Raw genomic sequence first — 72,089 nt, forward strand, 5'->3', positions numbered from 1 at the left:
TAGTTATTAATAACTTCCTAACCAGGCAACATACTAGCCACAATCCGAGGGAAATTATCAACCTTCACCCGAGTCTCAACAAGGCAAACAATAGACAAATTAAGCCTTCTAACCACCTTCCTAACCTCTTTTTGTTTTAGGGGCATGTTAAGGCCCCTAACATTCCAAGAGAGAAGCTTCATAGCCCACTCGGAGGAGAAAAGCCCCTATCCATAGGGCTTGCATTTAGCTTTCCCTTCCCCTTATCTCAAGAAGAAACAACCTTCTCAAAAACCTCAAGAAAAGTGGTAGGTGTTCTCAACCTAACCCTTATATCTTCTTCCATTTCCTTCTCTAAATTGCCTATAACATCAAAGGAATTCGAAAGTTGAATCCTACCCATCTTACTCTTAGGCTTTGAACCACAATCTTGTTTACTTATGACTTTTTTCATGCATACGTGTTTTGAGTTTTAAAGAGAGAGAAAGTGAAGAGAATTCAAAGAGGGAGATAGATTGATCTTCAGTTCTTCTTCCTCCTTGCTGCTGGACCAAAATTAGAGGAAGAGAGAAAGGAGAATTAAAGGGAAATGTTTCTGAGAGGGCAATGAGAAGTTGAGAGAGAGAACTTGAAGAATTGAGAGAGAATTGAGAAGAGAGAGTGATGCGATTGAAGGGGGAATGGGTTCTTTTTATATCCGTTTGAACGGTGGAGATTGCTCCTCCTTAATCTAATCTAAGGGCTGAAAATCATACTTGGCGAGCAAGTTTGATATGAGATATTTTTGGTTTCAAAATCGGACAGCTAGGTGTTCGATTGATTTGCAACATACAGAACAAGGTCACTCAATCGACCCATCTTGGGCGATCAAGCGCACCCGAGAATCCAGCAATACTGTGATATTTACATGTATATATCTGGTATTTATTATTATTATTATATATATTCCCGGGAGTTAAACAAGGTCACAAGTGTGAAGAAATTTGAGCAAAAGCAATATAATCCATCTATTTAAACTAAAAGTGAAGAAGAGGTTAGATTGACGATATCCCATTGCACTCCTATTCCCACAACTTCCATCCATAATTTTGAAGGGTTTGCTTCAATGGAAGGAAACCACTTGTATGCATGGGACATCGTGGGCTGACCCCCGAACGTAGACAATGCATGCTAAAAAGAAAAGAAGGAAAAATTGGGCTGCCCAAGTGAAAAATTGGGCTACGTTCCGGGCAGGTGAAAAAGAAAAGAAGACGGAAAAGAAAAGAAAAGAAAAGAAAGGAGGAAAAGAAGAGAAAGTGTTCAGAGAAGGAGAACGAGAGATCTAGAGGTTCAAGAGAAATATTAAAAATAATAATAATAATACTTCCACAAACAGTGGAATTTGGAGTTACGTTCACAAATTTAAGATTAAACTATTTTGCATTTTCAGTAAATAATGGGATGGAATGGCTTTTTTTACGATTTTTCTTAGCTATTCTTAATCTAAAAGGAAAATATGCATAATTTATTGGAAGTGCTCTAACCGGATTGAAAAATGTTAGAGTTCTTTCTAGTATTCTTCTAATGTCCAATTAGAATGATATAAATGTAAAAGAAAATTACATCTATGTCCTTCTGGATGACATAGATGCAATTTTATAATTTTTTTTATTACATTTATGTTTTTTCAAATGGACACTAAAAAAACACTAGAAGGAATTCTAGTATTCCTCAACTTAATTAGTCAAAGTTAGTCATTGATCAATCAATATAATTTAGTAGAGAGCCCCTTTTGTTTGGTCAAGGCAGAAAATAAGAGTTTTATGCCCACCAATAAGAGATAGACACATCAGACTGAAACAAGAAAAGCAAGTGTCGGCAAAAAACTAGATCTAATGCCCTTTTCTTCACTCTTTTGGTCAAAAAAAAAAAAAAACCACCTCCCAGCCACTGCCCACCGCAGACGCCGCCGCCGCCAGTTTTGCCACTCCGCCACTGGTAAGTTCAACCCCTCTCTCTCTCTCTCTCTCTCTCTCTCTCTCATATGGCATGGGTCTCTCTCATGACCTTCCGACTCAAATTCCCACAGGTAATATAAATACAATTTTATTTCTAAAAGCCCTAATCGCTTAACGGTTGACGCCCTTTTTCTCTTCTTCTTTAGAAATTTCTTCTTCCTTCCTATAGCACCTACACATCTCAACTGACCCTCTTCACACCATCCTCACTTGTGCCTAACCTTAGCGAAATCTAATTTTTTTTGGAGCTCTAGTGTGTCCGGCAGATTTTTTTGGCGAGTTCCAGAAAATTTCGCATGTATCTGGCGAAACTTGGAAATTTTCTATTGGTTTAGCTGTTTCCGACGGCTATTGTTGACTTTTCCGGCTGAATTGCTTGAGGAAGAAGAACCACTTTAGCTAAAGGATACTACCGGAGAGAGAGAGGTTGAACTTACCAATGAAGGAGCGGCGGAACTGCTGCTGTTTTCGGTATGGGGCAATGGCGGCAGCGTCTGGGAGGGCTATGGCTGGGACCTTTCCTTCTTTTTTTTTTTTTTTTTTTTTGGTTTTTACAAACTACAAAAGTGAAAAAAGTGTTAGATCCAAATGTGTCAACCTCTCGATGAATTAAGGTTTTTGCCCATACCTGATAGAAGTCATACAGAATTTAGTATCTTACTTAACCTTTCTAGGTATGATTTTCATTGTTCCTCTAATATATTTATATGTTCTATTAATCTATAATTTCCTTTTGTAATTGATATATTCTCCAACGCATTTTTTCCTTAGTTTTTTATAAATTATTTCACGTGTCACTACAAAAAAAGGCGTAAATCGCCGCGTGTCTACAGTACATGTTACTGTAGACACGCGGCCAGATGGCAGCGTGTTTCTCTGGACACGCTGCCAGATGTAGCGTACAAACAATTGGCAGCGTGTATTTTATACACGCTGCCATCTGGCCGCGTGTAATTTCTACACGCGGCCAGATGGCAGCGTGTATAAAATACGCGCTGCCATATGGCAGCGTGTAGATGGCCGTGTGTATAAGTACACGCGGCCAGATGGCCGCGTGTATAAGTACACGCTGCCATCTGGCCGCGTGTACTTATACACGCTGCCAGATGGCAGCGTGTATTTTATACACGCTGCAAATTGGCCGCGTGTATAAATTCCACGCTGCCATCTGGCAGACACGTGTAATTTAATACACGTGGCTAACTGAAAAACACTTTTTTGGAATTCCCTTTTTTATTTTTTTTTTTTTTTAAAAAAAAAAAAAAACAAATAAATTGGAGTATAAAATTGCTATGTACCCTATACCAAATTAGAGTATATAAACTAATTAGTTTTATACAGTACTTGTATTTAAATTTTTTGGAATTTATTTATATTAAAAATTCCTATTATATACCCCAACAATAAATTTGTGCTACACATACTTATAGTTATGTTTTAGGATTTACATGCAAGTTGAGTTTCTTGAATATGGTTTATGCGTTAGGACTTAATTTATTGTATGTGTAGTACATACTCTCAGGGTTAGGGTTCGTTGAACATCCATCTGAATGTGTTCGCCTTGTGGTCCCGATCATTATGGCATACCTTACACAAGTATAAAATTGCATGCCTCTATCATTTGATCGAGTTCAATGTTCAAAACTTGGTCGAACTATCATTTGATCCTATAGTTAGGGTTTATCACTATACATATAGTACATATATTTAGGGTTAGGGTTTATGGCTTACATATATATGGTACATACACTTAAAATTTGGGTTAAGATTATGGGTTTTAGGGTTCAATTTTATGGTCAGTGTTTAGTATAGTATATATATATATATATATATATATATATATATATATATATACTATACTTAGGGTTAAGATTTAGTTTTAATTTATAGTTTACGGTTTAGTTTTATGACTTAGGGTTTAGCAAGAATGTACATTACATACACTTAGGGTTGCATGTGTCTGTGTTTGTATTTGTATTTGTATTTCAAAACTATCTTGTCATATTATGTACATACATATATATAATATATGCATGCATGTAAACGGCGTGCCGAAACTATATACCTTTATAGTTACTTGTATACACCCTAACATTGGTGTTTATGGCTATATATATATATATATATAGTATACTTATATACCTATATTGTGTATAGCTATATATAGTATATATATACACTTAGGGTTAGAGTTTATAGATATATATAATAACGTTGTATATACCCAAATTTGGGCTACAAATATATGCATAATTATACGGCGAGGAACAAAAATAAAAATATGCAACATAACAAAGTACATACACTTAGGGTTAGAGTTTATGACTATATATAGTATATAGACATAGGGTTAGGGGTATGGGCTACGTGCAATATGTTTATAGTATATTTACGTTTTACGTGTTGAGTACTTTAAATATATATGGTATACTTATAAGTAAACCCTAACTCTAATTAGGATTTACGTTAATGGAATAGTAATCTAATAAAACCCTAACCCTATATATATATAGGACCTATATATATATATATGAAACTTAACACAGACTTAAGGTTTAAGAATTAGTTTTAGGGTTACCGTTTAGGGTTTAGTTTTATGGGTTAGAGTTTACGTAAACCTTAACACTATATATATTACATACACTTAGGGTCGGATTAGGGTTTGTGTTTGTGTTTACAAATACAAAACTATATATATATATATATATATATACATACAAAACTATATATATATATATATATATATATATATATATATATATATATATATATATTTATATATATATACCATTTTTCGTTTTAAAAAATAAATAAAAATAAAAAATAAAAACAGATAGAGACGTGTATAATAATACACGTCCCTAATTGGCCGGGTGGCATTACGCCACGCGGCCAATTTTTGGCCAGGTGACCTGCGCGGGACATTTCCCGCGCGCCACCTGGCTAATATTTCAATTAATAAAAAAAAAAAAAAAAAAAAAAAAAAAGGGTAGCTAGCTTCCAGAGGAAGCTACCCTCGATCCTCGCATTTCCCTCTCTCTCCCTCAGCTCGATTCTCTCAGCTCGCTCACTCATCTCTCCCTCGCTCACTCAGCTCTCTCTCTCTCTCTCTCTCTCTCTCTCCCTCTCCGTCCACTGACCACCAGGATCTCCGGCCAGCTCCCTCTCCGGCCGTGACTGCACCACCCGTGTTCAGCAATTATTACGGTGCATGCTCTCTCTCTCTCTCTCTCTCTCTCTCTCTCTCTCTCTCTATCTCTCTCTCTCTCTTTATCTCTGTCTCTCTCTAGCTCTCTCTCTCTCTCTCTCTCTCTCTAACCGAACCAGCAACCCTAACCCTAGGTCCGGACCTATCTCTCTCTACACCTCCCTCTCACTCTCTCTCTCTCTCTGTCTCTCTCTCTAGCTCTCTCTCTCTCTAGCTCTCTCTCTCTCTCTCTCTAACCGAACCAGGAACCCTAACCCTAGGTCCGGACCTATCTCTCTCTACATCTCCCTCTCGCTCTCTCTCTCTCTCTCTCTCTCTCTCTCTCTCTCTCTTTCTCTCTGTCTCTCTCTAGCTCTCTCTCTCTCTCTCTCTCTCTCTCTCTCTCTCTCTAACCGAACCACATACTAAACCCTAACCCTAGCTTTCTCTCTCTCTCTCTCTAACCGAACCACAGACTAAACCCTAACCCTTTCTTTCTCTCTAGATTTCTCTCTCTCTGACACTATCTCTCTCTACATCTCTCTCTCTCTCTGAAACCTCTCCCGGCCCGGTCTCTCTCTCTCTCTCTCTCTATCTCTCTCTCTCTCTCTCTGCCTTGTACGTGATTAGTATTTTTTTAATTGTTTTGGAATATTATTTTGGGACTAATATGTTTTAATGCAGGTACATTTTGGCAAAGGGGCATACAAATCACAAAAAAAAAAAAAAAAAAAAATTGTGAGTAATTTTAGCATTAAATTTTTTTCTGATATCTTTTGACTATAATAAACTTGGTGCATTTAAATTAATTTGTTTAAAATCTGTTTCTAACTTTTTTAATAGTTTCATATAATAATTGTGGATTTAGCAATTAATAATGGTCTATGCAATGCTGTTAATTTTGTTGGGTTTGAATATCTATTGTTGTGTAATTTTATGTGTTTTGATGTGGTTGGTTGTTATGCATGAAAAATATTCTTACAGTTGTGGTATTTTTTTTTTTTTTTTTTGTAATGTTTTACTGTACTACGAATTTGTGTGTGGATTATTATTTGTCACAATTATTTTATTAACTTAATCATAAAATAAATGATCAAAACCAATAAAATATAAATAAGTATTCGGTACTACAAAAAACAATTTTTGGGTTTTTTAAGAACAAAGAAAAAAAGTTTAATTGTTCATTTCAGGTAATTTTTTTACAAACAAAAAAAAACCAATTCAAAGTAAACTCGCCATCATTTCACAATAAAATGATCGTATCTAACGATTATTGGATAGATACAGAAAATTAAATTTGGCCACCGTCTACCATTTATAATTATTTTTTTTCTTATTCAATTTATAACAAAGGTGTAAACAATTTTCCCTAAACCCTAAATCAAAACCAATATAAAAATGCCTATGATCAAATCTCAAAACCAAACCCCTAAGCTTTATACTCTAAAAAACAAGCATAAACCATAAACCCTAAACCCTAGCCCAAATTACCGTTCACCCTAAAAACCATAAACCCTACAAAAGAGTGAAATTTTTTTATTACTTTTTTATTGTAGTTAAACCCTAAACCCTAACCTTAAAACCCTAACCCTAAAAACTAAACCCTAAAAACCTAAATCCTAACCTTAAAACCCTAACCCTAAAACCCTAAATCCTAACCTTAAAACCCTAAAACCTAAACCCTAAAACCCTAACCCTAAAATACTTAAAACCCTAAAACCCTAATCCTAACCTTAAAACCCTAAAACCTAAACCCTAAACCCTAAATTCTAACCTTAAAACCCTAACCCTAAAAACTAAACCCTAAACCCTAACCTTGAAACCCTAACCCTAAAACCCTAAACCCTAACCTTAAAACCCTAACCCTAAAATACTTTCTCCCTAAAAACGTAAATCCTAACCTTAAAACCCTAAAACCTAAAACCTAAACCCTAAACCCTAAATTCTAACCTTAAAACCCTAACTCTAAAAACTAAACCGTAAAAACTAAACCCTAAAAACCTAAATCCTAACCTTAAAACCCTAAAACCTAAACCCTAACCCTAAAACCTAAACCCTAACCCTAAATTCTAACCTTAAAACCCTAACTCTAAAAACTAAACCGTAAAAACTAAACCCTAAAAACCTAAATCCTAACCTTAAAACCCTAAAACCTAAACCCTAACCCTAAAACCTAAACCCTAACCCTAAATTCTAACCTTAAAACCCTAACTCTAAAAACTAAACCGTAAAAACTAAACCCTAAAAACCTAAATCCTAACCTTAAAACCCTAAAACCTAAACCCTAACCCTAAAACCTAAACCCTAACCCTAAATTCTAACCTTAAAACCCTAACTCTAAAAACTAAACCCTAAAAACCTAAATCCTAACCTTAAAACCCTAAAACCTAAACCCTAACCCTAAATTCTAACCTTAAAACCCTAACTCTAAAAACTAAACCGTAAAAACTAAACCCTAAAAACCTAAATCCTAACCTTAAAACCCTAAAACCTAAACCCTAACCCTAAAAACCCTAAAACCTAAACCCTAACCCTAAAAACCCTAAAACCTAAACCCTAATATATGAAATGATAACATAGGTTGATGGCCTTGACGATCAAAGTAGGGAGGAATTGGGGCTGAAATTGGTTATGCGGAGTAGAGGGTTGAAGGAGACAGCAGTGAAGTATAACAGGTACGTGGTAAACGGGAAATTGTTCCGCACGCTAGCCCATGATGTGGGAAGGAGGACTCAGAACAGCGGGGTATGTGTGCCAACCGTTGAATGCGAAACCTACTACGGGCAGTTAACCGATGTGGTTGAAGTCGAGTACTACGATAGGACTACGTACGTCCTATTTAAGTGCAATTGGGCGGACCCCACGATGGACAGAGGATTTAGAGTCGACGATTATGGTCTAGCGTTTGTCAACTTCACTCACCTCGTCCACAGGGGAGAACTGCTAACTGACGAGCCGTACGTGCTTACATCTCAGGTAGACCAAGTGTTTTATGTCGAGGATGAAAGGAACCCAAACTGGGTTTGTGCCGTGAGGACTAAACCGTGCAACGTGTACGATGTTGGTCAGGGGGAAGGGAGTAGTGATGCAGATAATGCATATCACGAGTGTGTACCGATCGTATTACCCACTGATGACCTGCATGATACGAATGATGAATTCGATCACGACAGGCCCGACATTGATCCGATTGAAGCTCATGTTATACAATGATTGCTATATTTATTATTGGTACAATTTGCTTAAACTCAAAATACTTTCTTATTTTGCATAGAGCTCATTGTATATTATGCATATTTAATTTTAATATTAAAATTAAAACGAATTTCAAGTAATTTGTCTCACATTTGTTCGCAGGTTTCGATGGACCCGAGACCCCCTACTTGCGCACATCGTGCACCACGCCAGCCCGTGCATTGCACGACTACATCCACACCGGCGATGTCAGCGGCACTACATACCACACCGTGGCCACCCCACCCGGACGCTGTATACAGACCATTGCCCCCGGGTACGGCGGGGATGAGCAGGTCAGATCCCGGGCAGACGAGCACAGCTGGATATTCTCCTTCTCTATACCCGCCTACGTCGACACCGGCGATGTCAGCGGCACTACATACTACACCGTGGCCACACCACCTGGACGCCGTTTATAGACCATTGCCCCCGGGTACGGCGGGGATGAGCAGGTCAGATCCCGGCCAGACGAGCTCAGCTGGATATTCTCCTTCTCCATTCACGACGTTATCGCAGTTGGGGCTGACCTCACCGGGCCATGTTGATCGATGGTGGGCGCGAGACTGTCATGATCTGAGCAGATTTCCGTTGTACTATCCATACCCCCTTCCACCACCTATGCCAGTCATTCCTGATAGTGAGACTCAGGATGACAGATTCCCGCTGTCACAGCGGGGGGGGATGCCTATGCCGGCTATGCGGTCGGGACAGCTGTCGTCACCGGCTGGGGGCCAGGGCCCGGCACCTGGGGAGAGCCAGATGCATGTTTATGGACAGAGCCAGTTGCCGCTTCCTGGGGAGAGTCAGGACCCAGATGTGGGGGAGAGCCAGCTGCCCCACGAGGGGGATGATGTGATGTTGGGGCTTGATCAGTTAGCACATGATGTCCCCCAGGATATGCCTTCGGATGACGATCATGATGATGAGCATCACCCAGAAGATCAGGCAGGCGAGGAGCATGCTGGTGACCCAGCGACCGAGCACATAGCGTTCGACCATATTCAGCTGATGGGTAAGTACATTTGTATACATTATTATAAACTAATTAATTTAGTAAGTTCATATAATATTTAAATTGAATTTTTAATTTATTGATATAATTAAGTTATTTAGTGTTAATATATTAACGTTTTATATTTATTGACTAGGGTATAACCCAGACGGGAGCATATATTTTGAGGTGATTAAGGACCCTGAGAGAAATTGGGTGCTCCCGAGGGGTAAGAAAGTTGTGTTGCAGTACAATGCTGCAACACAACTAGTGGGACGAGCATGCAATCGTTATAGACGGGCTGCGGGCAAGCTGTTACGGAGCGGGTCCCATATTCACTTGCGGGACAAATGGGGAAAGGTAGATAAACAGGTTAAGCAGGCTATGTGGGATGCCATAATGGTATGTGTATGAAACTAATATATGTATTTTGTGAAATTAAAGTTAAGATGATTTTTTCTTTATTGAACTGCTAAAATTAATCATTAGATTGAATGTGCAGCAAGAATTTTATGTACCCGTATCCGTCGACCAGCGCCTGGCACAGAATGAATTCTGGGGTGATATGGGCCGTAAGCACCGTTCGTGGAAGTCGAAGTTGAGGACCCAGCTAAATATTCGAGACGGTGACACGCCATTGACAGTACGTGCGAGAATGCCAGAGACGTTTTTTGATAAGTATGACCAAACGGATGTGGAGGACGTACTGCACGAGTGGTGCACAAAAGTAAATGTGGTATGTAGGTCTTTGAATGTATTACTATAATGTTGTGTTTTTTTAATAAACAGTTCATTCAAATCATAACACATAAGTAATTAAAAGTATCAATTCTGACATTTGTTTTGGGAATGTTCAATGTAAAGGAGAGGTCTGAACGAATGAAGCGGCTGCGGGAGCAGCAAGACATCCCCCATAGTCTGGGGTCCAAAAGTTATGCCAGATTTAATCACGATGAGGTATGGAACAATATGTAAAAACCCTAATTCTTATTTGTGCGTAATTGTTCTTTCTTAACGTTAAATGAATATCCAATGTTTGTTATATATTTATACTGTATGGCGACAGGCATCTATATCTGGCACGCCCCCCACTCGCGCCGAGTCGTTTGTGAAGACGCACACAAGGAAAGACGGCACTTTCCTGAACGAGCGGACACGGGACCTATGCGTATGCTACTGTTATAGGTTATCGATTATTATTAGTTATGCGTGTGATAAAGTATTTATTAATTACCATTGTTTTGTATGTTGACGACGTACAGGAGCGGATGACACAGAGTTTGTCCACTGATCCTGCTGCCTCGGACCCCGTCTCATCAGATACGGTGCGTTGGGCACCTGGCGACGCGTACGAGCAAGCGGTTGGGCGACCCGAGTATGCGGGTAGGGTTCGGCAGGTTGGGCCGAACGTTACTCCTGTTCGCGGGACTTGTTTCTCGTATAGGGGTCGCACACGGGGGGGACCGGCCGAGGGCACTTCTCAGGATTGGGCTGCTCACAAAATTGCGGAGTTGGAGGGCATAGTGCGGGCCGAGAGAGAGCGGGCTGACAGCATGGAGCAGCGCATACGACAGATTGATGATATGGAGCAGCGCATGCGACATTTTGAGGCCTTCATGTCCTCTACAGGATTATCGTTCGTATGCCCTGGTGCTCAGCAGTCTTCACCTGCACACGTCGGTAGTACGTCATCTGTTAGTAGTGCGCCTGCAGGTATGGTTCATATTATGTATACACTTAGGTTTATTTTTAATTTGTTCTCATTACTTGTTTAAATTTGCATATAATATTATGTAGGTTAATTATTTTTAGTACTTGCAGGTAATGCGACAACGGTTGGTCCGTTGTCGCCTTCTGGACAATTGCTGACCCAACAATCCCCTCTCGGGACTCCTTCGCCCGTTACACCATCTCTTGCGGGACAATCGACAGTTGGCGAGCTCACGCCCGGGACTGCACCTCGTGATCCGCAGAGACGTCCTCCAGATTTGTAGATATTTTGTGTATTTTTTTTTTTTTTAGTACCGAATAACTTTATTAAATTAAGAATCTCAAATTTGTTGATATTGTTGTGAAAGTAGTTATATATAGTAATGAATATATTTATTAGTACATGGTATTCGAATTTTTAAAAAACGTTGTTTTGATTATTTTGTGCAATTTGATTTTGTGATATTTTTGGATAAAATAAATTTGGAGAATTTTAGTAAAAAATAAATATATATATATATATTTTAAATAAAAAGAAATTAAAAAACAGAATTAAAATATATATATATAATAATAATATTTATATAAAATATATAAATATATTTTAAATAAAAAGAAATTACAAAATAGAATTTATATATATATATTTATATATATAAAATATACTGCGGCCAACATCTGGCCGCGTGTATTAATATACACGCGGCCAACATCTGGCCGCGTGTACATTAATACACGCGGCCAACTGGCCGCGTGTAGATATATACACGCTGCCATTTGGCAGCGCGTATTAATGTACACGTGGCAAATTGGCCGCGTGTATTAAAATACACGCTGCCAAATGTGCAATTAGCATTGCCCAGGTCCACCGCGTGTATCTACGCGGCTAATTACACGCGGCGAACTGTTTGCCACGTGTACAGTTACTGTACACGCGGCGAACTGCATGTGGCGATTTTCGATTTTTTTTGTAGTGTGTCTTGATATATATGTTACTTAGGTTATTCAAATCATTCACATACGAAGAACATGAGGAATATTTTTATTTACAAATGAATTTCTTTTGTAAAAGCCTTCCAATGAGCCAAAGACTTGAATGATTCTTGCATTTGTTTTTGGAAATCTTGCATCATTGTTGTGTGCAGTCTCTAACACCTTCTTCTTCATCTCTTTTTGATCGTACGTCTTGAACTTGCTTCAGGGTTCCTTGCTAGCTGCTGCATCAGCGAATCCTAGCCTTATTCTGCTTCACAGATTTCGCAAGTTGAGAAACCCGAGTTTCATCTGCCATATATGGTACAGTGTAGGATCGGTGGCTTGCTGATTCCAATTGTAATTGATTTTTTTCGCTGTAAATGTGTATGATGGAATAAGATGGATGACAGATGAAGGGTATATAATGGATTGGGAATGAATTGATGTGTACGTAATTGATTTGATTTGATTTGAACTCTTGGAGAGGTTCGATCTCCAAACTGTTGGTAATTTCCTTTATGCTCATTACAAGAAGTGGGCTAGTCAACAAATGGCAAACTTTCAAAAAAACAAAAAATAAATAAATAAATAAGCCCACCTAAAGATTCTCAAACCTTCAACAATAATACTAGAAATTTAGCCAAAAAAAAAAAAAATAGTGTTTTTTCCTTAAAACATATATAACATTATTGTATTTCTATCTTTTTTTTTTTCTTCGGAATAGTCTTCTTTATTTTTATTTTTTAAAATTACTTCACTCTACATTGCATAGAGTGGCGGATTTGTTAAGAGGCCAATAGGGGCATGCCCCCTGCTGGAAAAAAGAAAAAAAAAATTAGTAATTTTTTTCTTCAGATTTTTCTAATATTTTCTGGTCTTGGCCCTACCACTTAAGTCATGAAATCAATCAGACAACTCAACTTACGTTAAAACTTGAAAAAAAAAAAAAAAAAAAAAAAAAAAAAAAAAAAAAAAAAAAAAATTCTCCAAACCATACTCCTATATGCTTAGCCCCTCAACCTACTACTGTAACTAGTTACTAGTGTCATTGTATCAACTTATTAAGTGTCAGGAACTTCACATCATGATTCATGACATCATTACATGAGAAATGAAGAAAAAAAAAATTCAGACTTTTTAAAGACTCAATCGTAAATCGTGTGGTGGAAGGAAGTGGAAATGTGGAAGACAAGAAGATTGAGAAGTGCTCTGTGCTTGGGAAAATGAAACGAACTAACGAAGAAGAGTATGAAGAGATAGTCTTAAATTTTTGACTCTTTCACTCTTTGTTACTTTATATAACCAACTCAATCAAGAGAAGACCGAAGAAATGCCATGGAGACTAGAGAGAGGCACTGAGGCAGGGAAAAGTAAGTTTTTTGTTTTGTTTTTATTTTTTTAAAAACAATATATATATTATTGTTCATAAGTGCTTAATTTTGACTTTTAAAGTTGTAGAATTGTAGTAAATTTTTTCTTGTTTGGTTGTTGAAGTTTTGTTCCTATGAAAATCAATAAAATTGTGTAAATAAATATATCTAATTAAAGACAGTAGAATTATGGAAATAAATTTTTTATGTGGAAAATGTAAAAGTCTAAAAGATAATATTATGTATTTGGTATAGCACACGTCAAGTAAATTTCTTCAAACAAAATGATAAATTGCTAGTGCAAATGATCAATTGATCATTATATAATTTATATTAGATTGCCTAAGTTGAGCAATGCATAGATGGAAATGTCAAATGTGATTAATGTGTTGAAAGCAAAATTTAGCGTTTGTCATTTCAAGTTAGATAAATAGAGCATATTATTAAATCAAATTTTTACTTGTTGTGATGATCTCACTCTACACAGGTTGCATTGTAATTCATCTTCTTTTTAAGATTTGGACATAGCTACACACCGACACCGTATTAGGCAGCATTTACATTGGTATTTTTTCTCCACCTTATCTTAATTTTTGCTATTCCTATAATCGTATATCTCTTCCATGATAAACAAAAAAAGACAGTGATTCTATGATTGTTTATATTGTTGTTTATTAACTTTGATTGTCTCTTATAAGGTTGTAATTTAACTTGAAAAATTTAGGTTCATTAAACACTTCATATTTTTGTCTTTTTGTTCTAGTGACAACATGTTTTTGTTGCTAATATATTAATTTTAGAATATATTTATAAACTTTTATAATATATTTTTGTGATACACATTGTGTGACAAATTACTCAATTTTTATTTTAAATTATATTTGTCGGCCCCTCCCATCACAATTGTCTGGTCCACCACTGATTGCATACGTACACGTACATGCACTATCTTGGCAAAACTAGCAAAATAAATATGTACTGTTTTTAGACTTTGTCTTCTTGGTAGGTTAATGATTTGAGAAGATAAAAGAAGATTTAGAATAAATAATTATATAACCTAATTAACATATCAAGAAAGAAAATAAGTTAAAAACGTGGACAAAATTGATTGACAAGAGTCTGTGAATATCAATAAAAGGAATCATAGAATAGAATATAAAAATATATTAAAAAAAACAATGAAAATCATATCTCGGAAGGTAAAATAAGATGTTTATCAAGTAAGCAAACAAGAGAATATTGACCACAGAAAAACAATTATTCATAAGTGAAGTGAAACAATCAAGGCTAGCTACATGTACATGCAGTGACAATTTGTACAGATGAAAGAGATATGTTATTTGCACAAGGAAAATGTTAGATGCTCAATGTGTGGGCCTATTTTCATGTGAGGAGGTGTTGTACATTTATTATGATGGTGTAGTGCAGAAATCAAATCTCTTTGCACACACATGGTATACAATGCCTTTTGGCTTTGTATTTTATTTAATTTTTATTTTTAAAAACAATCAAAAGGAAAGTGAAACAATCAAGGCTAACTACACGTACAATGACCGCATTGTACATATGAAATACAAGCAAATATCCTGTACTAATAGCATATGGTCTATTGTGACCAAATTATAGTCAAACGATACAAGTGTGAAAGGTTTAGACTTTTATTCTTCGAGTGTTTTGGACATGAGATTGATGTTTCCTAATTAATCCCTGGTACGTACGGTGGGTGGGGTGGACCGTACGTGGAGAATGGAGATGGTGAGAGGAACATGGTTGTGGACTTGTGGTTAGGGTTTGAAACCGTAGCTAGGGTGTGATTTTGGGTCGGGTAGGAGTTGGGTTATAGGTGGACTGAAGGGTGTTTGTGGGTTGGGCCCAATGGTGGTTGGTTTGACACTTGACAGTTTTAAAGAAAGGCTTATAATTAGCCAATCAATATTAAAGAAAGGCTTGACAGAAGCTTACGTACGTAGCAAGTGATCCTTGAACCATACTTTTCCCCGGATAGCCTCTGTACGTGACTCTGTCCAACCATATATTGATTTTTTTTTTTTTTTATTTGTCCACACAAGAGTAGGAGCAGAAATTCGAGCGAACTAGTAACCCCGCTTCATGAGGTGTAATTTCTAACCGATTAACCCATCTCTTGAAGACAACCATATATTTATTATTGAGGCAAGTCATCCTCAAAATATTTTTCCTGCTTGGCATGTTTTTCCTTTGTGACCACTTCCACTAATGCGGGCGTTAACTTTTTCCCTCTTTAAACACCTTTTTGGTTTCTAACAACGTACGTTACGCTGTCTGATTGTTCTGAATTATTGACGATGATACTCGATCTTATCGCCTTTCCTTATCCATGCACAATCATATATAACTAACTCTAGTCATTCATGATCGATCTCTACTTATATTGTGGGCCATGGGTATATATATTCTAGCCTTGTGCATGCTAATTAAATGTTGTATTCTGTACGTTCTGCTTATAATTGGATTTTTGCTGTTAATTTTTAAAAAGGCAGTTGTGGCATGTAACTTGGGATTTGAAAGTTTATTGTAGTAGTATGAAGTCAGTGAACCAGAAGACATAATGATCGAAGATAATAGATAACACAAGATGTAGATAAACCATGCAAATATATATACACTTCGTATAATTGAGAAGAATATAAAAGTCTGTACAGTGATAAAATTACTTGACTTATTTACTAATAAAGGTCTTTTTCCTCATTCGACAGCCACCTCTTCAGTTAAAGATGATGCCACCTTAGTCTTCTCGTTGGTAACTCTGTACCTTTTGTGTATATCACCTTTATAAAATTCTTGCGTTCTTGTAGCCAGAATCAAGGAAATTAGACCTCCAAAAAATGTTCCAATGGCCATTATTGTAAAAGATAGGCCAAAACATTTTTTTCCCGTGCAAACCAGTGGCTTTCCCAAACCCTCCATTCCATGCAACTTCATTGCCTCTACATTGTAAATGCTTCCAGTGAGCTCCTTATTTAACAAATATGAGCCAACTGAACCTGCCATTTGTCCACAATTGAACAAAGTAGAATAGTGCTTAAGGCCAAAGATGTCAGAAATTATGGCCAAAACAAGTGGCAGTTGTGCACCAAGTGTAAAACCAATGATTGCTGACGCCAAAAACAGTGAATCCTTGAAGGGAAACGCGATGAGCAATAGCCCGATGCACGAGAGAAAAAGAATTGCTGATAACATAAGGGGGCGAGGAACTTTATATTTCATAACTAATTTTTCAGATATGAAACCACATAACACTCGCCCCGCAAAATTCCATAAGTTAATCAGCAACAATAAGATGATTACCGCCTTAGGCTCATATTGAAGGGCATCACCAATTTCCGACATGTTGTATAAGGCCGTCAAGCAAGAGCCAACTCCAACTAATGTTGCAAGCAAGATAATAAGCATATCAATGCTCAATAATGCTTGCAATATTCCGTAGTCTTGTCCTCTCTCTGGTTTGTTAAAAATGGTTGCAAAGAAAGATGTTTTTGTCTCCTCTGAAGAATTTTGTTCTTCCTCAACAATAATTGTATCTTCTTCCGCTTGATCAGCTGAAAAATTTTGTTCTTCCTCAACAATAATTATATCTTCTTCTGCTTGATCAGTTGAAGAATTTTGTTCTTCCTCAACAATAATAGTATCCTCTTCCGCTTGATCAGCTGAAGAGTTTTGTTCTTGCTCAACGCTTTGAGGGCTTTCAACAATTATTGTAGTGGGAGGTGCTTTCATTTGCCTCCAAATGAATACTTCTTGTCGAGAGGCGACCACAACAGGTGCAAACAAGAAGATGCACAACGCTAGTGCACTTCCAACATTGCCCACTCGGGAAAAGGCCACATATTCTTTAACTAGCGCCATGGTCATCAAATACACAGCAAGCACAGCAGATAGATAGAGAAAGTGATAAAAAGCTTTAAGCTCATTCGGTTGATTAATCTTAACCGCCTTCTCTCCAAGTGTGTACATTACTAATAGTGATATTGATGTTGGGAGCCACGCTGCTAGAAGAATTGAAGATGTTGAATCATCCCCATAAATGAATACGTAAATTTGAGTAAGTATAGGCCCGCTAAGCCCAAAGTAACCCTTCAAGAGACCCAACATCATAGATCGCCTCTCTGGAAAATTCTTGACGGAAGTGACAAGAGATGTTGTGGTTGCAAAGTTCTGAGCATTGGCCCCAATGAACATGTAGACACACATGAGCCAAAATTGTGGCTTGTGAACCTTTTCGGTGACAACTAGCCATATCATGAGGTAGCTTAAGAAGTTGGCGACAGAGCTCACTGCTAACATGAACTTTGTGGGAGTGACTTCGGCTACAAGTCCAGACAAAATCCCAGCATTTGAACCAATTTCATTCCATGTGCTCAATGTACTGAGCATTGAGTGGCTGTATCCAAGATTTCTCTTGATATTGTTGGAGTAGATTGGAAAAAGGTATTTTGCACCAGAAGTGGCCATGATAAGAAACGATGCGAAAACTGAGGTCCATTTACCTCTTGCCCCATGCATAACAAAACTGTAGCATTCGCTCTTTGATACAATCATTTTTCCAAGAGACTCTCTTTCCAATTTCTTTATAATTCTAGCTAGTAGGCAAAAATGCAACAATGTAGAACTGATTGAAGAGAAAGGTCTTCTATCGCAAATCACTGAAGGTGGAAGTCAAGCACCAATCACCCAGATGCTTCGAGACTAGCTTCTCAGTGCTTTAACTTGATATGAATGCTTGGTTTTGGTAGCTCGTGCTTGAATATGTGAGAGAGAGAGAGAGAGAGAGAGAGGACTCAGATTTGCTTCACTGCATGCCAAAGTTTTTGTCAAATCCAACTGATCAGAAGTGACTCAAAGAAAAATAGGGTTAAAAATAAAGAAGAAGAAGAATTAATGGTACTGAAGAGGGAGTAGAAGAGCCTGAATATGAAGAAACTACATCTACGGGGTTATATGGTGAATTTGGCTGGTCTTTTAATTATGCTACGTTACATAAAAAAAAAGCTCTAAAATCTTTCTCTACCACACAAATAAATAATATAATATATTTATTCGATATATATTATTTGTACACTTCTTATATAACCATATTAATGTGTCTAACATTTTTTTTTTTAAAGAAAAAAAGTAAAAAATCAAAAATTAAAAATATTAGATATATTAACATTATTATACAATTATTGTGTAAACATGTTTACAAATAACATATTTCTATTCATTTTCTGTCTCATATGTGTGTTCTCTGTATTTTTATTAAGTAGTTTCTTGTAATAATTAAAAGAATAATGATGGGCTACCCAGCCTACCCTTCAACTGACATAACACATGCATAATGATCGATCATATCCAACGGTGGAGAATCTGTAGAAAACCGTGGCCGTTCGAAAAATCCTTATAATGTGAGGGACCCAACATCCGGAATTAAATGATATTGATCGAAAGGCATGCATGGTACGTAAGAAAAAAAAAGATAATTAATGACACTCCATCAATGCTAGGTAGAAAAATTCTTCGTTGACCAACTAATCTGTAGCTAAAGGGTAAGAGAAATTAATGTTGGGTTTCTTTTTAAAAATATATTTCAAAAATTTGATTCTTCAGAATCAAGATTTTAGTTGAGGAGATACCGACTTATATCAATCAACTACACATAAATATGTATGGTCTCGCTCTCTATATGTGTTTTTGCATTAAATAAAAGTATAGAATTCTTAGATTTAATACCATGACATCACAAACATACGTACAATAGTATAAAATACTACCAAAATAAACTAAACTTAATCCATAGGCTCCAAGAAAAACAGTAACTTTAAGAGTGAATTGTTTCTGCTTCCAAAATTTCTAAAATCCTAACAACCAAAAAGCTAAGAGTCAAGCCAAAACAATGATGCCATCATAAAATTAAGATGAAACGCAATATATGAGCTAAATGACTACAAAAATAACAACTCAAAAAATAAATACAAATATTTTCATCATATCAAATTCCCTCTCGACGTCACCCAACATCCCGGATACCCATATATCAATTAATGGTCCAGGAGCAAACCGCTCCTATCATGACGCAAAGAACTCGTCTCTTTTACAAGTGCTTTGCATGACCTTAATTAACTCACAACCTACAGAAAATAATTAAATAAAGCACCAACCCAAAAAAGCCCCATGGACCAAAAACCAGCAGAACTAACCTTTCCACACCCGTACCCGCAACCCCAACCGACACCAATCCAGCAGTCCACCGCCCTTTCACCGTTCTCCGGTAAAACGACCCAGAGACGCCGGCGTCCTAAACCGCGCACAGAAAATCACCTGATGAAGTCCCACGTAGGACTCCACGTCTCCACCAAGATACTTGGCTGTTGGGTCTCTTAAGTAACGTGGGTCTCTAAGTGATATGGGTAGTGGGTGCTGTAAAACATAACTAAAGCAACTACTTGGGTGTGGTTCCAGACTCAACTGGGAACAATATATATAATATATTAGCATTAGTTATCGCTGTCATGGGTACCCACGACTAGTCCACGTGGGTAGAGTAGTGTAGAGTGGTAGTTTCCTTATGCAGTGGGTAGTTATGCGTGAGTAGTATATGACTAAAGGCTGGGAGCAAGGTTCAGGTATTGAATTTGTAATCAGACTATTCGGCACAGATAGTATGTTTGATTTACGAGAATCAACTTACCAGCGCGCTGACAAACCAGTCAATTGCTTCAACCTGATCAGTTCCGACACTCAGCAACCCGGCCAGCTCCTCTCAATTAACAGAAAGTGAGATAAGCTTTGGAAAGATTTTTTAACTGAGGAGTGTGTGAACCTTGTGAGGCACCATTGCTTACACCGAATCCCCATTTATAGAGGGGGTTGAGCTACACCGAATCCTAATCTAAAACCGCATGTACAGTAATATTTGGAACCTCAGCAACCCCACGACCTGGCATTTTACCGTTGCATGCATGCATGTGATTAATATTTTACCATACATTAATTTATACAAAACTTTCAATATTCTTCTGCAATAGCGTGGCATTCAAGTCAAAGCTCCTTTGACAGGAGCAGTGGGTCTGTGAGACTGTGACTGTTAGGCCGATAACACGTTGTCATCAGTACGTAGGAGAAATGTCCGTACATGTTCACAGACTCAGGAGCCTATCAACTCCCAAGAGATGGACCACAATCCTACCTTACCATTTTTAGATGTTCAATAGATGGACCACAATCCTTTAAGTAGAATATCGCATTTATTTTTTAATTTGTTATTATTATTATTTAAATGGTATATATTTTGAAAATTGAGAGAGAAAAGGTGCCAGAATCTAACTGTCCTTTGTTAATGTGTCTCGTGCTCTTTGTACTCAAAAGTGGTCTTCAGTCTGGACTTTTAATTTCAAATCTCTCGCTTTAATTCCTCACTAAAGCTACTGAACTGTAAGTTTCCATTTTGGGATGGTTTTCTGCGGGACCACTGTTTTTTTCTTCATGAAATTAATCGTCAAATATAGGATAGAGGTCTATGTTGGTTTCGATTCGCATGATGTTTTGGTACATTCAAACGGAGTTTGCATGATTAATCTGTTGTTATTTTATTTAACACACATCAGATAATTCTTTTCACACCCGTCATGCATATAATTATCGGGTCATATGGGCGAATGATTTTTTTTTTTTTTTATATAGATGCGACTGAAAAGTACAAGCAAAGGAAAGAACATACGAAAATAATTCCTAAACAACAGAGTTATTCAGATCTGGACCATGCGCAATACTGACAAACTGAGTAGTAGTGGAAGAAGTTGATGAGGGAATGGTGGGAATGCTGCTTGACGAAAATCGAGCTGCGGCCCATTGTGCCACATAATGTGCACCGAAGTTTGCACTTCTATTGACTTTCCGAGCTGACCAAGAAGAATCAGGGGGGAACATGTCTAGCGTTTTGCGAATTATGTCAGTGATACGCCAATCCTGAACAATAGATGGCTGTTGTAAAGCAAGGATAACTACCAGAGAATCACCTTCAATAATAAACCGATCTAGGTGAAGAGATAAAGCTAGAGAAACAGCAAGTTTTGCAGCTAAAGCCTCGCCTTTATTAGGAGAGCAATTGGACTGGATCTGGGTAGCCATTTTTACCAATCTTCCGTCATGATTGCGACAGATAGCAGCTTGACAGGAAAAGGAATCACGAATGGCAGTGTCAAAATTGATTTTATACCAATTTAATGGAGGACGAATCCATTTTTCCGGCATAGGATGTAGCTTAGCAGACCATGCATCACAATGTTGATGATAAGTGGTGACTATTTGCAAAGCAAGGTTACGAGCTTCGAAGGACTTGCCTTCATGGTAAGCTTTATTGCGATGAAACCAAAGAAGATCACATGCGACAGCTGCAAATACCTGAAAACAATGTAATTCCAAAGAGGGAATATGAAGAAGGGATTCAGGATATAAAATTATTCGCACCCAGTCACATAAGTTTGGGGAGTCCAATGTGGTAGAATCCAAAGGCCAGGGTGAAAGACGCCAAACTACTCTTGCAAAATGACAGTGGAAGAAAAGATGCCGAAGGGAGTCAGGTCCTCCATGGCAGAGAGGACAGGAAGCATCTGGATGATATGAAGGAATAATTGACTGTAATCGCTGAGTAGTTGGAAAAATATTCCAAGCTATTTTCCAAATAAAATTTCGGAGTCGATCTGTAAGTTGAAGTTTCCAGATATCCCTCCAAAAAGATGACAGAGGAGATTGATTGGATCCAGTGAAGTCTTTATTCAAGATAGAAAGGTAGGCCGAAGAAGTGGTGAACCTCCCAGATGTAGAGGGAATCCATAGATATCCTTTTTGAGAATCCTCTGAAATTGGTATCGTACCAACTGCCATAGCAGAGACCGGGTCAAATATAGTGTACAGAAGGCGTTTATTCCAACAACGCGTTCCTGGCATAATTAGATCAGAGATAGACAAGGGGGGTAAATATCTGGAATTTGGACTACGAGGAGAGGGTCGATAGGACGGTAGGGTCGGAATCCAGGATGATGTCCATATACAGTCAGAGCTATTAGTAGATACAATCAGACAGGATCCTGCAATAAGATATTCCTTACATTTCTGAAGCCCTTTCCAAATCCATGAAGCTGTGACAGCCAAGGAAGTAGAGAAAAAAGAACCGTAGTGAATATATTTCTTCCGTAAATGCTCCACCCATAAAGAATTAGAGTGCAAGAAATTCCAGCCAAGCTTAGTAATGAGTGCCAAATTTGAAATTGTCATCTTCCGTAATCCAAGACCCCCTTGATTCCTAGGAAGACAAATAGAGTCCCACGATTTAAGACATAGATTACGAGTTTTCCCCAATGGAAAACCCCACCAAAAGTCTTTAAACCGACAATCTAACATACTGCAAAGAGAAACAGGCAATAAGAAGGTACTCATTGCATAAGCAGGAATTGCCGCAGCTGTTGATTTAATGAGAACTGTTCTCCCAGCTTGAGAAAGAGTCTTTGCCCTCCAACCATTAATTTTGGAAAGAACTTTATCAATAATTGGCTGGAATGCTTCCTTGCGAGAAGATCCAAGTGTCAATGGCAATCCCAAATGGAAGGGTCGTGATGGTGATAATCGGAATGGTATTATGCCCAGAATACTTGAAACACTTGATGGTGGTGTATTCTTACTGAAGAGGATAGAAGACTTTCCTGAATTTATTTTTTGTCCCGACCAATTGCAGTATTTTTGGAGACAGCCCGAAAGGGCAAGAGCCTCAGTTGAGGTAGCCTTTGCGAAGATAATTAAATCATCTGCGAAAAGCAAATGATTTATAGGCGGACAAGATTTAGCAATACAGATGCCGTTGAGCAGCCCCATAGATTCCTGCTGAAGGAAAAGTCTAGAAAGCACTTCAGATCCCAGAATAAAGAGAAAAGGTGACAGAGGATCACCTTGACGTAATCCCCGAGATGGCGAAAATTTCCCAAAAGGGGATCCATTAAGCAGGATCGAAAAAGATGTGGATGAGATACAAATCCTGATCCAGTTAACCCAGGTAGGATGGAATCCCAATTTAGCCATAATAGATAACAAGAAATCCCATTCCATTCTGTCAAATGCTTTTTCCATATCTATTTTCACCGCCATCAAGCCACCTCGACCCCTTTTAGACTTCACCGAATGAAGGAGCTCATGGGCCATAATCGAATTATCCTGGATTGTCCGAGAGGGAACAAAAGCCGATTGATATGGAGAGATAAACCGATGAAGTAGAACCTTAAGACGATTAGCCAAAATTTTGGATATTATTTTATAGATAAAATTACACAGGCTAATAGGACGGAAATGATGTACCATTGAAGGCCCAAGCTGTTTTGGAACAAGAGCTATAAAAGTATGATTGTGATCCTTCAGAAGATGGCTCTTATTAAAGAAATTCCAGACACAACTTTGCACCACTGGCTGAATCAGATTCCAATATTTTTGATAAAAAATCCCCGTAAACCCATCCGGTCCAGGTGATTTAGTTGCTCCAATACTAAATACAGAATCATGTATTTCTTGCTCGGAAGGAATTGAACAGAGAGACAAGTTGTCTTCATTGGAAATCACATTATCAAAAAGATTAAGCATTTCATGGGGAATAATCGGAGCAGAAGTTGTAAAAAGATCTGCAAAATGAGCACACAGTGTATTCCCAATAGCCTGACGATCCGAGATCCAAGCTCCACTAGATAATTTTAGGAAGTCAATAGCAGTCCTTCGACGTCTGATTACTGTGGAAAGATGGAAAAACTTAGTGTTTAAATCCCTGCATGTAAGCCACTGTTCTCGGGACTTATTACGCCAAAGTGTTTCTTCATGACGCCTGAAATTGTCAATTGCTATACACAGTCCCCGTTCCTGAAAGGAAGACGTAGAAGAGGGGGTGGATTGTTGCAAAGTATCCAGCTGGGAGGTCAATGATAGGATCTGTTGCTGAATATTACCAAAAGAAAGACGATTCCATAACTTAAGGGCTAATTTCGTTGAATGCAACTTCATAGAGTTGAGTGCTTTCAAATAACTTATTTATATTCCTCGATCCTACACTTACTTTTGCTTTCTCTTCAAATAAGGCACCATCAATGTACGTGTTTACCTTAAAAACACCCAACTTTTATTATTTTTAACATGATAATATAACATTTCATTTTAAGAAAGTTTTTCTCTGACCAATTAATTATCTCTATCTTGCCAAAGAATTCAAAGAGAGAAGGAACAGGTGTAAAGTGGCTTTCACATGTATCATTTACTTCTTTAACTGGTAGTAGTTTTCAAACTTAATAAATAGGGCAGATATACATATATTTATTGAAAGCTTTACTCGAAAAAAAATCAACTGTCAAAAAGGAGTTTAATTGGACCTGCAATGCAAGGATGTACACGCACTATATATATATATATACATATACATTTTTTGTTTTGTAGTGACTTAATACTTTCACATGACTGCTTATAGCTTTTCAGATTTACATGTTTTTATCTCTCTATCTTACTTTTACCAAACCCAATCTACTTTCACGTGACCACTCAGAGCTTTTCAAATTTATATACTAGGCTTTTATGTCTCTATCTTACTTTTGTCAAACCCACATCTACTTGAATACTGAAAGTACTGTTTCTGAAAAAGCAACTTTAAAATCACATGATTTCAAATATATATATGCAATAAAATGAATTTTTGTTTTTAAAAAAATAATAATAAGATGAGCTTTAATGGTCACGTTATTGTTGGAAATGTTCAAAATTAAAAGAAAGAAAATTAAAGAGATAGATGTGAGATTCGTCATCAATCATCATATTTTCTTAACTCAAAATTTCTGAGTAATCCATACACTCTCAGACTGAGGTAAATAGAAATGCAAGATGAGGAAATAATGGGAACGCAATCCAGGACGAATTAATTCCGTCTTTCTTGTCAACAAATGCGTTGCGTAGCCTTTGGTCTTTGCCTATTCTCACTACTGCTAGTCTACTACACAAGGCAGTCAACGACCGGAGTCAATTGCTCTCTACAATAATCACATTACAGCTTGATTAGTTGTTTAACGTTGTTTTTATGAAATGAAACAATGAGGTTTAGCTTGAAAACACCCAACTTTGATTAATATTAACATAATAATAAGACATTCCATTTTAAAAATTCCTTCATAAAGTTGGAGAAATGTCAGTATATATTCAAGAGCTAGCTGGAAGTCCCCTTTGAAGGCCAACCTGTGACGTACGTGTGTGCATGCTTTTAAAGCTCATTTCTCAGGTGGCAGATTTACGAGGTGGGGTAGATGGATGGATATAATGGATTCGATCTGCACCTTCTGGCTTTACTCACCAAAGTTAATGAATTCTTTCCACTTGAGGAAGGTTCTCCTCGGAACCAATGTTTTTTTTGCTTTTGTTTTTATTGTGTAAATGATGAAAGTATGGAAGGCGACTGGCGAAGCATCCTATTCTATACTGTGGGCAGCTGGAGAACCGAGAATTGCACAAGAAAGAGAGCAAAGGGGTACAGGGGCTGAAGCACTCTAATTTCTATCTTCCAAAATTAGGAAAAAGTTGGGTGTGTTCACTGCTGAGCATGTGCGCATGCGTTCTGTGTGGGTTGAGCATGTGCGCATGCATTCTGCGTGGCATGTAGTGTAGTAGCACTCAGCCTCCTAGCATTAAAGAGGTCCGTGTGGTCCACAACTGTAACGACAAAAATTTCCTTTCCTTAAATTTAAATATAGAATTAATATACCCATGTGCATGAGAACCCAGGTTACCTGAGCTGTCCGTCGATATTGTTGATTACTAATATATTACTAATAATTGGCGCAAAAGGCCCAAGTGCCAGGTGCCTAAGCAAACCAAAAACGGCATAAAAAAGAGGGGTATAATAAACAGCAATAACAATCAACTCCAAATATAAAACACTTAAATTTACTTTCACTTTCATATCACATCAAAAACATTTTTTCAATTAAAAACTTGAAAACATCTTCTAAAAAGTTTTAGCAGATCCTGCCATGGACTTGTCCAAATTGATCTATGTTGCAAAAATTGGAGTTGTTTAAATGCTGAATAATTTCCATTTAACTGTGGTGGCCATCTGGGTGGTGAAAAATACTTTTATGTTGAAACTTTAGATTTCAGGAACTCATGCATGCAGTTGATATTTCTCACAATTTGTAAAAAGAATAAATTTATTGATGATGATTTTAAAATAGGTCTCAAAGTTGAGCTTCAATCACGTTAGTTTGTGATAAGAAAAGCTTATAAAGCATATGGTCGAAGTTTACATCTCGCTAGCTGGGGCTCATTTAATGCCAGGTCCTTAAAATTGCTTGCAATTTGCCTGTTCAATGACAGTGACTAGGCAGGTTTTAGTTACAAGTACACTATTCTGATTAAATGAAGAGTTCTCATACCTTCGGCCGTTTCTCTGACTGTCCCGCTGGCACTTACGTCCCTGACTAGGTGTTCTTATTGCATTGTCAAAGCAAAGCCGGGGGATTTGAGTTTTGGAAGGTTAGATTTAAATTATTGGATTGTGGATGAAATGATATGAGTTTCTCTTTTCTATCCAGTGAAGTTAGTGGGAAGGGACAGGACTCTCCGAATGTTTTGGCATATCTGAACAGATGGCTCCTCGAGGACAGCTTGTTTTCTAGTAAGAGAATAGAGTTGCACAGAGATATTTAAGTAAAAGTAAAAAGTAAAGCTGATAGACATTAATGCTTTGTGTTGATCGAGGGAGAGTGTAGAGATTCTTTCATAAATAAAGAATAGCATTGGTAAATGGTGATGGAAGAGCCTTACGAAAATAGAAAGAGTACTTTTTATTGATCACACTCTTATAGATCGCTTTCCAAGACCGATATTCAAAGCTTGAGTCCAACAGAAATTTTTTTCAGTTTGGCTTCTTAACTCTCGTGTGCTTTTCATATTTGTTGTTTTTGTATCATGTATTTAAAGTCCAATTTCCAGTCCTATGGCCGATTAATTTTTCAAGTATTTGTTGAATAATTAAAAAATAAACATCTTTTCTGAACATAAATATTTTTTTCAAAAGAGTGGTATTTTTGTCTTTTGAAAGATGAGCACTGAAAAATTATTTTATATATATATGAATTAGGAGGAATATGCAAGGTAATTTTGATTAAAAAAAAAAAAAGATTCTTTCATAAAGTTGGGTGCATTCTCTTCGATTTTTTTTTTTTTTTTAAAAAAAAAAAAAAAAAAAAAAAAAAAAAAATCGTCCTACACCTACTTTGCTTTCTCTTCAAAAAACATTCAAAAGTAAATTATGCCCATGGTTGTATCTCATAGACCATCACAGCTTAATCTAGATCGTAGGATTTAATATTTATTTTTCACTTAATCAGAACAAATATAATTAAGTAAAAAAAAAAAAAAAAACTAAGCTGATATCACGTTGTGGGGGACCATGATTGATATGTTTAAGTAGGGAAAATGTCAGTACATATTCACGCGCGAGCTGGAAGTCCATGTCTTTGAAGTCCAAGCTGTGACGTGTGCTTTATATAGTGGATTCTGCACCTTCTGGCTTTACTCACCAAAGCTAATGAAATATTTCGGTTTTAAGAAGGTTCTTCGCAGGCCCAATGGTTTGTTTTTTTTTGTTTTTTTGTTGTGTAAATGATAAAAGTATGGAATAAATACCTGCTTATATCCATTTGTCCAACTTGTGCCTGCGAAGCATCCAATGAGATCCTCTCCATTCCTTTCTTCAATAAATATCGGACAGAGGTCTCCGTATGTCCAACTTGCCCTTCATCTTTGTTCATCATAGTTAAATCAATCAGGGTTATGTTTGTCTTTTATCATTTCCTTAGATTGTGAAATGACTATTTTACTCCTGCTTACATTCGGCTGGTTAAGGAATCTGCTGGGTATTGTTGTCTTTTTGTTAAAACTACTGGTTTACCCTTGAAGTTTTTACGGAGTAGTGTTTGACTTCAAGAAAATAAGATGGGCTTTTTGGTCTTTGAAATCGAAATTACCTTAGTACCCTTTTGGTTGTTAAAGAATATTTTTGGGTCTTTCGGTTTTTTCTTGTTCACCGGCTAATGACTATTTTGCGCCTCTCAGTTAGACGGTCTATCGCTTTGGTTGAGGGGCTTTTGACTCCTTTCGCACATACGCAGTTTAAGGAACTTCTCCGGCTCTCCTCCAGCTCCTCCTCCAACAAGGACATTCCCCTGCATAAAAACGGGGATTTTACCCATCGAAAGAGTCATACTCTCAGATCCAAATCTCTCTTCGCTCTCTATCTGTCTCTCTTTTTCATATCCTAATCCCACTGGTTGCATCTTCTAGGATCTCGGATTTCGAATTTGGACCGTCCATTTCAGCTGGCAAATTCAACTCCACCGTTGCTTGATAGCGTACCGGGTTCGGGTCGGTTTTCGCTCGGAGCTAAACCACGGACCAAATCATGGATCTCTTCTCTCGTCCGGAAGGCACCTGAGATAAGCTCCGAATTATGCGGTTTCCATTTCTATCAGATTAACTACAAAAAGTCTGATTTCTCTGTCCTTGCTTTTAATTTTTTAAAAGTTTAAAGAGATCAATTAGTTTTTTGGTTAATGTTCTTTCGTTGTTGCAACGTTTAAAGAGATTAATTGTGTTCCTTCATTCAATTACAAGTGTTAGTTAATTTGTTAAGCTGTTAGATCTTTGTATTCATTCACGAAGTGTATATATATTTGCAATCTCCTTTTGTTTTATGGGAATGAGAGCATCTTATTATTGAGATCTGAATTTTTCCTTGAGCAAATGCATTTCTTTCCTTCAATAATCTAAATTCAAAATTAATCATTTGTTAACTTGTTCTATTGGTGTAGGTAAGGGTGCTGTGTGAATTGTGACAAGGCTGAGGAGATATAAATGGAAGAAAGCAATGTCCAGGTGTCTTTTTTTTTATTATTATTATTTTAATCTATTTTATTGTGCTGTCTCCATACTTATCCTTTTTTACAAGGATTTTTGATATATTGGCTTAATCCTGTTTCAAATAAGTTTAATTTCAAATTTTTGGCGTCTTAATTTTTCTCCGAATATGTTTCAAATTGTTTGGATTATACATCTCAGTCTCAAGTAACAAGATTCTTTTTTTCTTTTTCTTTTTTTGATAATGTGGGCTACTTTTAAGAAATAATCTTAACGCTTATGGCTCTGATACCATAAAGGGGCGGAAGCAAAAACTGGGGAAGAGAGATGGAGATCGAGAGAGACCTGAGAGAGTGTGTGTGTGTGTATGAGGGAGAAGGGGAAGGTGGTATAAACCAGCCAACAGGGGATGCAAGTAATGATAATTATAAAACTAATTATCAAAATTACAAGAATTATCAAACTGTATATTATTTCAAAATGAAATACTTACAGAATTAACAGGGGATAATACAAGCGAAGAGATCCGGGGATCACAATGAGATAACAAGAGAGCAGGAGATAGCAGATTTCGAAAATAAGATTTTCTAGTCTAAAAGCTTCTGCCTTACCCTGAAGGCCTTGGTCCTTTATATAGGCCAATTACAAGGGTAAAATAGGGAAAACAAGACTGTAGATCAGCATGCGACGGCACTGTAGCAGTACTGTAGCAGTCAGAAGAGTTGTTGGCCAAGGTCATTGACCAGCTGTAGATGCAATTAAAAGTCCGCATAAAACAAGCAAACTTTCGGTGGGACTCTGGTGGAGCCAATAATGCTGTCTGAAGCTTGCAATAAGTCCACAAAAGACAAACAACTTTAGGTGGAGCTAATGATGTTGTCTGATATGTGAAAATAATAGTAAACCCGTGAGGGTCAATAATCAAGATCTGGAATATCTTCAATACCCGGAATAGCTTCCAGAGCATCTAGAGCATCTTGAGTGGTGAATGGGTCATGCCCAAATAGGTGGCGGTCTGCTCCGCCCAAGCCAGCAGTGTCCAGAGAGATCTCAGAAGAATTTTCTTCTCCACTGTCTTCACTGTCTTCAATATTATTTTCTTCCTTGTATGATTTGAGAAATTGCTGGAACATTCTCATATCATTCTTAGAAGGGCCTTTTTTCTTCTTCTTATCTTTTGTCGAAGAGGATGAGGCAACAGATTTATCATCAGAGAACTTATCACCAGTAGCCTTCTTTTCTTCTGGAGGAGAGAGGAAATGAGAAGGAGTGACCAGTTCAGTAGGTTTTGGGACTGCAACAGGAATAGCTGGTAGACCTTTTTCTGGAGTCTTTTTGGCAAAATCCTTGTATACAGTCTGAACAATAGCATCAGTTTGTGGGTATTTATCCCACCATTTAACAAACCAATGGCGATCAATGATATCACCATTTTTAACATAATTCCATTTTAAAATCCAAGAGATCTTGAATTTTATAACAAAATGCATTATGGCAGGGAACTTCTTTCCATAAGCATCAGTATTGTAGTAATCTCTGAAGGTTCCAAAGGCTTTGGCAAGCTGCAGAGGGAGGATGTCAGGAATTGCTCCGAACTGTCCCCACCATTTGGAGAACCAAAGGGGAAGAATACCAGAGAATTTTTTGTCAAAATTAATAAACCAAGAATGGTTATTAGTAGAATTCTGGTAAAGCATGAATCTAAACCAGGCATCAATGTAGTCATAATAAGAATAGGACAGCTCAGAATTGGAAAGAACTCTGGGCTGGGAAGGGTGTTCACCCCAGTCTTTGAGAAGGAGAACCTTATCAAAGTAGACACTCATGTAAAGAGTTTTACCAGTCTTTTGATCGAGAATTGGCTTGAAATGAACTGATTTTGTTTCGACCAAGATGGTGGTATAATATGAGATATCTTTGAGGGGGTGCTCAGGGACCCAATGGAAACGAGGGGGAAAATAGGCAATAGCCAATTGGCTAGGGTCTTTAATAGGAGCCATCCCTATTTCAACAAAAAATAGGTGTTGGAAATAAGAAAGGCGGACGTAGGCTGAAGGTTTTTCAGCTTTAATAAATGGCATTCTTGGCCTAATGGAAGGACCAAGAAATGGACTGAATTCAGTGGCAAGGGCGCTACTGAAAGTAATATTTGGTTCAGGGCTAAAAGTCATGAACCGATTAGTAAGGGCTAATGAAGTGGTAATAGGAGAGGCAGCTGGAGTACCAATAGGGGAAGACTCTGGTTTGATGGCCAGAGACTTGTTATCAGAGGTATTAACAATTTTTCCTTTTCCTCGATCCTTTTTACTTGCCATGGTGGCACTGCAAAAATTCACGAGTGAGAAAATCAGGGATCGAATTGTTAATTCCTTTAATATATTCAATATCAAAATCAAAAACACTTAAAATCGCTTGCCATCTAGCAAATATTTGTTTTGATGCAATATTTTCAACATCTTTTTTCAAAACATATTTTGCAGATTTGCAATCAATTCTTAATAGAAATTTTTGATTTAATAAATCAGATTGAAATTTTGAAATGCAAAGAACAACAGAAAGGATTTCTTTTTTAATAGTACTATAGTTCTTTTGTGCATTATTCCAGGATCCAGAATGTAATCGAACAATTTGTTCAGGAGATCCTGGTGAAACAATTTGTTTCAGAATTCCTCCATAGCCAATGTCGGAGGCATCAGTTTCAACAATTTTGAAGGTAGTGTCAGTGGGAATTCCCAGACAATGAAGAGATTTAACATGAGTTTTGATCTCTTTAACAAGTGAAGTGTGGACCTCTGTCCAAGGAGGAGGATTAGCTTGCAATCTGTCAAACAGGGGTTTGCAATACTTCCTCAAATCTTTGTAGAAGTCAGCAATGTAGTTTAATGATCCAAGAAACCTTTGGAGTTGATTTTTATCAGTGATAATATCAGGGAATTTGCTAGCAAATTCAATAACTCGATCAATAGGGCGAATTTGTCCTTCAGAAATGTCAAAACCAAGGAATCGAATCTTGGCTTGGAAAAGTTTGACTTTCTTTGCAGAGACAACAAGTCCGTTGATCTTAATGATTTCTAGAAACGAGTTCAAATGTTTCCAGTGTTCATCAATGGATTTGGAATAGATGAGGACATCATCAATGTAAACAATAGCAAAATGGCTGAATAGGTTAAGGATATCATTCATGACCCTTTGGAATTCACTAGGGGCATTCTTAAGACCAAAAGGCATAACATTCCATTCATAATGACCAAAGGGTGTGGTAAAGGCAGTCTTATACCTATCCTTGTTGTCAATCTGGATCTGCCAAAATCCAGATTTCATATCAAACTTAGAGAAGACGAGGGCTTCACTAAGGCGGTTGACTAGGTCTTTCCTATTGGGAATAGGATACCTAATCCATTCTAAAACATCATTCAAAGGTTTGTAATTAATTACCAACCTAGGAGAACCTCTTTCAAGTTCAGCATTTTTCATGACATAAAAAGTAGCGCAAGACCACGGGGACTTGCTTTTGCGAATAATATTTTTCGCAAGCAGGTCAGCAATTTCCTTCTGGCAAAATTCCAAAGTTTCGGCATTCATTTGGATTGGCCTAGCTTTGGTAGGAATTTTCTTTTCGGAAAATTCTTTAATATAAGGTAGAGTCACGATGTGCCTCTTCCGGTGCCAAAAAGCATTGGGTAATTCAGGGCAAACAGTTTTAACAAGTTTGTCATGAAAGACAGTAATTTTGGATTGTAACAACTTATCAGAGAGTTGCTGGGCAATTCTCTTGTACTTGAGTTCCTGCTTTAAGGAATTCAAGTGCTTGGTTTTAGCAGTGACTAGGTTGAGCCGATCCAGCTCAATATCTAGTCTAGATGCAAAAGTAAACTTTACTTCTGTACCCATTTTAATAGTTGTTATCCCAGTTTCATCAATAGAAGAGATGGGATAAAGTAAGTAAAGGAAAGGATTTCCTAGAATTACTTTGTCACTCTTCATGTTTTTAACAAGCACAGAAGGAATGGGAAAACAAACATCATTCTGGCAAACATAAGCTTTATTAAGCTCATACTTAATATGTAGAGAATCTCCGCTGGCAGAATTTAATCTTTCAGTGGATTTCTCAAAATATCTGCTAGGGATTAATCCCTCCTGGATACAGTTCATGTCAGATCCGGAATCAATCAAAGCAATAGCATCAAAAGAATAATCTTTTGCAAGAATAACAGTAATTTTAGCATACCATTTAGGTGGAATGAAACTCTTAATAAGTTTAACAAATTTTAAATCACTACTGGAACAGACAGTTGCATTGCTGGATTCAGGATCATTATTAGAATGATCATGTTGATTACCAGTTATTTCTTCTATTTTCAAATCTTCTTTTTCTGAATGAATTTTATTATGAAGATTTGTGATTAATATTTGACTTCTTAAATCTTGATTATCAGTTTTAATATGAAACATATCATTTTTTAAATCAACAATATCTTTCTTGATATTATTTATCTCATGCTGCAGGTCTGAAATAGAGATTACTTTGGATTTTTGTTTTGAAAATCTTTCCAAAGTTTCATCAAGAGAGATTTTGGGTTTAACAGGTTTTTGAGAATCATGTTTCATTGTTTTCTTGAGTTTTTTAAGATATTCATCTTTTAACTTGTCGTTTTCAATTTTTGAAATCAAAGTGATTAATAAATTTTCTTGTTCTTCTTCTTTAGAAGTAACATTACAAAATTTATTTTCACAGCAAGGTTTACTGCAGCCAATTTTGAAAACATCTTTACTAGATGATTCACTAGCAGAATGATAGCAAGAATCATCAGATGAAACTTCATCAATGTAGGATGAATCAGAATCGGAGTAATCTTGGGATTGTAAAATCCTGAAGAGATCATTCCTATCTTCTTCATCAATTTTTAAAGAATTAATCTTATTTTTCAATTTATTAGGAGGATTTGGACATTTATCAGCATAATGTCCATTTTTTCCACAATTAAAACACCTTCCTTTGGAGGTTTTAACAGTTTTAGAACGCTTATGCTTTCTAAAGATTTTAGCAGGCCTTTCAGGCTTAGCAGTTTTTCTTTTAGTATGACGGTATTTTTTGGTGAACTTGTCCGGTTTCTTCCTATGCCTCCTGCTAGGAGCAATGGGAGGTAAACCAAATTGTTCACAGAAATTACCCATTTCATACTTAGCTTTCTTAGCATTTTTTAATTGTTGTCTTATCATTTTTTGATCGACACACATTTTAATACCAAGTTTTTTAATAATTGAAAACAAATCACCATAGGTTAAGTTTTCATAATCAATAGATCCAGTAGTAGGATTAACAAGTTCATCTTTTACTTTGTGAGCAAATAATGAAGGTAATCCATCAATGAACTTTTCTTTCCAATAAGGCTTAAAACTATCAGTTCTAAGCATAACACGAGAAATGAAAACATCTTGATACCATCTATAATCAGACATAGTGGGGCATCTAAGATTATTCAAGTAATCAGAAATACGAGAAGTAATGTTAGAAGGAGTTCCAACAAAATGTTTAACAATGGTGTATATCAAAGTATTGACACCATCGGGCAATTGCTTGCCATCATTAAGGACGGGGCTTCCGTCATTATCAATTTTAACAGCAGTTTTTATTCGGGTTTTAGCATCTTGAGTAAGATGCTTATCCCACCAGCTATTGAGGGTTCCTGAGAATCCAGTAACAAGTAATTCAACAATATCATAATCAGAAACATCATGGTTAGTCATATAAGCATTGGCAACCATGGACATATGATTCATCTTATTAAGAATTTCTTGTTCAGACAAACCATCAATATTCCATTCATACAATTTATCAGCAGAAACAGAGAATTGATTCTAAAAATTCTTTCTTCATACTGCAGATCAGGGGGGGTGGGTTTATTATACCAATTTTTGGTAAGGTTAACAGGTTTGGATTTAAAAATTCTTTGAACTTTTGGAGACGTTTCAATTTTCCCAACATTTTTTTCAAGAATTTTAATATCTTCATCAGTGGATGAGTCAGATGCAGAATAGTCAGATTCCTCTGATTTTTCAGACTCATTATCAGAATGGTCAAAATTGTTTAAAACAAATTTTTCTTTGTCATGGTTAATGACGCAGGCTTTGTTAATATTGGAAGTAATATTTGAAGAACTGCTTTCGGGGACTGAAGGCATCACTTGGGTAGCCTTGCGGAGTCCTAGTTCTTGAAGCATTTCTTCAATTTTTTCCAAATTCTTTTGGCTATTGGTTTTCAAACTAATTCCTCTTCTTTCTTCAGGTAAAGAAATCAAAGGTTTTTCTATATCTTTCTTAACAGCCAAAGGAATAGGTTTTTCAATAATTTTTGAAGATTCAATCTTTTCTTCAATACGATCAAGTTGTTGACCAATAATATGAAGAGATTGATTAGAAAAATTATTTTGTTCAATAATCTTCCGAGTTTCAGAATGAGCAGGGTCATTCTTAGAAGCTTTATAGGGAGAGGCAATGACAACAGTATCATCTTTCCCTTTTACTCAGAAGGGTTTCAATAGGGGGATGAGAGGCTTTAACAATAGTATTGTTATATATATATATATATTCATTTATTTTTCCCTGGTTGACGTTTAATCTGATTAAAGTTGCTGCATTGTCTTAACATCCGCAGTTTCAGTATTCAGATACAAATTACATGTTTATGGGAGATTAATATGATTATATATGTTAATTATCTTTAATTTGGTTTAATTAGTGGTAATAATTTCCTTAATTTAGTCCGTTGAAGACATCTAGAATTAATTGAACATTTAGTTTTATGCAACGCATGGGGGGGGTTACATTTAATATATATTTGAGTAACTATTTAGTATGTCAAAGTCCAGATTAATTTGTTATTTTCTTAAACATGGTAAGTTGTGGGTTCTTATAAGTCAATGATACTGTACAAATTAAATGGATGCTCTTCATGGTACTGATTAACTCCTTCATTGAGGATGCATGTATAAAGATATTTTTTTTTTTTTTTATAGATGTATAAAGATATTTTTACTTTGTTGGAAATATATAGGATGGAATTGCATGTATAAACAAAACTATCTTAACAATCGGAATTCAATTTTCTCCTGCGTTTTGCATCGCTTGAAGCCCGTGGAGGACAACGCCATCCATAGATTTAATATTACTTCTCTTCATGATCCGCGGTCCACCAAATCAATATGAATAAGTTTATGTTCTCATTTTGAGTAGATGGAAAATTAAGTGGTGTTTTTTGAAACTATATTTGATATTAACCAGTACTGGCACATAAATGAAGACAGACAAATTCATTTTTAATATATAAGTGTATTAATTTGTCTTTTGTATTGACAATAGATGTACCATTTAGATAGACTTTTTCTTTTTTCTTTTTTCTTTTTTTCAAAATAATTTTTTTATTTTTTCATATGCTTGGCTCGCTTATTAGCTCTACTCTTATATATTTATTAATAAATATATGTATTTATATATTTAGAAAAATAACTTTTATATTACTTATTAAGTAACAAATTAACAATAGTTAATATATATTAATTATTAATTGTTATACAATATATAATTTAATGATAAAAGATAATCATATGATTCATATAATCATATCATATACAATACAATGATAATGTAATTGGTGTAATCCAAAATTAAGTGATTAGCATTAAAATTAACAATATATCTCTTATAATCACAAATTAAGTATTATCACTAGAATTCATATCATAAGATGATATGATCATATGTATTATTATTAGATTTTATGTCAAAAAAAATGATCAGACAATCTAACAATTTCTATAATATTAAATCCTAAGTCATATAGAACAATGTATCTTTATCATATGAATCGTCAAATCATATGATCATATGAATCGTTAAATCATATGATCATACGGTTTAAGTATTATCATTAGATATTTAGAATAAATATGATTCATACTTATAATAGATAATATTATAATATGATTCATAATTCATATATATATATATATATATATATATATATGAATTAAACTGTAAGTATAAATTATAATCACATAATGTCACATAAAGATACAAATTCATACATATACAATAATTAAGTATTTAGTAAATTAGTTCATATTACTAATATAAATTAATATGTCAATTGGTTATATATATTTATATTAGACTAATTTATTAAATCAAACATCATATTATTCTGTATATGTTATAAATTACAAATGGTAACTACCTTGCCAATACCTTAGTACTTTACTATAACATATATAAGGTTTGTACTTTAGTACATAATTATACTCTCTCAAACCTCTAAACTTTTTAATCCAACTCTTGTCCATAGTGTGACTTCATTGCAAATACATAGTAAATGTGCTATGTTGTTAGATAAACAGATATAACTATTAATCATAAATCATTTTTTTTATTTTTTTGGTAATATCGGATAAAAATTAATACTGTACAAAAATGGGGAATTGGTATCATAGCACCAATTTCATTGTTAATTGAAAAATTGATGATATTTTTTTTTTCAATTAACAATGGAATTGGTACTCGAACGTCCATCTATGTCAAACATAATCAAAGGTTAACATGCATGATTTATATTAAGTTAGTACTTGTTAAATTATTTTCTGCTAGGTGTTATATCATTGTGGGTACTACCATGATCAACACACTAAAAGATAAAGAAGATAGATCCATTTCTTTTGAACAATGACGAGTAATATCTTGCTTATCAAAGTCGGACCCAAGTTATAAAGCATTAGAAGAAACTTGCCAGAAGAAGCGATATTTTGTTTTTTTTCAACCAATAATTGAAAGATAAAAACAAAACTTCATCACAAACCCATCATTTAGAAACCCAAACAGTACTCAAACCAGTTAACGCTGATATGAATATATTAGAATTATCAAATCTGCACATTAGTTACCAAATATTGCACTTCAGTGCCTGCAATTGCTCCTTTAATTTTTTTTCACAATGGTAGCAGATGATTCTAATAATTAAATAAATTACTCGAAAACTAAACATTAATAAGAGGAACATGAAAGTTTGAATCTTTCTGGCATGTATTCATGGGATTTGAGTATTCCGTGTAATAAAAACAAGGTTGAACTAATAACCCATAACAAAAAATAAATATATTAGAAAGAATCTTGAAAATATAACCCATTAGAAATGAAAATAAAAGAATGGTGCTCAAAGGAAAAGAGAAATCAGGCATACCAACATGAAAAAGTGTGACGGAGGGCTGGAAGTCGGTCGGCGGGGGAGCGGGACGGTAGAGACGGGCAGAGATCGTGCGTCAACAGGGGAGAGTGATGGAAACGTGGAGGACTCTAGACGTGGGTGTTGGACAACTGCAGTTCATGGCCACGTGAAGGACTATCTAGACATGGGTAGTGGTGTGCTGCAGTTATTCATGGGTAGTTATTTAGTGCACGGGTAGTTTAATATGTGCATGGGTAGTTTAATATGTTAGTGGGTAGTTTAACATGTTAGTGGGTAGTTTTATTCTCAGTTACGTAGCTCTAGTATAAGATGAGTTCTAGAATGTGGAGAATAGATTATTGATTATTGTATTGGCATTTTGTCATTTGTGGTTTGTATCCAGCCCTAAGTGGATTCATTTGTGGTCTCTCCTACCCGAAAGGAGTTCATTATCTATCAAATATCTTTAATTCTGTTCAAATTATCGTGGGTTCCGATCAACTTGGTATCAGAGCCAGGTTCAAAATTCAAAGCATGGCTACCAACAAGGATCGCATTGAGAAATTGGAATTAGAAATTCAGGATTTGAAAGAAGTAATGCAGAAGATGAATGCAGAATCACAGTCCAGCTTTGCGGAGCTTAAGGAACTCTTCTTCAAGGGTTTTGAACATGGTGAATCATCTGCAGACAAAGGAAACGAAAATCATTCTTCCGGGCACTCGAATAGTTCTAAAGGATCGAGTAATTTCACTAAGTTGGAGTTTCCTCGGTACTCGGGAGACAACCCCAACGTGTGGCTGAACCGGGTAGTTCAGTACTTCAATTATAAGCAAATACCGGAGGAGCAAAAGGTATCCCTGGCAGCCTTTCATCTCGAAAGTGAAGCCAATCAATGGTGGCAATGGGTTCAAAAGTTGTACAAGGAAGAACAAGTACCCATCACATGGGACGCCTTCGAACGGGAGTTGCTGATTCGATTCGGTCCTACCGAAGTCGAAGATTATGACGAGGCACTTTCAAGAATCCAACAAGAAGGGACATTGCGGGATTATCAACAAGAATTTGAGCGTTTGGCAAACCGGGTGGATGGGTGGCCACAAAAGGCACTCGTGGGAACATTCCTTGGAGGGCAGCAACAGGATATTGTATCTGCTGTGCGAATGTTCAAACCGAAGACCCTCCGTGACGCCATTGAGCTAGCACGCATGAGAGATGATAATCTCTCTAGAGACCGGAAGATTGCAAGCGGTGAAGGGCCAACTATGTCGACAAATTCAGCCGGGTACTCAACACATACTACACGCCCATATTCATCGGGTGCTGCCAAGAAACTGTCATGGGAAGAGATGCAGAAAAGAAGGGAGAAGGGCCTATGTTTCGGTTGCAATGAAAAATTCACACCGGGACATTGTTGCCAAACACCTCAAGCACTCTCTATTGAGGTTTCTGCAATGGAGGAAAGGTTTGAGGAGTTCGAAAATGGAGACACAAAAATTGTGGGTGGTAAGCGCGGAGCCGAAGAGGTTGAACCTCTCATCAATTTCTCCACATGAACCTTGAGGACAAGGTTCTTCTTCCAGGCGGGGCAATTGATGGAAACGTGGAGGACTCTAGACGTGGGTGTTGGACAACTGCAGTTCATGGCCACGTGAAGGACTATCTAGACATGGGTAGTGGTGTGCTGCAGTTATTCATGGGTAGTTATTTAGTGCACGGGTAGTTTAATATGTGCATGGGTAGTTTAATATGTTAGTGGGTAGTTTAACATGTTAGTGGGTAGTTTTATTCTCAGTTACGTAGCTCTAGTATAAGATGAGTTCTAGAATGTGGAGAATAGATTATTGATTATTGTATTGGCATTTTGTCATTTGTGGTTTGTATCCAGCCCTAAGTGGATTCATTTGTGGTCTCTCCTACCCGAAAGGAGTTCATTATCTATCAAATATCTTTAATTCTGTTCAAATTATCGTGGGTTCCTATCAGAGAGAGAGGGAGAGCTAGTCGGAGATGGGTGGTGTGGGAGGGGGGTGGCCGGTGCCAAAAATGGGGGGAGATTTTTTAGGGAAAGAGAAATGGGGGAAATTTTTGAAATGGTTTTCGTTCCTCCAACCCACGATTTTGTCGTCCGATTTTGGTTTCAATTTTTCTTTAAAAAAATTACATGTCATGTGGAAAGGGACGAAGAAGAGACAGATAAAGGTCTCGCGTATAGCAATTCTCTCCAATGAGATCCTCTCCCGTTCCTTTCTCAATAAATATCGGATAGAGGTTTACTTAAATTTCCATTTACACAACGTTTTTCATGATTTTTATTTGATATTGTCAATTTATAGTTTTGCTCTTCATCTTTGTTCATCATAGTTAAATCAAGAAGGGTTACTATTAATAATATGACTTCAAATAAAGTAATAGGATAATTGCACCGTTGGTCCTTAGGGTTGGCCATAATTATTTTTCACTCTTTGTGGTTCAAAAAGTTCATGAGAAGTCTTCGTGGTAAACAATAATTATGAATCATTCCCTGAACCAATTTTTTATCCTATAAGTTAACTGATTCTGTTAGTTAGCCACGTCACACTCAGTAAAAAGCCGACACGTGTCTATTACAATAAAAAAATATAAAATTTAATAAAAATATAAATAAATAAAAAAAAATATTAATTTTTTTAAAGAAAAAAAAAAAAAAATACAAAGAGTTGCTGCCCGTGGCCATTGGGGGAGGCCGGGCGCCACCCCCGACCATGATAGAGACATGATAGAGGTATCAAAAAATCTTGACCGGCATTTGTTTCTTGACGCATGATTCGTTTTTAGACACTCTCAAACACGCACATTCAAATTAAAAACCAAAAAAGAAACTGTTGTTTCAGATTTTGCTTATATATATATATATATATATATATATATATATTTTGTTTCTTTCCCCAATATTCCCTTCATCTGCCGTCAATATCCGGACCACCCATTTTTTATATATATTTTTTTTGAAAAAAAAAATAATATATTTTTTTATTATATTTTATATTTTTTTTATTTTAATGGACATATGTCGACTTTTTATTGGGTGTGATGTGGCTGACTAATAGAATTTATTAACTTTTAGATGAAAAATGTGTTTAGGGATTGATTTATAATTATTATTTTGAACCACAGGGACTGAAATATAATCATAGCAAACCTCAAAGACCAATAATGCAATTATCCCTAAAGTTATCTCGGAATTAAATGTGTTGCATACGATAAAATTAACATATGCCAACAGAAAAGTAGATGAGCAATGCAAGGCATTTTTTTTTTCTTTCTTTGAGTCCTATTGTGGTTACGGTATAAATTAGGTCTAACAATTTTTGACAAGATTCAAGAACTTGGTACAAAATAAACGAGCTAAGGTTGAAAAGTCTAACATATTTAATTAAATAAGTTGAGTTGGTGTTAATCTATGTAATCTTATATATTGCTTTGATACGATTCGAATCTAATACAGAAACACAAATTGTCATCCCTATGTAAATTCTTTTATATCTTTTTCAATTATGGAAAAGTTCCTTGCACAATAGTCGTGCACAACCCACTCACATTGGAGAGACCCACCCACTCACATGAGTCCCACCAGTGTGAGTGAGTGGGTGAGTGGATAGGTTCCACCAATGTGAGTGGTTATGCATGCCCTCTCATTTAAGAATCACTTTAGTTGGCTGCTCCAATATTTTTTATTTTTTATTTTTGGTTTCAACCATTAACTAATATAATTGATCTATTTGATCTTCGAACCATTTTAATTCATAGCCTTGACTTCCTAAAATAAATCCTTACTATGAAAATTATTTTTGCTCAATTTGAGTTTCATGATAAAATTCAAATAACTTTCGGCGTAAAATATTTTTTATTGAAAAATGATTTCAAGCCAAAAACATATTCAAGCGTTGGGCTCGTTCAGAGAATCAATAAGTATTTCATAGATCTTCTTTGCAAATATATGGTCATTTAATAGGTGTTAATTAGCTTGTACAGACCTTTGCTTTTTGTCTCTCATATATGGTGGTACCCGAACCTTTGAAAAATGTTGCTTTTGGCAATCCCTTGATACCAATATTGTTTATAGTTTCATAGGGCTCTTGGGCATGCGTGGGTGATTTTAATGATATTCTGTCCCGTTTGGAGAAAAGATGAGAAAAATGCTTCTTCTCCTCCTTCAAATGGGGATTCAATGGCTGCTTGGATTCAAATGGACTAATTGACCAAGATTTCTTTGGAAATCTTAAACACATAGTCAAATGGTCAACGAGGCTAAGCCAATCCATATTAAAGGCCCCAGCTCCAAATGGGGATTCAATGGCTACTTGTAGGACTGTAAATGAGTTGGTCTGAGTCAAGTTTTGGCATTCTTGGACCGTCTCGTTTTACTTGGCTTCTAAATGAGCCGATCCCGAGCTCGAGCCAAGCTCAAGTTCCTTTGTCTGAACTCGATTCATTGGAGCCATGTCTTAACTCGGGACCGACTCGGGATTACTAAGCCAAGTTTTTTGAGTTTGAGTACTCGACTCGCTCGATCAAACAAAAAAATTGGTTGGATTTTCGATCGAAGCCCGAGCCCAAGTCTTGGCTCATTACATGGCCTTTCGAGCCATAATTGGGCAGCTCGGCCCAATTAGGGCTCATTTAGTGTTAAAAGAAAATTAAAAAATTGCAGGGGTTAAAGTGAAACAAGCACAATCAATGTCAAATCAAAATCTCTAGAGAACGAGTCTCTTATAGAGACCAAAACCTAACCTTAGGAAACATAAATGTAGAAAGTACAAAACCTTTTACAAATCATCGGTGGTGTAAGAACCATTGCTAGAGATTGGCGAAGATGGAAGATGGTGGTGATAGAAAAAAATCTAGCCAGATAGAGACGTCAAAAGAGGCATGAGCACTAAGAAAAGGGAGGGAAAGAGGAGGAAATGGGAAGAAAAAGGGGGGGGGGGGAGAAGAAAGAATAGAAGAGTGGAGGAGCTTGATCGTATGGGTCAAGAGAATTTTATTTTGTAGAAGTTAGGAACGAATCAGAAGAAATAATAGAAGAGTTGAGAAGAATGAGAAGAAAAGCTTAAGTTAGGGTTATTTGACTAGTGGATGGTAAAGAATTAAAAGTAATGGATGGCTATGATTAATTCTTGGGATAATAAATGGTCTTGGGCAAAGGAAAGGTGCATTAAAAATTGCAACTTGCGTGCCACTTTGCCAGCGTCATTGAAGAATGAAAAGAATGAGTAAAAATTGCTAGACGGTAAAGATTAAAAGTAATGGATGGCTGTAATTAATTCTTGGAATAATAAATGGTATTGGGCAGAGGAGATGTGCATTAAAAATTGCAGCATTTGTGCCATTGTGCTAGCATCATTGAAGAGAATGGGTAAAAAATGCATTTTTTCTTTATCTTTGTAGACTTGTAGCCTTCTACTTCTAGACTTTGTATGATAGCTCCCTCATTCAGCCACGTGACTGTGGCATTATCATCAATTTTTTGTTTTTAATATATATAAATTATAATTATTTATATAATCAATTTTTCCAATAAATTAAAAATTTTGGATAAATAATGAATTTAAATGAAAATTTTAAAATTAAAAACAACTATATAGGTTAGATGATTTTTTTTATTATTATATTCTAATTTAGTAATTTAGACACTATATTTTTATAAAATACTGTTAGAAAGAAATTAATATAAAATATTAATTAAATAATTTAATTTATTGTGCATATATTTCTTCAATTATTAAAGTACTTTCAAGTAACACGTTAGCTATAAATTTTATTTTTATTCTATTATTATAATTTGAAATAGTTGATTTTCTTCAATTTGAAATCTTATTACACACATATATAATACATATTACTTTAATGTATATGCATATTTAACATTACAATATAATCATATATGTTTAATCATTTTTTATTTTAATAAGTGAAGTTTAACATGTGAAAGATTTTAATTGAAATTGAGTAAACTGTGACTATTTTTACTATAATATCATGCTAAATTACCAGTTATTCTAAAAGCTTAATCTTGAAGAAAATAATAACATATTAACTAATAAATGTAATATATTCACTTGTAACATAGTAACTAGTAGTCTAGTACTAACATATTAATTACGATATAAATGATAACTACTAACATAGAAGTCCAACATATTACAATTATTAACTAATAAATATTAACATATTAACTAGTAACGTATCAGTCTAACATATTATAGCTATTAACTACTAGCATATTAACTAATAAAATGTCACATATTGACTAATAACATAATAACTAGTGTCTAGTAGTCTAATACTAACATATAAATGTTGTACGTGATAACTTGTAACATGTAAATTTAACATATTATAATGCGTAACTAGAAACATATAAATCTAACATGTTATAAATATTAACTGGTAAACAGATCAACTAATAAGTAGTAACATATAAATTAGTAAGTGTAACATATTCATTAATAACATATAAATCTAACATATCACAATTTTTAGCTAATACGAGAATATTAAGTATTAACTAATAACTAGTACCATATTAACTAATAAGTTTTATATATATATATATATATATAATAATCAATGGACTATAGTTAACTGAATAAGCCTTGCTAACAACTTACCAATAAAAAAATAAAAAATAAAATTGTACTTGGTAAATTATTAAGTCTTAATAGTTAGTAACTTAATATATATTAACTTAGTTAATATGTTAGTATGTTAATAGTAATATATAACACACACATATATAATAATATAAATAATATACATATAAATATTAATTGAGTAACCTATAGTTAATTATATTTACTTGGCATACATTAATTAACTAGATAATATGTTAGTTTATGAACTATATAACGAGTTAGTGTATGTATAACATAGTAATTAGAAGTTTAGTAATATTAGTTAATATCATATATGTTAATGTTAATGTTAAATTATAATAGTTTGTATATAATGTCACACACTAACAAAAAATATAATTACATATTAACTAACTCTCTTATTACTTATTTTCTATATTATCTAATCTAGTATATATTAACTAAGTTATTATAATGTATTTATTCGATATATTAATGCTTATAATAATGAATTAATGATTAATGATTTTTTTTTTTTGAACGGAAACGGTAATCTTTCATTGATATGGTGAACAGCCCAAGGCTTACAACTTGAAAATAAGGGACAAGCCCCCCATTCTCTAAACCAGAAGGATCTGGCTTAATAAACAGCTGCTCAAGCAGAAATACAACTTTTACAAGAAAGTCATTTGAGCCTCTTTACATTAACGCTCACTTTCTAAAGAAAAAAGACCAGATCTAGCAATTAGCCAACAAATATTCCCGTAAAAATTGAACCCAACACAAGTAGACTGTGACCCAAGAAAAGAGAAAAAACACACGACACTGAAGCAGAGATCACCCAAAAAACAAGTTGCCGGCAGTGGAGGAAAAAGGCCAAGAAGCTGGACGGCAGCGCGTGTGGGACACGCGCCGACACCAGCGCAACCCAGACGGAGGACCGACGCCGGACGACCGAAAACCGCCGAGATCGGCCAGAAAAAAGCTGCGTGTGGCCCACACGCACACCAAACAACGGAGAGCCCACTGGTGCGTGGGCACCACGCGCCAGTCACCGGCGACTGACAGGGCCGGATCTAGCGGTGGCTGGGGCGGAAGGCGACGGAGAACACGGCTGGGTGGCGCGTGTCAGTCAGAAGTGGGCGAGGATGAGTAGATCTGGCTTCCAAAATCTGAAGAAAACAAGGTGAAAGAATGGGCCAAAAAACATCCCGCCGACGACACGAACGCTTGGCCAATCCCCCAAAGAAGACAACTTGAGATGAGAAATCCTGCCAAACAAAAGAAAACAAACAAATAACGACACATAAAAGCCACCATAGCACAGAAAAGGCTAGGGGAAGACCAGCCTCCATCGGATCTAGCCAGGAGGAACAAAAGCTCCACAACCCTAAAGGTTAGGAGAAAAACTAACCCCACTGAACCAACTCAGGGGGAACAAAAACTCTCTGACTCACGAGGAGTCAGAGGGAAATCACCACCAGGAGGGGAAGGCAAGAAAACCACCCCCTCCCAGCGAAAACCAAGCTCTCAAGGCTTTTTCCTCTCCTCTCTCTCTCTCTCTCTATCTCCCTAGAAACAATATTACACCCTTTTGCAATGATGTAATTTAGTAGGTAAGTCTTATTAAGGATTAATGATTAAGTTGTATTATATTCACATTTTTTAAATTATGTAAATCACAATGTCATTGTTGCACTCGCATATATTAATACATACATTAATTAAGAAACTAAATATGGTATTAGTATGAATTTGAATACATTATACTTATGTTACATTATGCAAATATTATAGTACTTATAAGTTATGAATTATAAATTATGTGATCCAACGATATTTGAGAGTCTAATGATAAACTTTAGATCATATTAATATATGCATATTATATAATATAATGATAAAATGATAAAATGTTATATCATATGATCGTATGATACTTATATGAATCATATGATCATATGACACAATGCTAAATCATTAGTTACTTCAATACTAATCACTTAATTTAATAATATATGAATCACATTGTCATTGTACTTACATATATTCGTACATATATCAAGGAACTAACTAACCATACACACACACACACACACACACACACACACACACACACACACACACACACACACACACACACACACACACACACACACACACACACACACACACACACACACACACACACACACACACACACAATTCAAATGAAGTTGTATATATACTTGTGTGGCATTATATAGTTATAATATTATAGTTATAACTTATGAATTAAAATATATATATATATATGATACGGGATTATCCATAATAAATAAAAAATAATGAAATATGATAATATAGATATACATATTAAGTAACCTACATAAATACCTACTTATATCTCTATATAACCTATTTCTACATATATACATATATATCAAGCTTGCAAGGACCAAAAAAATAAATAAGGAATTTTGCATATATAAATTATAGGAATTAAATAGATGGGATTAATAATTATGTTATAGGTGATAATATTTATATTATGAAAATAAAGTGAGTTTAAGATAAAATAATGGGATAATAATAATAATAAGTCATAGTTAAATAAATAATTAACTATTTTAGTAAGGTGTAGTTTGAATAAATGTGGGGTCAAATATTAATTATTAAATGATAGGATTTTAATTTAATAGAGTTCTGATGTAATTAATTAAAGTGGGGGCTTTAAAGTAATAATGCAATCCTTCTTGCCACGTGTCAGGATATGGTTGGCTATGTTATCCCAACCACTCACACACTGACGCGTGTCACCCACTCCCTCTCTCTTCCTCTTTCTTTTCTTTTTTCTTTTCTTTCTCGCTCTCCCGAGCGCCCCTCTACCTTTTCTCTTTTCTTCCTCTTCTCCTATTTCCGCAGTAGTTCTTCCCTTTCCCTCCTCTTCCCTTTCCGTCTTCTCTTTCGATCATACACCCGTCCAGATTGAGAGGGAGAGACATTGAGCTGGGAGAGATGACCTGAGAGAGAGAGAGAGAGAGAGAGAGAGAGAGAGAGAGAACCAAGAATAAGGAAGTGGATCCTTTGCCGTGGGTGGTGCAGTTTCGGAGCTGTGGTGGTTGGGCCACTGTCAAGGCGTGGTGGCAGCAGCTAGGGCAGTGGATTCCAGCCCTATTTAGGTGAGATTCCTCTTTTCCCTTGTTTTTGATTTCGTTGCATCTCCCATTGATTTTCTGTATTGGCCGGTTGAGTGGGTTTTAGTTTTTGGTAGTGTTTTAGGTTGATGTTCAATCTTTAAAGTGGATTGCTATGGCTTTGGTTAGATGCGAATTTAGGGTTAGTTTTGGGCCTTTTTTTTTTTTTTTGATCGATTGATTCAGTTCTCTTGAAGTCTTTGATTTTTGGTGATTTGTGATTTTGGTTATGATTGGTCAATTAGCCTTTGGATGTTATTTTTGTGGCCTTAGATGGCTATGGCCGAATGGCTGGATTTTTGGGGTATTAAATTTGACTTCTCTTTATGATGACCAAATGTGATAGCTTAGTGATTATGATGAAGTTTGAATGTTTCTTTGGAAGAGTGTGGGCTGATTTGTTGTATGGATTGGTTTGGATTTTAGAGAAAACAAGAGGAATGATTTGTATATAAAGAGTGTGCTAAGACAATATAGTAATTAATTTGTTGTATGGATTGGTTTGGATTTTAGAGAAAACAAGAGGAAGGATTTGTATATAAAGGGTGTGCTAAGACAATATAGTAAATAAGTAAAAAGAATAAATTGATATGAAAAAAAAGGATGAATGAAAGTAAAATGTTAAACGTTAGATTCTATGAGTTAATTATCGGAATGTTTTCCTCACTAGAAATAAACTAAGGAATAAGTAAACAGAGTACTATAAGAGTACAGTAAATAGATGAACTACATAAAGATTACAATATTGAGAGAGTTAATGGATAAGTACACCAATATTAAAGTAAGAGACAAATAAAATGTGAAACCTATAGTTTGACCTAATTAAGCCCATAACCCATTAAATCATTTAGGTTCTATAAACTAAGCTGCTTGGAAAGTTAGAAACTAATAAGAGTAAAGTAATAAATGTAGTAGGCTAAGATTAGAAGAACAAAGGATAGTGATGTCTAAGACAATCTAAAGTCGGTAAGTATATATGTGTAAGTGTTGGAAACACATAAATAAGCACTATATATATATGGACCAAATACACTTAGTTAGCTTTAGTGAATAAACAAATTATAAAGCTTAATAGCTAATAATGATGTAAGTTAATAAAAATAATAAATACATCTTATTATTAATAAACAAGGTAAAGTATAAACCTAGAACCAATTGTAAACCTAATAATATCTTAAGGTACCTAGCTAGATTTAGAAGCGTGTGATGCAACGCGTGAGCATGCGAGTAGTTTATGTGTCATATAGTATAGAGTTCAATAGCTTAGTCTAATATCATATATGTTTCCAGGCATATAAGGTGGAGACTTCAGTTGTTCTCCAACTGTGAGTTCAAGATAATTAAAACATGGGGAATATTTGAGTCACGAGTCCAATGCAACCGAGGTGAGTATTCTACTCACTAAGGGTCCTTAGGAATTTAGATATATGAACTGTTATGTTTGGTTTAATTGGATGTTAACTCTATGATGATGATTTGGTATATGTAATTATGAACTATACTGTGAAAAGAAAATATATTGATGAATTGATGTTGAAGGATGCATGAGATTTGTATTGTGAATGATGGCATGATGTTGAATTGATGTTGAATATTGCATGAGATTTGTGTTGTGAATATGATATATGTTGATGAATTGATATTGAAGAATGCATGAAATTTATATTGTGAATGGAAATGTGATAATGAAATATTGTAGAGATATGCATGAAACTCCATGTGAAGGGATAACATGATGTTGGATATATATGTGATTCAATTGAGAATTGTTGAATTGAGAATAATATGATTGAGTTGTGGATCGTGGGAATTGAATATGTTGTGATAATGGTAGTATATGAGTAGTTAGTATACAAGGTAAGCCTAGGGTATGTGGCTCTAGCACTTGTGTGTTGTTTGCCTTGCGGGCATGTGGCTTTACGTGCGGTGTTGGGTATGTGGCTCTAGCACTTGTATATTGTTGCCCTGCGGGTATGTGGCTTTAAGTCTAGGGTATGTGGCTCTAGCACTTGTGTATTGTTGTCTTAGCTTTACGGGCGGTGTTAAAAGTAAGTCTAGGATATATGGCTCTAACACTTGTATATTGTTGCCTTGGCTTTACGGGCGGTGTTAAAGGTAAGTCTAGGGTGTGTGGCTCTAGCACTTGTGTATTATTGCCCTGGGGGTAAATGGCTTTATGGGCGGTGTTAAAGGTAAGCCTAAGGTAAGTGGCTCTAGCACATGTGTGTTGTTTGCCCTGCGGGTATGTAGCTTTACGGACGGTGCATATTGATATTCTTGTATACTATGTGTAAGTCTAGAGTTGTTGCTTCTAGCTGTGGTGTTGATAAGTCCAGTCTTGGGTTAGAGATAAACAACAAGTATGTGATGAATGGTGTGGACTTGGTAAATTGAGATTGATATTGATGAATATTGTATGAGTATATGTTTGTGCGCTTTGTTTACTCTGTAGTGAGTCTTATACCACTGAGACCTCGGTGACTTATTACTGAAATGGTGAACTCATATTTTTACCTGTACGGTTAATCCCACAACCGTACAGATTCTAATGCTTTGGCTACAAGTTCAATGGATCTAATGGATGACGTTATAGCATAGTGCTTGGGACAGTATGACTAAAGCTTAACACGACAATTGTAATAATTGGACCATGGGTTGTCTATTGTTTAGTAGTCTTTGTGATACTTGTATTTATGAATCAATCCTTTGATATGTATTTAATAACTATGTTGAAGTCTTAAACAGATAGATATGGCATTGGCTCTTTTGCTATAATCGAATGTTGTTTGTAGATGTACTTTCCCTTATGTTGATAATGGTATTATGTGTTATTCACTGCCTAGATGTAACTCTAATTCTTTGGTACATATTATGGAACGTGTACCGTATATTGGCTGAACGACATATAGTTCTGCCACTGTGACGACTCATTCATGTTTTTTTTTTTTTTTTAAGAAAAAATTGGAAGTTACAGAGCTAACGAGTTGGGCAATCGAGCCAGGCGAGTTGAGCTCATGAGCTCTCGTCGAGTTATGTCGGGTGAGTCGAGTATGTATCACTAACTAATTGAGCAGGTTTGAATAGTGTCAAGCTCGAGTTCGGATCGAGCTTAATCAGGCAGATAGCGAGCGGGACCTCGAGCTCGGCCAACTCATTTACAACCCTAACTTCTTGGATTCAAATGGACTAAAATGCATAGTGAATATTCACTGTTAGCACTAAAAATATTGTTTTTATTTTTTAATCTCTCCCTAAAGCTTCTCTTCTTTCTCTCTCTCTCTCCCTCAACGAAGCAATCGACGACAAGGCTTGACCCTACAATTGCATATCTGTCTGCCTCTCCAAGCTTCTAACCTTCACCATGGTCTTGTCCTTTGCCTTCTTTTATGAGTTGCGCGCCTTCAACACAAACCCAATAATACCCGACCTATCTTTTTTGTTGTGTTGGCTTGAGAGAATTATGGGTAGTTGATTGTGGTTTGTTGTGTGGCTTGGGTGATTGATTTTTTGGTGTGGAGAGAGACGAGAAGAAGATTGTGGTTTGTTGTTTGTCAAGGAAGAGGGATGTGCTGTCCTTAAAGGGGTAGCTTAATCGGTTACGAACTATGTCTTATGAAGCGGAGGTCATTAGTTCGAATCTCTCATTTTCCTTTTGAGTGGACATTAAAAAAAAAAAAAAGAAAAAAAAAAGAGAGGATGTGCTCATTCTCTAGTGCGGAGAGAGATGAGCGGAAGATTGTGCGGCGGTAAGGAAAATAATAAAAGAATGATTGAAAGATAATATATTTTTTTTTTTAAAAAAAAATGGATAGTGAATTAGATAATTTCCTCGAATTTGCAGTGAAGATTTAATAATCAAAATAAAATAAAATAAAATAAAATAAAATTTTAAATAGCTAAAATAACTACCCCTGTCAGAGATGCTCTAATTTTATTCCATATATTGATTATTGAGGCAAGTCATCCTCTAAACAAAACAACTGCACCCTTACAGCCGCACAGGACGCACCTCACTTCAAACCTTGTTAAGCTATAAACTTCTACACCTCTCTTTTCTCCCTTGATTGATGGTCAATCACACAAACGGTCAATAAATGTTCCATTGATCGCACCCATCCTGCAGGACTCATTTTAAAAAGCTCGGGTTCCACTCCCTCACCACCATCAAAGTTAAGTTAAAGCTAAAATGAGACTTGAAATCACTTAACAAACGTTGCTAATTATTACGGATGACACACCATGAACAATCCTTATCCAAGGATAAGAATGAAGTGATCAGTAAACCAGAAGATATAATGAAGATCAGAGATAACACGTACAAGATGTGTATAAACAATATTTATACACTTTGTATTTGAGTAGAACAAAAAGTTTTGTATAGCGATAAAGATTACTTGTAACAATTCATTCTATATATACATCATTGTTGCTAATTGTTGTCTTTTTTTCTCATTCGACCACCACTTGATTGGCAAAAGATGATCCCACCTCAGTCTAATCCTCATCACATCTATACATTTTATTTATTTCACTTTTATAAAATTCTAGCCCAACGCATGTTTAACAAATATAGCCCAACGCATGTTTACACAATAATATTGATATGTTTAACATTTTTTATTTTTTAATTTTTTTTTTAAAATATTTGACACATCAATATTGTTGTGTAAGAATTGTACAAATAATATATATATCAAATGAATATATTATATTATTTATTCGTGTGGTAGAGAAAGATTTTTGAGCTTTTGTTTTGTGTAACGTAGCATAATTAAAAGACCAGCTAAATCCACAAAATAACCCTGTAGTTGTCATTTCTTCATATTTAAGCCCTTCTACTCCCTCTTCACTACCATACTTCCTCTTCTTTCTTTATTTTTAACCCTAATTTTCTTTGAGTCACTTATGATCAGTTGGAGTTGGCAGAAACTTTGGCAGTGAAGCAAATCTAAGTCCTCTCTCTCTCTCTCTCTCTCTCATATTCAAGCACTACAAGAACCAGGCATTCAGATCAAGTTAATGCACTGAGAAGCTAATCTTGAAGCATTTAGGTGATTGGTGCTTGAAACCTTCAGTGATTTGAGATAGAAGACCCCTTCTCTTCAATCAGTTCTACTTTGTTGAATTTTTGCTTACTAGTTGGCATTATAGAGAAATCGGAAAGAGTCTCTTGGAAAAATGGTTGAGCCAAAGAGCTAATGCCACAATTTTGTTGTGCATGTGGCAAGAGGTAGATGGACCTCAGTTTTCACATCGTTTTTTATCATGGCCAGTTCTGGTGCGACATACCTTTTCCAGTCTACTCCGACAATATCAAGAGAAATCTTGGATATAGCCAGTCAATGCTCAGTATATTTAGCACATAGAATGAAATTGGTTCAAATGCTGGGATTTTGTTTGGACTTGTAGCCAAGGTCACTCCCACAAAGTTTATGCTAGTAGTGAGCTCTGTCACCAACTTCCTAGGCTACCTCATGATATGGTTGGCCGTCACCAAAAAGATTCACAAGCCAGAATTTTGGCTCATGTCTGTCTAAATGTTCATCAGCGCCAATGGTCAGAACTTTGCAACCACAACATCTGTTGTCACCTTTGTCGAGAATTTTCCAGAGAGGCAATCTATGTTGTTGGGTCTCTTAAAAGGTTACTTCGGGCTTAGTAGGGTTATACTGACTCAAATTTACATGGTCGTTTATGGGGATCATTCAACATCCTCAATCCTTCTAGCAGCGTGGCTTCCAACGGTAATATCACTATCAGTTATGTACACAGCTGGAGAGAAGGACGTTAAGATTAGACAACCGAACAAGCTTAAAGTGTTTTATCATTTTCTCCATCTATCAGCCATTTTGGCTGCGTTTTTTATGGCCATCACACTAAGTAAGGAATATGTGGTCTTTTCCTGGCCAGCCAATGTTGGAAGTGCAGTCGCGTTGTGCATCATCTTGTTTCTACCTGTTGTGGTCGCCTTTCGATAAGAAGTATTCAGTTGGAAGCAGATGAAAGAACCTCCCACTACAATAGTTGTTGAAAGCCCACAAACTGTTGAGCAAGAACAAAATTATTCTGTTGATCAAGTGGAAGAGGTTACATTTATTGTTGGGCAAGAACAAAATTCTTCGTAGGAGACACAAACGTCCTTCTTTGTTGCCATTTTTAACAAACCGAAGAGAGGGGAAGACTATGGAATATTGCAAGCCTTATTAAGCTTTGACATGCTTATTATCTTACTTGCAACATCAGTCGGAGTTGGCTCTTGTTTGACCACTTTGTACAACATGTGGCAAACTGGTGAGTCACTTCAATATGAAGGTAAGACGCTAGTCGTTTTTTTACTTGCTGATCAACTTATGGAATTTTGCTGGGCGAGTATTATTTGGATTCATATCTGAAAAACTAGTTATGAATATAAAGTTCCTCGTACCCTTATGTTATTAGCAGTTCTTTTTCTCTCATGCATCGGGCTGCTGCTCATCGCGTTCCCCTGCAAGTTGAGCTTCATATCTATGGCTTTGTAACCTCTTCATTTTGCACCATGTGCAAAACCAATGATCACAGACGCCAAAAACAATGAATCCTTAAAGGGGAACGTGATGAGCAATAGCCAGATGCATGAGAGAAAAAGAAATGCTGATAACATAAGGGTACGAGGAACTTTATATTCATAACTAGTTTTTCAGATATGAATCCAAATAATACTCGCCCAGCAAAATTCCATAAGTTGATCAGCAAGTAAAAAAACGACTAGCGTCTTACCTTCATATTGAAGTGACTCACCAGTTTGCCACATGTTGTACAAAGTGGTCAAACAAGAGCCAACTCCGACTGATGTTGCAAGTAAGATAATAAGCATGTCAAAGCTTAATAAGGCTTGCAATATTCCATAGTCTTCCCCTCTCTTCGGTTTGTTAAAAATGGCAACAAAGAAGGACGTTTGTTTCTCCTACGAAGAATTTTGTTCTTGCCCAACAATAAATGTAACCTCTTCCACTTGATCAACAGAATAATTTTGTTCTTGCTCAACAGTTTGTGGGCTTTCAACAACTATTGTAGTGGGAGGTTCTTTCATCTGCTTCCAACTGAATACTTCTTATCGAAAGGCGACCACAACAGGTAGAAACAAGATGATGCACAACGCGACTGCACTTCCAACATTGGCTGGCCAGGAAAAGACCACATATTCCTTACTTAGTGTGATGGCCATAAAAAACGCAGCCAAAATGGCTGATAGATGGAGAAAATGATAAAACACTTTAAGCTTGTTCGGTTGTCTAATCTTAACGTCCTTCTCTCCAGCTGTGTACATAACTGATAGTGATATTACCGTTGGAAGCCACGCTGCTAGAAGGATTGAGGATGTTGAATGATCCCCATAAACGACCATGTAAATTTGAGTCAGTATAACCCCACTAAGCCCGAAGTAACCTTTTAAGAGACCCAACAACATAGATTGCCTCTCTGGAAAATTCTTGACAAAGGTGACAACAGATGTTGTGGTTGCAAAGTTCTGACCATTGGCGCTGATGAACATTTAGACAGACATGAGCCAAAATTCTGGCTTGTGAATCTTTTTGGTGACGGCCAACCATATCATGAGGTAGCCTAGGAAGTTGGTGACAGAGCTCACTACTAGCATCAACTTTGTGGGAGTGACCTCGGCTACAAGTCTAGACAAAATTTCAGTGTCTGAACCAATTTCATTCTATGTGCTCAATGTACTGAGCATTGATTGGCTATATCCAAGATTTCTCTTGATATTGTCAGAGTAAACTGGAAAGAGGTATGTTGCACCAGAATTGACCATTATCATAAACGATGCGAAGATTAAGGGTCATCTACCTCTTGCCACATGCACAACAAAACTATAGCATTCGCTCTGTGGCTTAACCATTTTTCCAAGAAACTCTCTTTCCGATTTCTCAATAATGCTAGCTAGTAAGCAAAAATTTAACAATGTAGAACTGATGGAAGAGAAGGGTCTTCTATCTCAAATTACTGAAGGTGGAAGTCAAGCACCAATCTCCCAAATGCTTCAAGATTAGCTTCTCAGTGCATTAAGTTGATCTGAATGCTTGGTTCTTGTAGTACTTGAATATGAGAGAGAGAGAGAGAGAGAGAGAGAGGACTCAGATTTGCTTCACTGCCAAAGTTTATGCCAAATCCAACTGATCAGAAGTGACTCAAAGAAAATTAGGGTTAAAAATAAAGGATGAAGAGGAAGAATGGCAGTGAAGTGGGAGTAGAAGGGCCTAAATATGAAGAAACGACAACTACAGAGTTATTTGGTGGATTTGGCTGGTCTTTTAACTATGCTACATTACGCAAAAGAAAAGCTCTAAAATCTTTCTCTACCACACGAATAAATAATATAATATATTCATTTGATATATATTATTTGTACAATTCTTACACAACAATGTTGATGTGTCAAATATATATATATATAAGATTAAAAAAAAAATATTAAACATATCAACATTATTGTACAAATATTATGTAAACATGTTTACAAATAACATATCTCTATTCATTTTCTGTCACATATGTGTGTTCTTTGTTTTTTTATTAAGTAGTTTCTTGTCCTAGTTAAAAGAATAATGATGGGCTACCGAGCCTACCCTCTAACTAACATAACACATGCATAATGATCCAACGGTAGAGAATCTGTTGAAAACCGTGGCTGATCGAAAAATCCTTATAATGTGAGGGACCCAACATCCGGAATTAAATGATATTGAAAGACATGCATCTTTGGTAAGAAAAAAACATAATGACATTCCATTTTAGGAAAAATCTTCGTTGACCAATTAACCTGTAGAAAGGAAAAAAAGAAATGCTAGGTTTCTTAAAAATATATTTCAAAAAATTTGAACCCAAAGTATGCATCATCATCCCATCAACTTATGCTTTTATTTATTAAATTAATATAGCATATGAGATGGTAACACATTTAGAATCAAAATCAGGATTTTAGTTGAGGGACACGTACTTATATCAATTTATGTGTATAGTCTTGCTCTCTATATGTGTTTTTGCATTAAATAAAGTATAGAATTCTTAAATTTAATATCATGGCATCACAAACACACATACAATAATATAAGATACTACCAAAAGAAGCTAACCTTGATCTATAGGCTCCAAGAAAAACGGTAACTTTAAGAGTGGACTATTTCTGCTAACAAAATCCCTGAAGTCCCAACAACAAAAGAATTAAGAGTCAAGCCAAAACAATGGTGCTATCATAAAAAGATTAAACCAATATTTAACTTGTGATGTCAAGACAAATATTGTGAAGTTAAATGACTATAAAATAACCACTCAAAAATAAATTAAAAAAAAACAAAAATTTTCATCATATTTCACACTTTTGCTAAAAAAAAAAAAAAAAACCCAAAAAAAAAATTGCGAGGAAAAATGAAATTAATGTGCGGGTCTCGATCAAGAAATCCAACTCATTAGAATTAGTTTATTTAATATTAGAATTAGAATTTATTCAAACTTTAGGTGTTATCAATCTAACGTATTATCTACTTTTATTTTTTTTAAAAAAAAAACCATTTACTTGAATAAATTCTTGTAATTATGAGAAAAGCATTAATTTGTAAGAAATTGTAATCCTTATCTTAATTATATGGAGCGATTGAGTCAAAGATCCAAACTAGCAACTGCCCTTTGCTTCTAAAACTCTACCAATCAGATGCCTTACACATCATATTTTTGTCACGTTTACGTACAGTTGCACCCACCATATATAATACATGTTTTTTTGGTACATCAATTTGTGTTGAAAAATATGGGCATGACCAGTGTGAGATGTTGGAAAACCAGCCTCCAGAATTAGACTGAACCTCTACTCGATCATATTACTTATTAATCCAAGTTCAAAAACCATACATCCTTATTTATCAAATGAGTTTTTATTATTTTAGTAGTTTTGTTTTTTTAATTTTTTATTATTTTATTATTTATATATATATACATAACCGGTTACTAGGTATATATAATTTCAAAAACCGATAACCGCTCCAATAAAGCCGGTGACCGGTTATTTCTAACCGAATACCAAATCGGTTGGCCAGTTTGCTGGTTTTCGGTTACCGGTTATCGATTAACTAGTTTACCAGTTACCGGTTGGTATTCGGTTATCTGGATCTACTCCCATATCTAATAAAGGTTGATTCAATCAGCTCAGTTATATAAGAATAAGATATAAATTAAGTACATATATATAGCATTAGTCCTCAAAAGATATACAAATTCAAGTAGACTTGGATATCGATCGTCTACAACTTCAAAACCAAGTTAATTTAATTCAAGTCAAACCTTACGTAGAACTGAACCTATCTCAGATCCAACTAGATTTTATGAATATTTATCCTCCAAACTCATCGATCCCTCTCATAATCTCATATTTTAGAAATCTCTACTCCCCTGTGTCCCAATCTTCCCGCTTTTCAGTAGTTTCAACTCTTTCATACCACCCTTTTTCAAAATATATACATATAAAATTTCATACCACCCATCTGACATGATAGATCTCACCATCAATCCCACGGTGAGAACATATGGTGACGGTGTTGGGGTGTAGAGGAGGAAAAGAGCGTCAATAATGAGGAAGCACGGCCGTTTGGCAAACTTCTCTCTTCTTTCTCCTTTTTTAACTTTTAAAAAAAACAAAATCTGTCTTCAAATTATTCAAAACTTTTTTCACTTTTTCCATCACATTAACAATTCTTTTATTACTATTTAAATAATAATAAAAAAACACACTAATACAATTTTTTTTTTTTAATTTTTTCTTATAAATTATTTGTAGTTTATATGTCACATCAATTACTTTTTACAACCACTCATAAAAAATAAAATAAAAATTCCCCTCATACTCGAGGGAGAGAGGGTTACCAAACAAGGCACTGGTCTTTAAACTCTTTCAGATTTCATTAAGATGAGGTTATAAAATTTAAGCCACAAATAAGAGGGAATAAAAGAAAATAATAGGATAGAAAAAATAAAACCATAACCCAAAAAACATCATGTATCTGGCCCAGCAAGAAAATGGAAGCCACACCGCAATTTAGGTATTGTTCCCATCTTATTTTCCTACTCTCCAAACTGACTATGCCTGAAAATTTTACTCTCGCTTTCTTTATTCCCTTTTCCGAGGTTTCTTTTACGTATTTACATCATCAGATATAAACCAGAACAACTTGGTCACAATCAAAATAATAAGTTTGTTTTCGTTGGACAATAAAGAAAGCAACAATCGATTATTCAATGGCAGATACTCAAGAACCAACAGCATGACAACATAAATTCTAGAGCAAATTCTTTGGAAACCGAAACCAAGTCAAACCCAACTTCAAAAAGGCAATGAACTTCAAGAAATGAGTTCCATTCACTAAGATAAACACCAAATTCAGCCGCCAAAGAACATACCTAAAGCCCAGAGAAAGTTACAGAGAAAATATCAAATAAACCCAGAAATATTAAACAAAATATCTACTCAAACCTGCAAGTGGTCAATCTGTTAAGATTACTAAGAGTGAAATCCAAGCACAACAGGTTGCAGGCAAAAAACAGCAGATCCTTGGAAGACAATATTTTCATTATCAAAAAGACTGTTTTTTGGCCTTCAGCATAAGAGAACACCAAGTCAAGGGCTACAACTTGATTGAATCAATACGAAAGGAGTAAGGCCACAACTTGAGAAATAACAGGAAGCAACAAGATTGAATCATATAAAGCCCTCAACTCCACATCCCCCAGGAAAAACAACAGATCCTTGGAAGACAAATAAGGCGTACGCATCAACTCCACATCCCCCAGGAACTCGTCTCTTTTACAAGTGATTTGCATGACCTTAATTAACCCACAACCTACAGAAAATAATTAAATAAAGCATCAACCCAAAAAAGCCCCAAGGACCAAAAACCAGCAGAACTAACCGTTCCACACCCGTACCCGTACCCGCAACCCCAACCGACGCCAAACCAGCAGTTCACCGCCCTTCCACCGTTCCCCGGCAACAATCCAACGAGTTTCCTTACCGTCAACCACAGAAAAACCAACCCAAAAGAAGCACCTAGAAACACCGAAACCCACCCCAATTACCAACCCAAAACGACCCAGAGCCGCCGGCGTCCTAACCCGCGCACAGAAAATCACCGGGCACAAAAAGGTTCCATACCCACCCACCGAAGGCTCTAGCTTCGGCACAGATCTGGCCGTTCCGCCTGATCTGTGCCGCCCTTGTCTACGGGTATCATGAAGTAGACAGAGGCTGAAGAAGAGATAAATGGAATCGCAAAAAGCCTATACCTCTTTGACCTCAAACATGCAGTAGCAAGAGCAGAGAGCAAAAAACGGAGAGAAGTTCGCAGTAGAGAAAAAGCCGGAGCCGCAACAGAGCCCCAATCAGCACGAAATCAAACCCAGTCAACATAAATCCACTAACCCACAACCTTGCTTGTTCCTTTCCACAACGGCAAAACCTCTCTCTTATCTATTACTCTAACAGAGAGAACAACAAACCAGAAACCAAAAGCAAAAAGAAAAAATGGGTACCCCATTCTTGGCCTCCATAGGATGCTCCTCATCGACATGGCAACAACGGCGAATGACGTTGTAATCCTAAGCGCAAAACGGGCACAGAAACTCGGCCCCGTCAATTTCCTTGTGACCCCCTCACAGGTACAGATCTGCATCATCAAAAAGAAAAAAGAAGTTTCCAACACTTTCTTGGGAAACAAACAGCAAGAGAGGGGCATAATGGGAAATAGAGAAAATAAAACCAACCTGATCGATCTCTGGTAGCGCCGCGAAGCAATGGAGAGGCGAGCGGTCCACGCATCGGAGTCCATTTCCAGGGTGTATGATCGATCCTAGGAGAAAGAGAGAGCGGGAGGAACTGAAGGGGAAGGCTAGCGAAGAGGTATGTGAACCGTGTGACTGTGTGAGGCACCATTGCTCACACCGAATCCCTATTTATAGAAGGGGTTCTGGGGTTGAGCTTACACCGGATACTATACTGTGGGCAGCTGGAGAACCGAGAATTGCACAAGAAAGAGAGCAAAGGAGTACAGGGGCTGAAGCACTCTCTAATCTCTATCTTCCAAAATTAGGAAAAAGTTGGGTGTGTTCACTGTTGAGCATGTGCGCATGCATTCTGCGTGGCGTGGAGTGTTGTAGCACTCAACCTCCTAGCATTAAAGAGGTCCGTGTGGTCCACAACTGTAACGACAAAAATTTCCTTTCCTTAAATAGAAATATAGAATTAATATACCCATGTGCATGAGAACCCAACTTACCTGAGCTGCCCGTCGATATATTGTTGATTACTAGCAAATATATTACTAATAATTGGCGCAAAAGGCCTTGAGTGCCAGGTGCCTAAGCAAACCAAAAACGGCATAAAAAGAGGATATAATAAACAACAATAACAATCGACTCCAAATATAAAACACCTAAATTTACTTTTAATTTCATATCACATTAAAAGCATTTTTTCAACTAAAAACTTGAAAACATCTTTTAAAAAGTTTTAGCAGACGAACCTATATTTTTTTGTTTGATAACATTTTCTTTTTCTTTTTCTTTTTAAAACAAAAACATAAACAAATAATTCAAAACCCAAAAAAACTCAAAAATTACTTTTATTTTTTATGTAAGAAAGTTTTTTTTTTTTTTTTTCAAAAAAATACCATTTAAAAAAAATTAACAAATATGTGAGGGAAGTAAATGAAACAACTGCAAAACTAACCTTGAAATGAACAAGGCGATTTCTTGTGCATGCAAAGATTTGTAGAGTAGTAAGCAAAAATAACTTGATATATAGATACTTAGATTAGGGAGTCGTTGGTAAAAAGTAAAACTTCTCAAAAGTAACAGAAAAAAAAAATAAAAAATAAAAAAAATCTCAAAAATAAAGCTAACAGACAATAGATGTCTAGAGAATAGAGATGTGCAGAGATATCAAAGATATTTTAGTAAAAGTAAAAAGTAAAGCTGACAGACATTAATGCTTTGTGTTGATCGAGGAAGAGTGTAAGGATTCTTTCACGAATAAAGAACGGTATCGGTAAATGGTGACGGAAGAGCCTTACTAAAATAGAAAGGGTTGGCTTTTTATTGATCACACTCTCATAGATCGCTTTCTGAGACCGAATTTCAAAGCTTGAGTTGGTTTTATTGGACGGAATATATCTAACAAATTTTTTCAGTTGGCTTATTAACTTCCGTGTGCTGTTCATATTTGTGTTGTTTTTTAATCATGTATTTAAAGTCCAATTCTTAGTCATATGGTCGATTAATTTTCCCAGTATTTGTTGAATAATTAAAAAATAAACATCTTTTCTGAACATAAACATCTTTTTCAAAAGAGTGGTATTTTTGTCTTTTGAAAGATGAGTACTGAAAAATTATTTTATATATATATATATATATATATATATATATATATATATATATATATATATATGAATTAGCAGGAATATTCAAGGTAATTTTGATAATAAAAAAAAAAAAAAAAATCTTTCATAAAATTGGGTGCATTCTATTCAATTTTTTTTTTTTTTAAAAAAAAAAAAAAATCCTCCTACACCTACTTTGCTTTCTCTTCAAAAAAAAAATTCTGAAGTAAATTATGCCCATGGTTGTATCTCATAGACCATCACAGCTTAATCTAGATCGTAGAATATTAATATTTATTTTTCACCTAATCAGAACAAATATAATTAAGAAAATAAAAACTAGAAATTAAATGACTGTGACTATGACTTGGAGCTGATATCACGTTGTGGGGGACCATGATTGATATGTTTAAGTAGGGAAAATGTCAGTACATATTCACGCGCGAGCTGGAAGTCCGTGTCTTTGAAGTCCAAGCTGTGACGTGTGCTTTATATAGTGGATTCTGCGCCTTCTGGCTTTACTCACCAAAGCTAATGAAATCTTTCCGTTTTAAGAAGGTTCTTCACGGGACCAATGGTTTGTTTTTTTTTGTTTTTTGGTTGTGTAAATGATAAAACTATAAAAGTATGGAAGGCGACCGGTGAAGCATCCAATGAGATCCTCTCCCGTTCCTTTCTTCAATAAATGTCGGATAGAGTAGGTTCCATTTACACGGTGTTTTGGTGATTTTTATTTGATAGTAAATTTACAGTTTTGCCCTTCATCTTTGTTCATCATAGTTAAATCAATCTGGGTTATGTTTGTCTTTTAGCATTTCCTCAGATTGTAGAATGACTATTTTACTCCTGCTTACATTCGGCTGATCAAGGAATCTGCTGGGTATTGTTGTCTTTTCGTTAAAATTACTGATTTACCCTTGAAGATTTTACAGAGTAGTGTTTGAAGGGATGTCGTGGTCTTACTTCAATAAATATCGGACAGAGGTCTACGTGGGTTTCCATTTACGCGATGTTTTGGTGATTTTTATTTGATAGTAAATTTACAGTTTTGCCCTTCATATTTGTTCATCATATATAGTTAAATCAATCAGGGTTATGTTTGTCTTTTAGCATTTCCTCAGATTGTAAAATGACTATTTTAACTCCTGCTTACATTCGGCTGCTAAAGGAATCTGCTGGGTATTATTGTCTTTTTACTAAAATTACTGGTTTACCCTTGAAGTTTTTACAGAGTAGTGTTTGTTTGAAGGGGATGTTGTGGTCTTTTGTATCGTGAGTTAGTTTTATGTTTTTAAGTTTTTATCCCTACAAATGCCTTTGACTTCAAGAAAGTAAGATGGGCTTTTTGGTCGTTGAAACTGAAATTACCTTAGTACCCTTTTGGTTGTTAAAGAATATTTTTGGGCCTTTCGGTTTTTTCTTGTTGACCGCCTAATGACTATTTTGCCCCTCTCAGTTAGACAGTCTATCGCTTTGGTTGAGGGGCTTTTGACTCCTTTCGCACGTACGCAGTTGAAGGAACTTCTCCGGTTCTCCTCCAGCTATTCCTCCAACAAAGACATTGAATCCCTGCACAAAAACGGGGATTTTGCCCATCGAAACAGAGTCAGACTCTCAAATCCAAATCTCTCTTCGCTCTCTATTTGTCTCTCTTTTTCATATCCTAATCCCATTGGTTGCATCTTCTAGGATCTCGGATTTCGAATTTGGACCGTCCATTTCAGCTGGCAAGTTCAACTCCACCGTTGCTTGATAGCGTACCGGGTTCGGTTCAGTTTTCGCTCGGAGCTAAACCACGGACCGAATCATGAATCTCTTCTCTCGTCCGGAAGGCACCTGAGATAAGCTCCGAATTTCTGTGTCCTTGCTTTTAATTTTTTAAAAGTTTAAAGAGATCGATTAATTTTTTGGTTAATGTTTTTTCGTTGTTGCAACGTTTAAAGAGATTAATTGTGTTCCTTCATTCAATTCGCGTGTTCAATTACAAGTGTTAGTTAATTTGTTAATCTGTTAGATTTTTGTCTTCATTCACGAAGTATATATATTTGCAATCTCCTTTTGTTTTATGGGAATGAGAGCATCTTATTATTGTGATCTGAATTTTCCTTGAGCAAATGCATTTCTTTCCTTCAATAATCTAAATTCAGAATTAATCATTTAAACTTGTTCTATTGGTGTAGGTAAGGGTGCTGTGTGAATTGTGATAAGGCTAAGGAGATATAGATGGAAGAAAGCAATGTCCAGGTATCTTTTATTATTATTTTAATCTATTTTATTGTGCTGTCTCCATACTTATCCTTTTTTACAAGGATTTTTGATATATTGGCTTAATCCTGCTTCAAATAAGTTTCAAATTTTTGGTGTCTTAATTTTTCTCCGAATATATATGTTTCAAATAAGATTCTTTTTTTTTTTTTTTTTTTTTTTTGATAATGTGGGATACTTTTAAGAAATATATATATTCATTTATTTTTCCCTGGTTGACGTTTAATCTGATTAAAATTGCTGCATTGTCTTAACATCCGCAATTTTAGAAATATATATATGTTAATTGTCTTTCGTTTAATTAGTGGTAATAATTTCCTTAATTTAGTCCGTTGAAGACATCTAGATTTAATTGATCAGCATTTAGTTTAATGCAACGCAGGGGGTGGGGGGTTACATTTAATATATATTTTAGTAACTATTTAGCATGTCAAAGTCCAGATTAATTTGTTTTTTTTTTGTTTTTTTTTTTTTTTTTTATGAATAAAAGTTTCATTGAATCAACTCAACCATATACAACTCTTCAATAAAAACTTGAAGCACTCTCTGTAAACTGGAGAAAACAATCACATTGTCCTTAGGACATAAACTACACACTACAACCCAAGTCTATAAACAAAGAGAAAACCAGCTAAACAGAACCAAACAGAGACCACAATCTACTGCAGAAAACAGAGAAACTAAACCAAAGAACTCAAATTCCATAGTTTAGCAGATTAATTTGTTATTTTCTTAAACATGATAAGTTGTGAGTTCTAAATCAATGACACTGTACAAATGGAAGCTCTTCAGTCTTCATGGTACTGATTAATTAACTTCTTCATTGAGCATATATGCATGTATAAAGATATTTTTACTTTGTTAGAAATACTACTGAAATAGGATGGAATTGCATGCATGTATAAAGAGCATCACAAAACTAACTTCACAATAGGTATTCATTTTTCTCCTGTGTTTAGCATCACTTGATCAAGCCCGTGGAGGACAACGTACGCGCGCCATCCATAGATTTAATATTACTTATCTTCATGATCAAATCAATATGAATAAATTTATGTTCTCATTTTGAGTAGATGGAAAATTAAGTGGTGTTTTGGTTTTGGTAGTACGTATAGAGGGGAGGGATCACAGGATATGGTACTAGGCTACTAGCTAGGTGGTATTCTGTGTCATTCACATGGCTATTTTGTGATTCAGGCATTTGTACACGTACACGGCTTGTATTCCGTTTCGACATAAACAACAACAACAAACAATATTAGCCGGGAATAGCATAAACTAATTAACATAAACAATATTACACAAAAAGAAAATACCCAACCTTTCTTCACATACTAACCGTAGCAAAAGGAATCAAACAATATAGGAAAGAGACAAAGAGATGAACCTTACCTTATATTATAGCGAGAGAGAAAGAGAGAGATTTGACAAAAAGTAAATTAGGATTGGATTTTGGGGCTCGTCTTAAGCTTCCAAGCATTGTCCAGTCGATTATCGTTCTCGTCTTGACCCCTTGGTTTTTCATTTTTTTTCCTACTTTTTTATTTTTATTTTTATATTATTTTGTTATAATTTTAAGAATTTTATTAATTTTGTGAAGCATATTTTTGTCATTGAGAGGTTGACATTGACATTTTTTGTATTTTAGAGGGAAATTGACAAGACGTTTGATCAAACCTTTAATTGTATCAAGTTTAATTGATCATTTGATTGTAACATGATCAATCGGACTATTGCACAAAAATAAAATAATTCAAAAATCCATTTAGTTCGGTCGATCATTTGATCGTATCACAATTGATCGAACTAATGCACTAAGATCAATTAGACTATTGATCAATCACGGGATCAATCGGATGTTCGATTGATATACAGAGTAATGCACTAGGATCGGATCTTCTATCGATCTTATTATCCTATCATGATCGATCGGACTAATACATTCGGATCAATTGGGTGTTAGATCAAACCTTCACTGTGTAAAGTTTAATTTTTCCCACTCTATCATGACCGATCAGACTAATGCACTAGAATTGATTGGATGTTTGATCGATAGGAGTAATGAACTAGGATCAATCAGATCTATTAGCTGAGTTCTTTTATCCTACCATTGGTTGATGATCGATAAAGTAGGAATATAATCAATCCTAATGCAACTAGTAAACAATCACACTGGTATTATGAGATAAAAATATAATTTTTTAACATTTCTCTTTTTTTTAATTGAGTTTATGTTTAAAAATTATTTTGTATTTTAAATTATTTGTTAGTAATTTTTTTTTAAAAAAATTGTTTTGAAAACATTACCAATAGCCAAACGAGACTTAGTTAAACCGTTTTTACTTTTACCATAGGTTTCTTTGTGAACAACAAAGAGTCGAATCTTTAAAAAAATATCTATGGAATATGATTATTATATGAAACATTCAAAATTAAATATGAAAACTTGAAATAGAAAATAAAAAATTGATAATTCTCCTTGACGATGACTTTATTTGATTTTATATTCCTACTTTATTTAATCGATCATGATAGGATAAACACAAGACATTTTACAAAACTAAATGTCTTGTAGCAAACACTAATGCTAGCTACTACATGTTTCGAAAAAAAATTAAAAGTAAGAAGCAATAAAAAAAATATTTTTAAATAAAAATTATAAACTAAAAATTAAAATTATTATTTAGATATAAAAAATATCTCACATAAATTTATCGTTTTAAGATTCAAAATCTATGGAGTCCGCTTCCATGCTTCGAGTCACAAAATCTATGTACTATGTAGCATATCCCTTCGCTGTCACCAATAGTCGTATACCCTTTTTCCACTCTTTTATCATCTTATCCTTTATTTTTTATTTTTATTTTTTTTATAATTTATTTATTTATTTATATCTTTTTCTATTACTTACATAGTTACTTTAACGATTGGGAAATATCCTGGAAGCACAGTACCACGTAAAGAAAAAAACTGTGACATGATCATGAGCTTCCCACCTTTTTATTTTTTTAACCCAAAAAAACCACTTTTCATAAAATGCAATTTAGTTTTTCATTATATTTTATATGCATGCTTTCATAATTTCGTTATCTTGCCAATAATCACACGTTTTCACAAAGTAGAGTTCACAGTAGTCAAATTAAAGTAAATTTCATGTGAGTTGTAAACATGCATGTTTTAGGTACCTAAAATATTCATACTATGCGAAAAATAATAATAACAAGTGTCCATGTGATTATGGAATTGTAAATGAATGAATTTCTCAAAAAAAAAAAAAAAAAAAAAAGGAATGAATGAATGAAATAGGATGAATTGATGAAAGAAATGGAATTCGAATAGATTAGGCAAATTTGAGGATGCCTTCCCTCCAAGTTCAACAGAACACTTACAAAACAAAAGCCTACGTTTATTACAGGAATTGGGATTGATATACTCTTCCATTAACCACTAGCCCATGTGCACAAGCTTAAGTCAGAAGTACATTAAACGCTACATCTAACAGTGCCATCTATCTTTAATTCTTACCAGTAGAATAGAGAGGATAATGGACTTTGGCTATGTCTAATGACTCCAACAGCTTTCTCACTATCTTTTCGATCTTTTCCTTTTGATAAAAAGGATATAGATAAGGCCTCACAAAAATTGAATGCACTCCCTCTTGTAGAAGAATGGAATTGTCATGCAACCTTACTGATGGGTAGGCCTTTAGGTTCTCTAAACAAATGGTCATATTGCTTAAGGGTATCTGTTAAAGGCCCTTGCAACCCTTTGTTTACTTCTAGCTTTGAGGGAGTATCTGGATTGGCCAATAGTTGTAGAAAGACTCATTTATTTTCTTTTCTTGAGCGCTTCAATGATTCCCCTTCTTCTAAGCTCACGCTAGGCCCTTTTTGGAGACCTTGCAGCACACAGCTGTTCAATTTTTGGCTGAATTCTAATGTTAACTTCGCAAAGTCTCATATGATATGTACTAAGGTGCGCAACCACTGGATTCCTAAAATTATGTCACAACCAGCCAATGGTAAGATAAAGAGGTCAGTTCTGAAAACATCACCTTGCATTTTAATTCCCACTTCTCCACATTTTTCAGGACTAGTCATTTCCTGTCCATTAGTGACCCTAACTGTAATACTATCTTGATCTATGGGTTGAAAACCAAAAGTAGCTGGAATTTTAGTACCTAAGAAGTTGTCTATAAGAATTATGACTTGTTGATACATTAGGATTCCTACAATCCTCATTGTCTTAGGACTAGGAGTACATATGATTGCATTAAGAGAGATTTCAGAAAATTCTTCCAAAAAAAACTCAGTAGGATCATCTTTTTCTTGTGGTATGTCACTCATTTTATCTTTATCAGTTTTTCCCACAACCTCAATGAGAAACAACTTCAACACATTACATACGTGGTCTCTACTCCATTTAGAATCACACGAGTAACAAAGTCCGTTTTTCATTCTTTCCTCCATTTGAGTTTGAGAGATTTTACGGACTGTCATCAAGGCCTAGTTTGGATTGCCATTGCCCTTCCCATTTTGTCCAACCACAAATATAGGCTGTATATTCTGCCTTGACTGACCCTGCATATTCCCTCGTGTACCAGCATTGCCAATTCCCTTAGATAATCCAATTGGTATTTAAGCATTCATATCGTGATTGGAATTATGAAATTGATTAGAATTCTATATAGGTCTAACAATTCTTTTAGTATTCCACACACATTCTTCTTGAATTCTGGCTAAGGAGTAATCATCAATCAAGTTTTTAGGGCTAAACATTCTAACCGGTAATCTTATTTCATCCTTTAGTCCTCAGGAAAAAAATAATAATAAATTAAAAAAAACAAAAAACTTCATTTGTAAGATTCTGGCAGTCATTGTACGTTAATGGCCAAATTATCAAATTGTGTCTTATAATCCTCAAGAAAACCCACTTGTTTTGGTTTAGTTAGGGTTTCCATAGGATCATCATATGATCCTTATTTCATCATTTAGTCCTCCCAAAAAAATACTTAATTTATAAGATTTTGCTAGTCCTTGTACCTTAACGGCCAGATTATCAAATTGAGTCTTATAATCCTCAAACAAACCCATTTGTTTCAGTTAATTAAGGTTTCCATAGGATCATCATAGGATCCTTTCCCAAATCTAACTTGCGTAGCCCTAACAAATTCTTCTCATGTAGAAACACATTTTTTAGCCTTCAACTCTTGAAACTACACAAGAGCCCTTACCTTCCATATGAAAGGAGGAAATTGAAAGCCTTTGTGCATTCGGAGTTCCATAGAAGACGAAGAATTGAGCAGCTCTACTGCATCAAGGTTCTGGATTCTCCTCATAAAACCTTGGGGAAATCCCTATTGGATGCTATATGTATGTTCATTTATTATTTCAACCGATTGTGATTTTCACTGCAATATACAGGATTGAGCAATTGTAGTAAACACATGGGAGTCATGTTTCTTCAAATTTTTTATAGAATTTTATAGGATTTACCGAATTATACCGAAATGTTTCTTCCAAATTTAAATGTTTTGATTTATTATATAGAATGTATGATGAATTAAAGATAAATGTTATAGATCAAAGTGACCTTAATGCATGGTTGAACCGGCACTACTTTTTAATCAGCCCATGCATACAAGTGAGTTGCAGCGTCAGGTAAAAAATAAGCAATTATGCCCCCGTGTTTGTTTGAAAGTGGACCACAAGCCCCAACAAAAATGGCTTGACTACTTATAAGTATAAAGGTCTTAATGACATGGGGATTGATATTTGCACGTTGTGCACAACCCACTCACATGGGTGGGATCCACCCACTCAGGTGGGTCCAACTCATGTGAGTGGTTATGCACAACCTATTGTGCAGCAAGCATTTCCGTAATGTTATTACCTAGAATTATCACTTTCTTTTTTTTTTAAAAAAAAAGTTGGCTTCATTGATCCAAGTTAGAAGGCTTGATCAACAAGTACAAAAGAACGTACTGTCAAAGGGCAATCATCCATCCATACATTATCCAAAGAATGAGAAATAGCCAATTTTGCCAAGTTGTGAGCCACAGAATTGGCTTCACGACAAACATGTTAAATCTCAAAACGGTGCAGGTTGAGCCGTCGAGAGTGGAGATCATCTATCAAGTGACAGAAAGAACTCAAGTAAGGGGAAGCTTGCTTGACCGTTTGCACCACCCACATGGAGTCACCTTCAAAGATAACCTGCTGGAAACCTAACTCAATGCACAAATTTACACCCTGCCACAAAGCCATGGCCTCCGCAGCAGATGGGTCAGTGATATAAGGTATAGGTTTGGTCAGCGTTGCCTGGACTCGCCGAAGCTCATCAGGAACAATCACCCCACGCCCATTCGCCTGGAGACTTTGCACACCGCTACATCCCAATTAAGCTTTAGGAAGCCCGCTGCCGGGCGGATCCACTTAGCCTCGTGAAGAACACACTTTTGCCCCCCCCCCCCCCCCCCCCCCCAAAGCACAGGAGCAAGCTGCACTCTTGAAAGCATCCACAGTCTCCATAGCAGCCTTGCTGACATACATAGGATGGTTGAGTTCCCCTTCAAAAACGAAAGTGTTCCGTTGTAGCCAGACAAGCCGCACCAGTACTGTGAGAGCTAGTAGGAGGTCCTCATCCTCCAGTCGATCTCTGAGCTGCTGAACCAGTCCTGTCCCATCGCTCTTAGACAACGAGAGTTTTTGGATCCTTCGGGGACAATTCTACCACACGGCCACAGTAGCTGGGTAGCTCCAAAGAGCATGCCAACTAGTCTCGATACATGTGGAGTAGAATGGACACATAGGATCTGGCACAGACTTACGAAGATGTTTTCCTTTGTGGGCAGAATACCAGCACAGAGCTTCCAAAGAAAGTGTCGCAAAACCCCTGGACCATGAAGACTCCAAATGAATTTCCATACCTCAGAGTTCTACAGTGAGGTGGAACACTCCCCCCGTGCTGACAGCTTTCGAGAAATCTCCATATGGTACGCACTCCTAACTGTAAAAATGC

General features: G+C 35.7%; 2 protein-coding genes and 2 long non-coding RNA genes across 4 annotated transcripts; 2 read left to right on the plus strand and 2 right to left on the minus strand.

Annotated features, from left to right (window-relative positions):
* Positions 1-9,671: 9,671 nt before the first annotated feature.
* On the plus strand, positions 9,672-12,338 carry LOC133880691 (uncharacterized). The gene is made up of 7 exons (XM_062319684.1): positions 9,672-9,793; positions 9,894-10,127; positions 10,256-10,348; positions 10,458-10,559; positions 10,654-11,104; positions 11,213-11,381; positions 12,303-12,338. Exons 1-7 carry the CDS (start codon positions 9,776-9,778, stop codon positions 12,313-12,315), a joined length of 1,080 nt encoding a protein of 359 aa, XP_062175668.1. The 5' UTR covers positions 9,672-9,775; the 3' UTR covers positions 12,316-12,338.
* Positions 12,339-16,170: 3,832 nt separating this feature from the next.
* Positions 16,171-18,024, minus strand: LOC133879037 (uncharacterized). Its single transcript, XM_062317588.1, has one exon. It carries the CDS (start codon positions 18,022-18,024, stop codon positions 16,171-16,173), a length of 1,854 nt encoding a protein of 617 aa, XP_062173572.1.
* Positions 18,025-28,572: 10,548 nt separating this feature from the next.
* Positions 28,573-29,529, plus strand: LOC133880661 (uncharacterized). The gene is made up of 2 exons (XR_009902355.1): positions 28,573-28,731; positions 28,816-29,529. It is a non-coding gene; the product is annotated as an uncharacterized LOC133880661 (long non-coding RNA).
* Positions 29,530-60,775: 31,246 nt separating this feature from the next.
* On the minus strand, positions 60,776-61,634 carry LOC133879995 (uncharacterized). The gene is made up of 2 exons (XR_009902170.1): positions 61,192-61,634; positions 60,776-61,094 (listed from the first exon to the last, which is right to left on the minus strand). It is a non-coding gene; the product is annotated as an uncharacterized LOC133879995 (long non-coding RNA).
* Between the last annotated feature and the right edge of the window lie 10,455 nt (positions 61,635-72,089).

Source organism: Alnus glutinosa, chromosome 10 (assembly GCF_958979055.1).
Source record: "Alnus glutinosa chromosome 10, dhAlnGlut1.1, whole genome shotgun sequence".
Taxonomy (NCBI): Eukaryota; Viridiplantae; Streptophyta; class Magnoliopsida; order Fagales; family Betulaceae; genus Alnus; species Alnus glutinosa.

What these genes read in the sequence shown, in the direction of transcription:
- LOC133880691 (XM_062319684.1), top strand. An exon ending in GGTGCACAAAAGTAAATGTG is followed by an intron (nt 10,128 to 10,255) that starts GTATGTAGGTCT and finishes TTCAATGTAAAG; the next exon opens with GAGAGGTCTGAACGAATGAA. An exon ending in CCAGATTTAATCACGATGAG is followed by an intron (nt 10,349 to 10,457) that starts GTATGGAACAAT and finishes GTATGGCGACAG; the next exon opens with GCATCTATATCTGGCACGCC.
- LOC133879037 (XM_062317588.1), bottom strand. Translation starts at nt 18,024, where the DNA reads ATGATTGTATCAAAGAGCGAATGCTACAGTTTTGTTATGCATGGGGCA.